Source organism: Spodoptera frugiperda, chromosome 11 (genome assembly GCF_023101765.2).
Source record: "Spodoptera frugiperda isolate SF20-4 chromosome 11, AGI-APGP_CSIRO_Sfru_2.0, whole genome shotgun sequence".
NCBI lineage: Eukaryota > Metazoa > Arthropoda > Insecta > Lepidoptera > Noctuidae > Spodoptera > Spodoptera frugiperda.
The window spans coordinates 7106286-7178374 of record NC_064222.1 but is presented as its reverse complement, the minus strand read 5'-3'; the positions used below and the strand labels follow the sequence as shown (position 1 = coordinate 7178374).

The 72089-nt window shown below is 36.0% G+C and overlaps 2 protein-coding genes across 7 annotated transcripts; one reads left to right on the top strand and one right to left on the bottom strand.

Annotated features, from left to right (window-relative positions):
- Positions 1-33846: 33846 nt before the first annotated feature.
- On the bottom strand, positions 33847-42095 carry LOC118275099 (fructose-bisphosphate aldolase). Of its 2 annotated transcripts, none has more exons than XM_050696979.1 (9): positions 41957-42095; positions 39939-40051; positions 39668-39756; positions 38078-38252; positions 37272-37475; positions 36344-36459; positions 35057-35156; positions 34456-34655; positions 33847-34004 (listed from the first exon to the last, which is right to left on the bottom strand). In XM_050696979.1, exons 2-9 carry the CDS (start codon positions 40048-40050, stop codon positions 33912-33914), a joined length of 1089 nt encoding a protein of 362 aa, XP_050552936.1. In that variant the 5' UTR covers position 40051; positions 41957-42095; the 3' UTR covers positions 33847-33911. The 2 variants fall into 2 exon arrangements, with proteins under 2 accessions (XP_050552936.1, XP_050552937.1); XM_050696980.1 differs by having other exon boundaries at positions 41961-42007.
- Positions 42096-44232: 2137 nt separating this feature from the next.
- On the top strand, positions 44233-68736 carry LOC118274664 (fructose-bisphosphate aldolase). Of its 5 annotated transcripts, none has more exons than XM_050696976.1 (10): positions 45372-45534; positions 47445-47561; positions 48102-48193; positions 51514-51688; positions 54443-54646; positions 54954-55069; positions 55182-55281; positions 55499-55698; positions 60268-60316; positions 68570-68736. In XM_050696976.1, exons 1-10 carry the CDS (start codon positions 45456-45458, stop codon positions 68572-68574), a joined length of 1137 nt encoding a protein of 378 aa, XP_050552933.1. In that variant the 5' UTR covers positions 45372-45455; the 3' UTR covers positions 68575-68736. The 5 variants fall into 5 exon arrangements, with proteins under 5 accessions (XP_050552934.1, XP_050552933.1, XP_050552932.1 ...); XM_050696975.1 differs by lacking the exon at positions 68570-68736 and adding an exon at positions 65666-65793; XM_050696977.1 differs by lacking the exons at positions 45372-45534; positions 68570-68736 and adding an exon at positions 44233-44398 and having other exon boundaries at positions 60268-60982.
- Positions 68737-72089: the final 3353 nt, after the last annotated feature.

The window sequence follows — 72089 nt, the reverse complement described above, 5'->3', positions numbered from 1 at the left end:
GCAATCTCTCCCGAGCTATGCGCTCCCCTTTAATATTTGCATAACGTGAAACAAACACAGAACATACTATAACATATACAATACATGCATTAATACATACATACATCAATGTTTCTTGGCATATTAAACATACCTACACATTTACTTATTATTCGACCTTTTTCTTTTTTATTGGGATAACATGATCGAACGACCAGTCACTAGGTAAAATGGCTGCCCGATTGGCGCGGTGGCTAAGCAATTAACTGCCGTGTAACGTGTAGCGGGTTCGATTCCCGCATGGAGCAACTATTTGTGTGATCCACAAATTGTTGTTTCAGGTCTGGGTGTGATATGCATGTGAAATTGTTTGACCTACCCCGTCGTAAATTAAAAGGCGTGAAGCTATGCTATGTCTACGCAACTTTATTATACAAAACCAAGCCACGAGATATCGCAATCTTTTGTAATTTATATACAAAACAAGATATGTTACGACTCGGGCGTCGAACCCTCGTCACGCATAATTTACCCTGTGTTATGGACATGTATTGTACATGCGTGCTTTATTAAATGCTAAGCAAGGGATATTGGTATACAGGAATGCTTTTTTGGTAGGAATCGGGGACTTGGGTCGTCACTTCGACCTTCTGGGTAACCTGTTATTGGATTTTCTGAATTAGAATTTCTTATAGACGTTTTCACCAACCGTCTCTTAAATAAAAGTGACTAGTGTTTAATATACGCAATAACACGCCTTTTATTTACGAAGAGGTAGGCAGAGGTGAAAATTACGGCACGAGATGCCGCTAAACAATGTGTATCCACATTTCACCACTTGTGTTATAAGTCCAAATGTAATAAAAGGTGAGCCTATTGCCATATACTGGGCACAATTCTAGACTCCGTGCTACTACGTTAAAAGTTTCGAAAAACCGAAATAAGCCCAGTAACACTTTGCTCAACCCGAAATCAAAGTCTCTAAAATGTCATTTGTGTTTTACGAGTATTACTAAGGTCTTTCTAAATATAACATCAGTAATAAATAGATAATAATATAACATAAATTTGTTTCATAACAGTGATATGCCGAAGTTATTGTACCAGGGCTACATACAGTTATGAACAGTCGAATTCATCGCGTAGTAATCAACAGAGCGTAACGAAATTGTCGTAGCCAAAGCGTAGCAAACAGCGTAGCACATTGTAGCAACTGCAGCCATGCGTAGCATTTAATTACCATTAGACTAATGATGTCCTAGTATTCGGCAGTAAATTATTGTTTAAACAATTACCTAATTTGATTAGAAAGGGTACTAAGCTCGGTAGTATGTTATTGCGAAAGCATGGTTCTTTAAAATATTAAAATGAAAAAGCCCTAAAACAAGAAAGTCATCGTAAAATTGAAGCAGTCGGGACCCATTCTGAAAAGCCAGCCGTATGTGCCCTCACTAAGTCTTCATATTTAGAATGGGTCCCGACTGCTTAAATTTTACGATGACTTTCTTGTTTTAGGGTTTTTTCATTTTAATATTTTAAAGAAACGCAGTCGGGTTTTTTAGTTTTTTAAATTACTTTTTTTTATTTATTTTTTTTTTATTTTGATAAATCTTGGGTCACTCTCACAGTAAATACAAATCAAACGACCCCTATCGAGCGGAAATCCATCGAGTCGTTCAGGCTAAAGAGAAAAATATTCAAATTTGGCGCCAAAAATCCGCCATTTTGTTTTTTTATTATTTTGATATATCCAGTGTCACTCCCACATTAAATACGAATCCAACGACACCTCTCAAGTCAAAATCCATCAAGCCGTTTAGGCTAGAAAGTGAGAAATATTCGAATTTGGCGCCAAAAATCCGCCATTTTGTTTTTTTATTATTTTGATATATCCAGTGTCACTCTCACAGTAAATACGAATCGAACGACACCTCTCACGTCAAAATCCATCAAGCCGTTAAGGCTGCACAGCGTGCCAAACAATTATACATACTTACATACATACATACATACACTCGAAAAACATAACCCTCCTTCTGGCGCAGTCGGGTAAAAAGGTATGAATACTTTGTCATATCTCTGTACTAAGTTAAATTTCGCATTTGATAGGGGCCTGCAATCACTCACAGGATATACCGAAATCCTTTTAATTTCATTTCATTTGATTTTTCCACAATTTTATGTATTTCCATGACCAGGCACTCCTCTCAAATAACCTCTAATCTATGTATATTATACATATAAAAAAATCAATTGCTGTTTATTATTAGTTTCGCTAAAACTCGAAAAAAAAGTCCAAGGAAGGTTTAAAAGGTAAGAAAATAATGTTTGAAGCGAGCGGTACGAATTTTGCCGGATCAGCCAGCAAAAAAAATATAAGTACCAAATAAAATGTTTCCACAGAACTGTCTACTACATAAATAGGTATCCTGCAAATTGGTACCGTCGTCTGCGCGTCACGTGTGTAGGTAACTCGACACGGACAAGAATTTAATACCTGTCTAGAAACGATACGGGCCTTTTAATATTTCTTAAGCGTTTTTGGTATTCCCGTAAAGGTACTGGTATTTGCTGCTTGGAATATTTTTGGAGTAGAACGAAATTATTTATGAAATGCTTGGAAGCTTTTTCTCAGTATTGAAGACGGTTATCCCATTTGAAACTATACATGTATATAGTTTAGAACTTTAGAGAATGAGTTCTGAATCAATGCCAGTGATGGATAAATAATTTAGGAACTTTTCTTTTGTTTAATGGGTCGACGTTTGGCCGTTATCTCGCCTAGTGGTAAGTGATGATGCGACCTACGATGCTGCACGTCTGCATAGTACAGCATTGTATACACACCAACCGCAATCTAACTACTTAAATTATCAATGTTTTTAAGTTTAAAATTTACTTTGGTTTTTACAGCAGTATCGAATAAACTTACCTTGACGGAAATGCAGCAACTGACACGATTTTCCAATATGAAGCCTACGTTTTATGATAGTCCATAATCGATTTATGTATGACTGAAATGGAACAAGAATACTTAAATGTGACTGTCTGGATGAAACTGTAGCAACTAGAGTATTTGTTGACATCTCTAGTAGAACGAAATATTATTCGAAATGTATTTTTGACACTATTCTAGGAGCTCGAAAAATAGGTGTATTATAATTAATTAAGCTTTCCAGCTTATTCGTATAATCTATTTGAGTTATTTCGATTTATTACAAGCAATGCTAGGAACTCATATTCATGAGCAGCATAGTATATATGAGTAATGTATAATATCTCACACTTCTGTTCACTATAATAGATGTTTTTTGAGAAAGTAAAATCATTCAATGACTTCTCCCACCTTGGGCGAGGCGAGAGCGAGTGTCAGACTCTTACTGACTAACAACGGAGTCCCGATAAACCTGCTAGATAGTCCGCAGCTCCAGACTATAATAGATGCTAGGAATAACATTTAGTGGATTACATAAAGAGGTATCCTGTACCTATGGAATCTAACTCATGTGATGACACGAGACGATTTAGTGCAGTCGAATTTACGTCATATATTTTGTAAACGTATATTAGCAATACCATTTATAGACGTCACACACCTATAAATTCTTTTTCACTTACTTTATAACTTCGATTACTAAGTACCATTTTATTATTAACAAAACTACTAATACCAGTTTCATAATAAATTACACAATACTGTGTGTCCAATAAAACTAGACTGAATTTAGGCCGTCCTTCAACAAACTACAACTAATTGTATACTCGACGCTAGCCCATGAATGGACCTGCTGTATGAAAGGAAACCATGTTATTATTATGCTATATAGCACGTGTATTAAGGTTTTGGAGTATTAATATACGATCATTTATTTGGAATTTCATAACGTAATTTCACACGATATAGGTATTTATCGAAAGATCACGGGCCTACTGTCAATGATGCGTCATTTTAAGATGCATGCAACCTACAACGCCTGATAGGCGTTGATGTTGCGTTCTCAAGGTTTTATTGTTTCTGAGCGAAATCCATTTTCATCATTTGTTATCATTTGTGTAGGCATTCGTCAAATGACGCGTCGCTGGTTTCATGAAACAGAAAATGGTTAAGCGAGCTCCGATGCAATTATAAAACTCGTGACGCTTTATTGGATGATTCTCCCCCATAAGGGGGAGAATCATCCAATGACTTCTTCCACCTTAGGCGAGGTGAAAGTGAGTGTCAGACTCGTACTGACTAAAAACTACCCCGTTCCTTCTCCTGCTTTTCCAGCCGAAGCGCCAGTAAACCCGCTAGGTAGTCCGCAGCTCCGAGAAAACTCGTAACGCTATGAATTATTTATTTACAAAATTATTAAATACTTATGAACCGGGAAACTTACGTCTCCATTATTAGTTATTCACCAATTAAAATCAAAGACAGAACATCAAAGAAACAGTTGAAGAAATTAATAATGACTACTATTAGAATGGAACAATCGTTTCGTATTTTTATCATATTTAAATATTCACTAAAGAACTGTTCAGTATTAGTTCTTGTAATATTTAATGTATCAGGTTTCAGTTAATTTACTTTTCATGGAACATTGACTCGACTCATGACTTGCAAAGTTTACGATTTCCTGTATGACACATGACAAGTCACAGATGACAGAAGTCGCACATAGACGATAGACTAATGAAATCAACGGATGACGTCATTAATCCTACATATGAAGTTTACATGCGAATAAACAAGCGGTGGGCAGAAAGCCCGCCAGACACAATCACTTCGCCTGGTCAGAGGATCCACCTTTTCTTAGGGAACTTTACTCATTGCTCCCTTTTTTAAGGGGGATAATTATGTAATAACTTCTTCCACCCTGGACTTACCGCTGCAATGACAAGGAACCCAACTCATTGCTCCCTAAACCTGTGACTGAAACTCTTTAAACAAATGCCTTAACGTGCACCTCTACCTACCCCTTCGGGAATAAAAGGCGTGACAATACGTCACCTCACGGCTTACATCATATCAATTCAATAATGTACAACAAATAAATGATACTATACGTTTCTAATAACACGTTTTCATTCTAGATTATAGACAAAATCACTACTTTACAGTCTTACCCACAATTTCGTATGAACTTAAATAATAGATTAGTTAAACAATTATACAATATACAAGAAAGTGTGGGAAACAACACGTGTGGCTGAACAGTGGCTTGGCTAATTAATAATTTACTTGAGCTGGTCGATAAACATGTACTGAATTATCCTTGAGTCTAAGACTTAGAGTCGCGAAGAAAACATTGATCGTTATTTGTCTATGTATTTGTTTATAGAAGTTGGAAGTTTTCTTTTTATTACGTCTTTGACTGCCAATTGAAAACTGTTGAAGGCAAATCCTCCGCTAACGTCGGTCACCGGTGACCACCACGGCGTTCAATGTGTTAATAGGTGATGAAAATTAAAAATCTATTTAGTCCGTCAGTTAGGTAATGAAAAAATACTAGACACGTATTTTTTTATTTTGTCATATAAAACAGTACTTAAAGAATCAAAGCTTAAGAGTAGTAGCAAATATATCCGTCATTTCTACGTATATAAAATGTACCTAGAAGTGATGTTATGCGATATTCCAAATAGATAATTATCTTCGAAAGTACTTGTTTCCGTCAGAAAAAACTTTTAAATAAAAATTAGTCATCTACCCTATTGCCTGGTTAATGACAATTCTTTTAACGATTAGTTTCGTATACTGTGATAAAATAACTATGAATATAGCAAATCGAAAATCTTAACAGTACTTTTTTCAACTTAGCTAGCAAATACTAAACAAAAAATTGTAAAACCTGAAAATGTCTACATATTTTGAGAAAAACATAAAATACTTCACTTTGTATCCATAATTTTCATCACTTCAACTCAAGCTTTTAGCACAAAAGTGTAATGCTTCAACATAAAGTAAGTTGAGTAATTATACCTCACTAAGAGGGCAACAGGAGGGTAAGAGGTCCCTCCCTAGAGGGTATTCACCCCGAAAAATAGAGAAAGTTACCTAATAATGTTTTATTTTATTTGTGTAGACAGCAGCTTGTAAACCTACCCTCAACATAGCAAACACTTCAATAAAATTTCAACCTTAGATTATAGTAATAAGGTAGAATATCAATTAAAACAAATTAGCAGTTTTGTATAGCTTGACATGCTGTGTACGATTTCTACAAAACACATTACGGTTCCTTCATTACCTAGTGGGGCTACATAAGAAATTGATATGTTTTAATGGCGTCCCCCATTTCTAGGATAATATAAATATATTTAGGTCGTGAAGTGCCACGTATATGGGAAGTAAGGGTCCCATTGTGGGGTACAAACGAGTATAGCTGAGTGGAACCTGACATTGTTATTGCTCAGGTTATTGTGAAATACTGCCGAAGTATTGCTGGTTTTGTGGTTTTAAAAGGGACAGTCGAAATAAAGGTATAGGAGGTATTTTGAACTGACTTCAAAAATGGAGGAGTATGTGCGTTGCCGACTTTTTGGGGGTTATAAATTTAGGGGTTGTTGGGGAATCGGGGGTCTTTTAGGCCTCCGGTAACCTCACTTACACAACGCAAGCGTTATTTCACGTCAGTTTTCTGTAAGGCCGTAGTATCACTCCGGTCGAGCCAGTATGTTATGTAAGTTTGTCTGCGATTATCTCGCGATTGTCCAAACCCATTTTGATACGGTTTTCAGCAAAGTGTTTATTACTTGGAGTAGGTTATAGTAACTGACTTGAGTTATAAGTAAAGAAGTAGAAGTCGGATTTTTAATAGTCGTTTTTTTACATTCCCGGTGGGTCTTGCGCATGTTGTTTATAATTATGGGATCCTGGTTTGGTTAAAACAAATCGAGGAAACACTTCGAAAAGTTTCTTCAGCAAATCTAAGTAATTACATTGGCCGTATTGTATTTATTTATTTTTATTTTATTTAACAAACCCACATATTCAATTAACATAACCAACAAAATAATGGCATTTCAGTAACCATGCAAATAACAGGTATCTATAACATACATGTATAGGTACACGTGACATGATTGTTATTTGGTTATTATCATATTTTTTTTACATAACAAAACTGCAAAACTTTGCTGGAACACTTTTATATCTAAAGAAATTCTTGAAAATGTTGTTATTTTTGTCACATAAAGTACAGACACTTCCTTTTTACGTCCACTTGGAAAGGGACATTCATTATTTTGTTTTTTGAAATTTTCAGAGTGCCACTTCCTCTCGGAGGGCTCGTTACAACACTGTTGAGGGTCTCTTGCCCTTCTATTGACCTTCTACAGACAAGACTGCAAATTTTATAGATATCCTTTGAGACTAAAGTTTTTAGATTTGTTGAAGTTGGAAGTAGTTTTAAAGTATTGTATTGGAGATGACCTGATGAATCTACTCGCATTTCCTGTACAAAATACATAAAGTATTTGAGGTAAAAATAGTTTCTTTTTTACCTCAAATACTTTTAATTAAAGATAATTTACAAAGGACAAAAGGTAATTAAATAACGAACAAGATTAAGGTTGCTTTTTCACCAGAAATGTGCTATGTAGTTATGCTGTGAAGATGTAATAGCTATGTAAAACTATTTTACCGTTTCCACTGATACTAAGTTATGTAGCTGTGCGAGGAAGATGCGCAACTCGAGTAGGGAAGCCATCCATAGCACGCATCTTTCCATAGAAAAACATAGCTTAACTGAGTCCGTTTCCACCAGTGGTAAGCTATGTGTACCAATGAATATGATTGGTGGAAGCCAAACACATCCACAGCAACGTAGCATAGCACATCTCTGGTGGAAAACACCCTGAGATTGGGCTTCCGGTAACCTTACTCACACTACAAATGTGACTAAACACAACGCAAGCCTTTTTCGCGCGTATCTTATAATATGTATGTTAGTATACATTTGTATATGAGTGTAATTCACTTAAATTTGTTATGATACCACGGTCACTCCAGACGAGCCAGCCCATTAGTGCCGAAGCATGGCTCTCCCACGTAAAAATATAAAAAACAATTACGCTACTATTCTATCACAAGATCTTTTTCCTTACATCATAATATATATGTCCGGAAAACTTGTCATGTTTGCCAGTTTATGTCCCGAAGCTGTAACAATATTCGCTTGTTTAGTTTCTTAACTTAATTGCCTAATCTGTTTCCATATAAAAAACATAGCTGTCTGTTTCCATCAATGCTAAGCTATGTGTACTAATGAATATGATAGCTGGAAGCCAAACGCATTCACAGCAACGTAGCATAGCATATCTCTGACTAGCTACTTCCGCGCGGTTTCACCCGCTTTGCTTAGCTCCTATTGGTCATAGCGTGATGTTTTATAGCCTATAGCCTTCCTCGATAAATGGACTATCCAACACAAAAAGAATTATTCAAATCGGACCTGTAGTTCCGGAGATTAGCGCGTTCAAACAAACAAACAAACAATCAAACAAACAAACTCTTCAGCTTTATAATATTATATATATTATATATAAGTATAGTATAGATGAAAAAGCACCCTGAGATTGGGCCTCCGGTAACCTCGCATACACGACAAAAAAGACGAAACACAACGCAAGCCTTTTTCGCACGTATCGTGTATGCATCTCTATATATTATGTCTGAGTGTAATTCACTTAAGTTTGCTATGATACCACGGACACTCCAGACGAGCAAACCCATTAGAGCAGAAGCATGGCTCTCCCACGTAAAAAAATAAAAAAATAATTACGCTACAATTCTATCACAAGATCTTTTTCCTTACATCATAATAATATGTTATGTATGTCCGAAAAACGTGTCATGTTTGCCAGTTTATGTCCCGAAGCTGTAACAATATTCGCTTGTTTAGTTTCTTAACTTAATTGCCTAATCTGTTTACGTTGTGTGGGCGATATCATAAACAATACAATACGTGCCTACATATTACTGGAGGTTACGTTATGTTACTGTAAAAGGTGGTGTGTTAGTTTATTTTGCAATTTGCTGGTAAATTTTAGCATTTATTTTACCGAGGGATGTTTTAAGTGTGGAATGTTTCGGCATGAATGGGCCGGCTTGACTGGAGTGATACCACGGCCTTACAGAAAACCGTCGTCGTGAAACAGCGCTTGCATTATATGTGAGCAAGGTCACTGACGACCTAATTCTAATCCCCAAATCACCAACGTCCAAATTTCTTACACTCAAAAGACTGGCAATGCAGTTAAATTCAAATTCAAATCATTTATTTGCTAATATGAGTAAATTACATTAGGTTGTTAATAAAAGAGTACAGTTCCGACCATATTACGCGTCACCATTGCCGGTCTAGTCTAGTAGATCTTCCAGTGTTGTGGACTTCCATGGGCGGCGATAGCTTACCATCACGTGATCCGTCTCCTTGTTTGGTTATTGGATAAAAAAACCCATTGGCAGATTTTAGATTTTACTGGAAAATCATAGGATTAACCGTAATTTAAGGTTTTACAGTAACAGTTACACTTAATTAAGGGATTGTATTATTTACTTTAATAACAGGCTCGTAATAGAAATTTGCGGGATTGTATCTAACGAGTTTGTTTGTTTGTTGTTATGTGTAGGGACCGAGTTAACATGAAGCGATTGCCGAGTAACATTCGTTTGGATACCGTATTAAGGAAAGTTTTGATAAGACTACGATTTTTCTATTTTTATGGTATAAGCCGGTAAACGAGCAGACGGATCACCTGATGATAAGCAATCGCCGCCGCCCATGGACACCCGAAACACTAGAGGCGTTACAAGTGCGTTGTCGGTCTTTTGGGGGTTAGGAAGTTCCACGCCCAGGTTTCCTCGCGATGTGTTCCTTCACCGTTTGTCAGTGGTGTCTAAGAAATCTTAGAAAGTACATAATAGAAATTGGAATAAGTCACATTGGTGCTTGCCGTTGGTAGGTTTCGGACCCACTACGACCTTAAAAAAGATATTATACCTTCAAATAAATTAATTAAAACAAAGACGTAGCTTGTTTCAAACCACCATTTTTATTCAAAAGATATAAAATAATAAAAATATACATTCTCGCATTAGTATAACCAAAAAAAGCTGAAACAAAAACAGCACATTTACATATTATTTTTCTTCTTATTTAAAACCTGAAATAATTAATTCAGGAACAATGTGAAAAGGTATTTGTTTGCGGGATTTACTGGACTTTACTGTAGGTCCGAGTTTCAGGGTCTGGTTACGACAACAGCAAAATATTGTACATTGTATAATTTTATTTATATTTATTTATGTTATGAATCCGTGAGTAACAAAAATATATCAGTATGGGTGCTTTTCCACCAGATATGAACTATATAGCTATGTTAAGATAAGATAATAGCTAATCTGTGAAACTATGTATATATAGCTGTGCACGGAAGATGCGCAACTTGAGTATACGATGTATCGGTAGTAGGGAATCATATCATAATCATTCATAGCTCGCAGTTTTCCAAGTAAAAACATAGCTTAGTCAAGTCCGTTTCCACGTACTCAGTTACATGTACCAATGAATATGATTGGTGGAAGTCAAATTGATCCACATCAACGTAGCAGTCTCTGATAAAAAAGCACCCAACCAAATTTTGTTCCAAAAACATTTGCTAAGGACTGGGTTATATAACCACTAAATGAGGGTTATAAAGACTGAGTGCAATAGTAAGCGGGGTAGTGTAGATATAGAAGTATCAATAACAATATTAATTGAAACAGAAGACCAAAGTAATAACACTATATTTAATACAAAAAATAACAATAAAAAAGCACTACTATTTCCTCGTATAAATATCAAATTATAATACAAGAACAAGCAAACAGAGGTTTATATTTCCATGCAGGCGAAAACAAAAGGTTGCCCTTTTTCCTCTCAAGGCCCTCGAGCGCGACCTGCCAGAGGGCAGCTGTAATGAGGGTGTTGAAGCTTGAGGCCCTCTCCTACTCAACAAGCTGAGTTCGCGAAACATGGCATTATTTCATAATAATAAAATATGGAGGTAAATAACGTAGGTTGTAGCCGGAGGATGCAAAGGAAACAAAGTTTTTGTAAAATATAACTTTAATTAAATAAAAAATATATAAATGTTAGTGATTAACAAAGAATGACGTGGTTTTTTTTATGATATGAGCCGGTAAATGAGCAGACGGATCACCTGATGGTAAACTATCGCCGCCGCCCATGGACACCCGAAATACCAGAGGCGTTATAAATGCGTTGTTGGCCTTTTGGAAGTTAGGAATTTAAGGGTTGTTGGGGAATCGGGGATTGGGAAGATCGGGAAGGGAAGTAATTGGGCCTCTACAACTAAATACTATATCTCCAAAGCTATGTTCCAGTTACATAAAAATGCGAAAATCGAGAGAAAAGTTTAAAATACGAAAGATAAATGAGGTTTTATTCAAAAGTGTTCAAACAACGGAGTCGAACAAACAAATGTATGAAGTTATGAACAAACTGGTCAGAGCGAACTTTGCTATCTTAAAGTTAGGAATAGTAGGGAGGAGTGTTTACTTTTGTAGAGTTACTGGACTTACTTTAAATACTGGACTATGGATAAATAGTGAAGTAAGATAGTAAGCAATCGCCCTGCCCATAGACACCCGAAAAAAATCTTTACGGTTAGCGGTTGTTGAGGAATCGGGGATTGGGAAGATTGGGAGGTAATTGGGCCTCCGGTGACCTCACTTACACTACGAAACGCAACGCAAGCGTTGTTTCACTTCGGTTTTCTGTGAGGCCGTGGTATCACTCCGATCAAGCCGGCCCATTCGCGGCGAAGCATAGCTCACGTTTATATTAAGGATCAAAAGTCTAGCTTTCACTTAATTCTTTCAATTTGAACTTCTTTTACCTCTATCACAAAAAGTCCTGTACTTATACACATACTAATGCTACTCTCCCAATATACTTTCCACAGTTCAAACGCAACACAAGCAGAACAAATGTACCTTGGCTTCGGTTAAACTTTACATATTTGAGGTAGAATGTTATTGTACGTTCAATAATGCTTATATTTGCCAACTTCTGTAAGGTCAACCATTTCCATCACGATATCAGAATAATTCCACATCCGTTTGTTTGAAGAGAAATGTTGAATAAAGATTTATTTAATTTTATTTATTAGTAAGTCGTTATGGTTTGTCTTAATTGTATGCAAGCACGTGCTGGATATCCCTTTAACATAATGTGTGACAATTTACTGGAAGCGCAGGGCATTACAAACTACGCCCCTCTCTATTTTCCATCTAGCGGTCCCATACTACAAAAACGTTACCAATTGTCCACATTTTAATGTGCCACTTTCTGAGCGCTTATTACCTATCTACACCTTTTTACTCGGCTAAAAACATTTTTTGTATCTATAATGATTATGGCATCTCCTCTTTGTAGTTGCTCTCACGTGTAGCACCTATATTGAACAAAAATATTGCTTTTCACAAATCACTTTACACGCATGAAGACATGACGTCATACTCTATTCTAAAACAGAAAGGTTAGTCACAAAGAACTACATAGTGCTTTGATAGTAAACCTAGCTCTCAAAGCGGATACATTTTACTTTTTTCCATGGCAAAGGGAATTTCAAAACGTCCATGCGCGTACAGTCAAGGAGAAAATGTCATTCAGCATCTAAGTTTGACATTTTTATTTTAGTACTATTTGTTTGTAATGCTGAAACACAAGATTCGTTATTTTCTGTTAACAATATTTAATCATTATTTTAAAAAAAACATTACATAAATACATACATCAACACCCCGGGTAAGGCCGATTACCTATTATTTATTTTCTAAGCTTCCTAATTCCTAATTCCACAACAACCCTTAAGTTCCTAACCCCCAAAAGGGCGGCAACGCACTTGTGGACACACACGGCCACCTTCAGCACCGATAAGGGGCACCGAGTCCTCTAATTAGACCTGTTCCAGAGCCCCCAGAGTGCAACGCCTGTTATGGTACATCCCTAGGTAGATGTGTGTCTCCCACAAGCCTTGCTGTGCAAGTTACACAGCAGCATATCACCACTGTGCCACCGTCTTCCCTGAGGCCATTGAACGGGCATGGCATCTTACTTGTGGCCACTGGATGGGCACCTAGAGTCCCCACTCTATGCACTCGCACCCCTCTCATGATACCTGTCACCATAATTATTGTAACCTTGAAGGATTTTGTCACTCACTGAGGGCAACTAGAATCCCCACGCTATGCACCAGCACCCCTTTCACGATATCTGTAACTTTGAAGGTTTTTCTCACTCACTGTACCAGCTGAATTAGAATTCACAAAAGTATAATTGGATGAGAATGTAAACTCAAAGTGCAAATACAGGGATGACGTACATTCTGCACAAATATGCATGAGTTAGCTTGTGCAAACCTTGCATTTTCTGCATACACTGTGTTCCGTGTTATTTCCGTGAAGAAATATATTCAAAAGAAGGAAAAAAGTTAGTTAAAGGTAATTAAAGGGGCACTTTTGAGTATCTACTCAAAAATTGTTTAATTAATAAAGTATGGCATTATATTTAGATTGGTAATTGTAGCAGTGGCAAATTGATTTTGCAAATACACTAGGATTTTCTCCTGTGTCGTGTGTGTGTACAATTTCACATACACATGACACCCAGACCTGAAACAGCAAGTCGTGAATCACATAAATAGTTACTTCGTGTATTATTACATTCATTCACCATGAAGTATAGCCAAGAGCCAGAGACACTGCGTACTCCTAGCGGCCTTACCGGGGCTCCGGCTCGAAAAGCAGGAGTAGGAACGGGGTGCTTTTTAGTCAGTACGAGTCTGACACTCCCTTTCACCTCACCCAAGGCGGGAGAAGTCATTGGATTATTTTCTTCCCTCAAAAAAAAAGCCAGAAACACAAATCTATTGTATGCTATTGCTATTTTATTTTGGTTTTTATGATTTTGTATATAAGAGCTAACGACTCTGCCATTATTTAGGAGGCACCAACCTGGCTACCGTTGAAAGGTATACAGTAAGCAGTATAGCTAGCAGACATAAAGAAGAATGTACCATAACGGAAGATCGTAAACCAGCAAACACATTTTCTAACAAAAATATTTGCAAATGTCACCTTACTCTCTGTAGGCATGTTCTATGGTAGGTGATCACGGAGAAGTAAGAAATGAAGTCCTAACAATTACTTAGTTAGTTACGTAGGCTGCGTGACGTCGCCGCGTCTGCGCACGCTGTTCATGATGTATAGATTTCCCTCTGATGTCCGTCTGTGACTCAAAACTAGTAGAAGTTTTTTCGTTTTCATTAATTTACGTGGTAAACCGTGATTTTTGGTTAAATTATTTACTTTTACAAGTTTTGTCAGAAAGCACAGTGCTTTAAAATATACGATATTTATAGCTTCTACTAGCAGTTTCATCCAAGATACCGAGATAAAAGGTTACCTATCTATCTATTTAGTAATGTGTGATAGGTTTAAATGTGTTTACAAAACAATAAACCATAGAAATTATTATGATACAAGTAAATCTTAAAAAAAATCTTATCTATTTACCTTCTTTCCTACATTTATTAATCTTTTGGACACTCCAACGCTTATATCATCCATGTACCTCAAGAAAATTCTAAGTCATAATATTTTTACGAGGGAGTAATGACTGCCGTAAAGTCGCGCTTTCCTTTCGTACCTACAAGATAACGTAAGATTACAAACTGTGATGGGAAAGTGGCAAAATTCTTACAATACATAGGCTAGGTTTTATTTATCCGGAGCTGCGGACTACCTAGCGTATTACCGGGGCTCTGGCTCGAAAATCAGGAGTAGGAACGGGGTGGTTGTTAGTCAGTAAGTAAGAATCTGAGACGCCTGATGCACAACTGAGTAGCTTCGTCTAAGGCGGGAGAAATCTAAAAAAAGGCTATTTATTTCCCCTAGAAAATGGTACCCAAATATGGATTAAGGTTCCGAATATGAATTTTGTACCTATCGTTATCATCAATACGATCAGTTTAGGATTGTAGGCCTCCTCCCTTTTACGGTTTTAAGTGTCCCCCATTAATCTGCATCCCATGATTCTGTCTTTTCTGACGATATCATCTACTATCAAACATATTTTGGTATGACCTTTAATTTTTTAGGTAAGTAATACTTTTTACCATTAATAACTGATACTTTCGCGTTTCAGTAATTTCATTCAGTTTGACGTATTTCTTTCAGGATTTTCTGGCTGTCAGGTTTGTAAACCAATTTTCCTTAAAGGGATTCGGAATAATATCAACATCAACATATCAGTTACTTTTTCGATCATAGAGAAATATTTTGCATCTCCGTTTTCCAAATCAAATTCACGCGTAAAAAATAAAAACGTTACGCCTTTTATCCCCGAAGGGGTAGGCAGAGGTGCACATTACGGCACGTTAAATACATTCACATGCACACTTTTCACCATTTGTGTTATAAGTCTCATTCAATAGGGGGTGAGCCCAATGCCATACAGGGCACAATGCCAGACACCGTACTTTCGAGCAATTTTCGAAAAACTGAAAAAAACCCAGTAATAAAGGTCAAAAGTCAAAATTATTTATTTCAAATAGACCAGGAATGTACTTTAAAAGGAAATAGACCAGGAAGGCACTTTTGAACGAAAGTAGTAAAAAAATACTTTGCTCGACCCAGGAATCGAACCCGAGACCCGTTGTCCGGCAGTCGCATTTGTGACCACTCGACCAACGAGGCATTCACGTGTATTCACACCGATATTTACGACTTTCCTATATATACCTATACCCACTTCAATAAACTTTACCAGATTCGAATTCCAATTTTATCTGCATCCTCATAAAAAAGGATTTTTTGATGAATCTCAACACTTTACGACTGACATTGGCAGTCCCTTTTTTAACAATGAAGGCTTCTCTTTTATTATTCCTTTCTCCAAGGAGTTTTTATTTTATTATAATCTGTGGGAATAAAGTGAAAAGGAATAAAAAAAAGATAATGACGTGAAAATGGCGGACAGCGTGTGTAAGAAATGGCGGGAATTTACGGACGCGCGTCTATTTGACAGATGTGTCGGTTACGCAAATGTTCTTGGAGAAGTTTCTAGACTATGCGAAAATAGTGAGCTCTGATAGCGTTATGATGTCCTGGTAATATGTCAAAGTCAATATAAAACATTTATTTCAATTAAACCTTAATTAGACACTTTCGTATTGAATTATCTGTCAGTCAGTCTATCTGCCAATAAAGCTAGGTGCTCATTCCAAAGTATGATATCTCTTCCTTCTTTAAGCTTATGACGATATCACCAAAATGACTTAACATGATAATATACAAACATACGTACATAAACTCACGCCTGCCTCCCATGGAGGTAAGCAAAGACAATAGAACGCCAATTGCTACGATTCTTACACAGATGTTTCGCTTCTAACATGATAAAAAACTCCAAATAAAAATGGTCCTAAGGCCTTTACATTAAAGAAAATACACTCACGACAACTGTTTCTAACCTCAAATATTTTCGCCATTCCTCTAATAATTACATGTAAATATATCACCAAAAATGCGACAAGATTTCATAACATTTTTAGATGAATGACATTGCTCTTAATATTCGCTGACACGATGACGCAACGCTGACGATATTATTTTTCACTCCAATAAGCCGACCGTTACAATATGACATATAACCGCGTCTGCTATTCCCATATGAAATAAATAGGAGTGAGTATATTTTATGTATCAAGATTTTCTTGTTGAATTTGTGGACAATGCCCATTGAACCACCTTCTGCGAACTGCTAGCGAGTGGAAGTCCTTGCCGGAGTCTGTGTTTCCTGATGGGTATAACCTGGGTGTCTTCAAAGCCCGAGTGAATAGGTTGCTTATGGGCAGACGTGCTCCATCGTAGGCCGCATCATCACTTACCATCAGGTGAGATAGCAGCCAAACGTCGACCCATTAAATAAAAAAACCAGATTATGATCGTGGCTTCGGATTAAATCAGTACCAAAAACGTTTTCAGTTCTGATACTCATTCTTTTTTAAGTCGGATGGAAAATGAATGTCGGTAATGTCACGATATGATAACATGTAGTAGAGTAGTAACTACATATTATCGTAGTAATAATATAATCTTCCCATATAAGTAAGATTTCTGGCACACAACAACATATTGGATTTAGAGGAACTCATGATAATTAGGAAGCCTTGTGAAACTTAATATTGATTACATTAGGTTGAAATTGTTACTTAACCACAAAGACTAATTATATTACTATAATAATCTAATTAATAATTGTAGTTATTTCAAGACTATCTTGTCTCATAGATCATCAATCATATCTATCCACGATCTAGTCTAGATTCTAGATCTAGTACTTCTTCAATCACACTCTTGACACAACCGAAACTCGCAATTTGGACTAACTTTTAATACAAAAATCGAATATTATCAATGACTTTCCCGTACAAGACATTTCTCAGAATACTCTAATATAGATAAGTGCCAAAATATTATTACGTACATAAAACATGTAATAGTTAAACTACCATTTCCGTAGTACCCACTTATTGGAGTCAGCACTTAGCAAGGGTTAAGGGTTAGGTAGCGGACTTAGTGGTGATAGCGGAATATTATGAGGTCATAAGAAAAGTAGGTCGACCATTTTTCATATTTATTACGTCATCATTAATAGCCCTCTACAGTCCACTTTTTTATGGAATAGGAGGCAAACGAGCAAACGAGTCACCTGATGATAAGCGATCAGCGCCGCCCATGGACACCCGCAACACCAGAGGAGTCACAGGTGCGTTGTCGGCCTTTTAAAAAGGAGTATGCTCTTTTCTTGAAGGTTTGAAGGTCGTATTGGTTCGGAAATACCGCCGACGATAGCTCATTCCACAGTTTTGCTGTGCGAGGCAGAAAGTTTCTTGAGAAGCGCACAGTTGTGGCCTGCCAACCATCTATATATGATGGGGATGGAAGTGCTGTCGTGTGGGTCGATGGCGAAAAGAAGCGCCCACTGCTAGACAACAGACCTGCTTTACATAAGAGGGTTTGCCATAATGTCCACACTTCATATGCAGGTTGGGGATCGCAGTTTCTTCTCACACTGAAAAAATGTTTGAGCATTAATCTCCACGCTTGCTCAATGGGGGTTGGCGATTTCAAACTTATAATTAGAAATTATAAGCCCAGGTTTCCTCACGATGTTTTCCTTCACCGTTTGTCAGTGGTGTCTAAAGTAATTTAAGACAGTACATATAGGTAACTTGGAAACAGTCACATTGGTACTTGCCGTTGGTAGATTTCTGCTAAAACTCGTACATGAGAAGCGGGCGTCTTAAGCCTCCAGGCCACCACGATTATTGTATGCTTCCATAAAATAACCGGCTTTTACGACACCCACGGGAAGTATAAGGCCGGGACTCCACCAAAGCAGAGATGTGTGCGGTGTGCTGTGTGCTGTGCGAGAAGAGATGTTTTTCAGCTCGCGGGACTCCACCAAAGCGGAGATGTGTGCGGTGTGCTGTGTGCTGTGCGAGAAGAGATGTTTTTCAGCTCGGGTGCGGGGCGTGGTACTAGCAAGATGGCCGGCCGGCGCGCGCGCGGGGTTCTGCGGGTTGCTTGCGGGCGAGAGGGGGGAGGGTGACATCGCTCACTGCACGCCGCTCACATCTCTCGTCTCCACTGCGCGTCGTCCGCGCACAGCTCACATCTCCGCTTCCATCGCGACATACAAATATTACACATCTCCGCACAGCGATCTCCACTGAAGCTGAGCGGAGAGGAGACGTGTCAATAACTCAATTCTATTGGTTGTTTAAAAAACATCTCCTCTCCGCTCGTCTCGTCTCCGCATTGGTGGAGTCCCGGCATAAGGGTGGTATTAAATACATGTACTCTACATGGCACTATATTGTATTATTAAGTAGAATATTGTATCACTTATTAAAAAACAACCTCATTTCATTACTAATAACCAATATATAAATGTATAAAAGTCAATGTATTAAAAGTACCAGGGCACCATACATTATACAGAAGTTAATATGAATTGTCTTCATAAACCGCTCTTCCAATCACTGTGTCCTCTTCCTCAGTCGTCGAGAGAACACTTAACACATAAACTGTTAACTTAGCGACTTCCAGCGGCTGAGTCCACACTCTTTTGTTAGCATTTACGTTGCCGACCACTCTTCAATGCTGAGCGGTTTGTTCAATGATAGAAGTGCATAATTCAATCATGATGAGAGGCTTTTAAGGAAGGATGTAAGGAGTTTCTATGATTGTTTTATGAGGTAAATGCTGTTTCGCGTTGATGAAGATGATATAAGCCGGTAAACAGGCAGAAGCATCACCTGATGGTAAGCAATCGCCGCCGCCCATGGACACCCGAAACGTCAGAAGCGTTACAAGTGAGTTGTCAGCCTTTTGGGGGTTAGAAATTTAAGGGTTGTTGGGAAATCGGGGATTGGGAAGATTGAGAAGGGGGTAATTGAGCCTTTTTTTCTATTGTTGTGATGGTGTTTGGGCTGATGACTTTGCGAAATGTTTTCTTTATTGAACCATACATTTTCATATTTTATCATTCCATTTCTAAGGCATCTTGTTTTTTTTTTGTTATAATAATTATGTACCTACCACATAAAATGTATATATTTGACAGAATGAACTAGAGAAAACCCTTTTTCGTCTGACAACATTTCTTCATACTCAACATCCAAAAGAAATTAGTTTTTTATCATTGATTGCAACTTTATCTCTTAAATTAAACTCCACTGAATAACACAGAATACCAATTAAATCTTCCAAAAGTTAGTTAAAACATTAATCTAGATTAATACAGATTTGTACGTCCATAGAAAGGACTTCAAACAAACAGATTAATGAAAATTGATTACCCACAATCTGATAAATGGGATGAAATTGAGTTATAAAGAAGTTTTTGTTATTAGGTACTAATCGAATTGGGTACTAGGACAGCATAAGTTTGTAGGAGAACATTTGTCCATCAATTTAAATTAAAGTCGTTAAGATAATTTATTGTTAGAAGCCATCGGTTGTTGGGAAAGTTAAAAGAAAGTACTTTGATTAGGTGTGATTTTTTTTTTATTCAAACTTAGGTAATTCGTGGTTTTAATGAATTTTATGATAAAACATTGGATTGAAGACTTACAATGACTATGATCCGTGTGTACAAAATTCTCAGTAAAATACGTCACGTGTGTGAGAAATTCACAACAGCAGTAAAGGACGTGATTGTCTTACGTGTAGTCGTAAATTCAAATTGAAACATTCTCAGTAGAAAGGAATAGCATAGTCAGTCTATGAGTGAGAAAAGTGTGATAAGCTGATCCTAATAATGTAAGGTTGTATACTTCGTAAAAAAAGTTGACTCTGCTTTCCCTTTTGGGACAGTGTATTAGGTAAAAATATTCTCCCCAAAACAATAACCGTACGTGCAGAAAGTACCAGGACCGCATAAATTCAAAGAATGTAGCATGAAACCACCACATTCATTCTTTATCAATTGTGTAACATTTGAAATAAATTGCTTGTCGTAAACAGAAGACAACCGGGATCGAGAACCAGTTACCAGGGAAGCAGTTATGCAGTGGAGTCACGTATGCCTTACTATACGTTCTTACGAAACTCGTGTGCACGTGTGGGGCATCCCTAACTTTAGAGTGAGGGAGTTGGGTCGCAAGTATAAAGAGGTGAACTGTTAAGAGATTTTAAATAAAAATTTAAAATTAAAAAAAACATCAAAGTTAAAAATACTTCCAGAAGATTTTTGCCCACCTTTTGAAAAGTTCAGCTCATCCGTGATCATGGCACTTACAACAGTGCCGAAATATCGGAAACTCATCGAAGTGCACAAACATGGTAAATATCCCGTCATAAGTTCTAATAATAACATCTGAAAAGTCCAAACTCAAAAGCGTTTTCCAAACTGTTGTCTGCAATCACTTCATTGGTAATCAAGCACGATATCTATGTAGACTGTAGTATTTCAATTTGAGGAAGGTTTCCCTTAAGTACTTTCTAAACACCAAAAATAACAAAGTGTGGGAGAGCCATGCTTCGGCACGAATAGGCCGGCTCGACCAGAGTAATACCACGGCCTCACAGAAAAGCGACGTGAAACAACGTTTGCGTTGTGTAAGATTACCGGAAGCCCAATTACCTCCCGTCCCAATCTTTCCAATTCCCGAATCCCCAACAACCCTTAAATTCCCAATCCCCAAAAGGCCGGCAACGCACTTGTAACGCTTCTGGTGTTTCAAGTGTCCATGGGCGGCGGCTATTGCTTACCATCAGATGATCCGTCTGTTCGTTTACCGGCTTATACCATAAAAACCTTAAACCTTCTTTAAAAATCAAAGTCTTCTGAAAAACGCTCTTCGCTTTAATCTTAAACCACACACATGCGTAAAGTCATAAGCGGACACTGCTTACGATGGGCGAAAACGTAATCACATTTTCTCTCACCCTTAACTACGCAGGAAGGAATTAAAGTAATTGAATCGGAACTTTACTACAATCACTATACGATGTCTTTTGTTTTGAAGTTTGCTCTTTTGGGATTCTGTGTCCCTGGTACTTTTTAATCTAGTAATAGGTTTATAGTTTCACTGTTTTATAAAAATTGTATTAAAATATAGGGGTGCTTTTCCTCCAGTGCTATGATACGTTGCTGTGAATGCGTTTGGCTTCCACCAATCATATTCATTGTTACACATAGCTTAATACTGGTGGAAATGGACTCAACTAAGCTATGGTTTGCAAGATGCGTGCCATTGAGGCATGCTATGGATGTGTGCTATGAATGGATCACAACTATCGCACAACTACATAGCTTAGTATCGATGGAAATGGTCACATAGTTTCACAGCTTCAACTATTACACATTACACATTTCGTAGCATAGCTAAATAGCATATATCTGCTGGAAAAGCACCCTACCCTAATTACCTAATTGTCTAAAACATAGCATGACCTAATCTACCGTTTTTAAGGTTTATAAAAAAATACTTATACATATACGTACCTCATTTGTAACTAAGTATAATTGAATAAGAAACCTTTGCTAAACAGCAAATTCCTCTTCAAATAATAAATATAATTTCTATTGTTACCTTAAATTATAATGAGCTCTTTAACAAAAGGAAAAGATTATGATCTTTTCCTTTTTTCTTTGTAAAGTTCCTAAGGAATTATATTCTACCTTTTTGTGTATTAAATTATTATGTAGTAGGTAGAAATTGTTTTCTTAAATTCCATTATGACTTTATTTTTTTACAAGGACATTGCGCGCTTTTCGTAAGGCGAATAAAAAAGTTAAAAGGTTTACAGAAAGGGTTGTGTTTTAACCACTCCAAAATGTAAGTGAAATTTTGTAGGTATTTAAAGTCAAATTAAAAGATCTTTGTTTAACAAAAGTTACTTTCGCGTGGTTACAACCACTTGGCTCTTATTGATGGCAGCGTGTTGTTTTATAGCCTTATAGCCTTCCTCGATAAATGTACTATCCAACACATAAAGAATTAATTATTATGTTATCGGCTTACACACGTAAGGTAACCTCAGTCACACAACGCAAGCGTTGTTTCACGTCGGTTTTCTGTGAGGCCATGGTATCACTCCGGTCGAGCCGGCCCATTCGTGCCGAAGCATGGCTCTCCCACACTTAAATTCAAATTCATTTCAATTCATGCCCAGACTAAAACTAAATAACTCACCCACTATCACATAAAAGTCATAAACCAACATTTAATCATAATAATATATCTACCCCATGCTGAAATAAAATGATATTCCCGTTTACAGATTATACGAGCCTCGTAAAATAACACACCATTCGCGCACATGAACATTTACGACGTTACCTAGACAACCTAGGTTTTACGAGTATCCTAGGAACCCTAGCTTTATGATCAAACCCTAGGTTTATCACTATACACTATACCCATCCGATTTTATATATTTTTTTGTTTTTATTTCACAAACTTTGACCATAAAATCTGGAATGGCATCTGAAATTATGAAAGTTTCACAAGAACTGTAGTTAAGATTGTTTGACATTACGTAAGGGAGCTGAAACTGCTGAAATGTAAGTTGTATTATGCTGAAATTACGTGACAGTTTGCTACCTATTGTATAAAATCAAAAGTGACGTCACACACAGCCTACCTACTAGTCTGCCTATCTAGGTAGTTTCTGAAAATAATAGATGTAAAATTAAATATTCAGTTAATTTAAATGATAAATAATCTAAAATAGATAGATTTTTTATTATTGAGTAATAAAAAATCTTTTTACAAATGATTTTTATTAAAAAATTTGATATTTATTAAAAAATATTTAACTTAGTTTTTTACGGGGAAATTCATCCAATGACTTCTCACGCCTATGATGAAGCGAGAAGGAGTATCAGACTCTTACTGACCAAAAACCACCTCGTTCCTGCTACTGTTTCGTGAACCGGAGCCCTTGTGAACTGTTAGGTTTTCCGCAGCTCCTGAAAGTTTCCTTTACCACGTCTTATATATAAAAATTAGTCATCCACCCTATTGAATTTAATATAAGCAACACAATATTATTTTCAATCACCTTACTCACTACTTACCTCATACCTACTATTACCAACATAATCTTGAAGCGAAACCACAATAAAATGCTAATAAAACCCTACACCCACACCGTGACCTGAAAATCCTTCAGCAGCTATACAACGCCTAGCGCAAATAAATTGCTTACATGAAAACATGTAGGTACTTACATAAGCACATCATATACTAATCCAGACAAATTACTTCGTGGAAATTAAGCGGCTTTATGTGAAAATAAATAATTTATATATTTACTATGTTCTGCCCCTGACTTCACTCGAGAGGTAAAGAAAGGCGACTGTAATGGGTATTGGAATCTACTATAACATAGATGAAGAGATTCCTTCCCATGCGTACGGCGCGCCTCAAAGAGCCATCAGACCAACACAGATGGGCCCCTGTAGGGCTGATACCTGATCCGGAGCTGCGAACTACCTAGCGGATTTACCGGGGCTCCGGCTCGACAAGCGGGAGTAAGAAAGGGGTAGTTTTTAGTCAATAAGAGTCTGAGAGTCCCTCTCGCCTAGCCCAAGGTGAGAGAAGACAGTCATTGGATGATTTTCCCTTATCAAAAAAAGAGAGTGGATAATTTTTTGCAATACGAAATTCAAAACAATTTTAAACTAGCAAAACATTATCTCAATTGAAATCACGATCAATACGTTTTTTGTTTTGACCTAGGTGCTGGACAAACAGGCATTAATTATTGAGTTTCATATTAGATACCTAATATAGTCGTATACAAATCTTGTATATACTCATAGCAAAGAATGTGAGGAAAATTCGTACCTACTTATGTAAAAGATAATTTTAAAAAAAAATTATTTATTTATATAAAAGAAATACAGCATTATATTTATGACAATTTCCCATTAGATTGAATACGTAGGAATATGTCCAGTCGCCCTCATAATATCTAATTTAAAAGATTCAGTATAATTATGTGCTTACCTAGATAATTTCGTATGTAATTAATATTAACAAATTAGCGTTCATACTGAAAAAATTAAAACTAGCTAAGCATTGTCTCGTTTGAACCGAAACAAAACTCAACACCAGCTCAGCTCTCATTTAAAAAAATAAAGGAAAACTCCCCAATGTTTGTTGAAATCGAACCGCGTATTCAATTTCCTATGAAAACATTGTGTTTACAGTGCGACAACGATTTTCAATAAAATATTGTACACAAATATTTACTTACTCAGAATAAGCTTCAAAGAAATTGAGTTCAGTTTTTGTGTTCGATACAAAAATGTTTGTCCGACTACGGGGGACGCCGACGTTTCCTTTCGTGAGTAAAGGTTGGGTCGCTTTGATAGCGGGAGAGGACTTTGTCGTAGTTAGAAGAAATAGAAGTAACGTCACGCCTTTTATCCCCGAAAGGGTAGGCAGAGGTACTCATTCCGACACGTAATGCCGCTATACAATGTACACGCACTTTTCATCTTTTGTGTTATGAGTCCGATGTAATACTTTGTAGTAGGTACGTTTTTATTAACGAGATATAATAAATCCTTTTAAGTTTCGTGGAAGAACAATTTGTTAGTAGCAATCCCAAAAGTTATATAAATTACTATGTTAATGAAAGAGGTCTGTACGGGTAGACAAATCAGGAGGTACCGATCGGCGCAGGTATAATATTTCAATATAATCTATGCCACTCAGGTGGCATCTGTTTCTTTATAAGTGAGTATAGCTACGCCAATCCATACCGGCTACCAACCGATACAGACCCTGTTTCTTAGTAATGGCAGAAAAACAGTATTCACTATATCCGCTAGCTCCGCAGCCACTAGCTAAAAAAATATTTATTTGAAAAGAGTTGCGATGGGGTTTCTTTCAGATCCATTCGAAGCTACACTTTGGAACGAGCACCTAGCTTCACTAACAGACAGACTGACGGACAATTTTATTCAATTTGACGTTTCGAAACTGCCTAAGTAAGGACTAATTTAAATAAATGCTTTCACTTTGACTTTGTGTTCCTTGTTTATAAAGATTATCCCTCTTCAAATATTCTCACCATCTTATCATTATCATGTCTTGTAATAAATCGTCATCGCTATCCGCTAGCACTGTGACCACACAACATTCCACTCCCCTCGAGGTTCCAATATTAGAATACGTTCCACGGAAAATACTCGTGCGATACAAAAACGAAATTTGTCTGTTTGATACACGCTTATATTAGATACAGAAACGCATATCAAGCTACCATATTCTATCATATTCGTTAACACGCTTTCAACCTTGGCTTCGTGTAATAAAGTCGATTTTTAATTGGAGTTTAGTTAGGATAGCTTGTTCTGCAGTTGTCTACATTAGCAAATTCTTGCTCACTTTAATTTCATGCCTACATAATAAAATTGTTTGCGTTATGAAGATTATTTCGCGTTCACGAGATAATTTATTGTAGGTAGTAACAGTGGAAAATAAATATCCAGGTAAGTACTGGCTTATATACGGAGGTTACTTACTTTACTGGAGAATTAAAATTCTGTTTACGAGTATGATAAAATACCTATTATTATTATAATACCTACCTTTTATTTTATACTTTCTGTTTTATTAAAGACTTGCTTCTGCCAGCGGGTTCGTCCGCGATTCCGTGGGATAAAAAATATCCTATCACCCAAGTTAGCTCATACCCTGTCTGTATAACAAATTTCAACAAAATCCGTTTAGTAGTTTTAGCGTGATTGACAGATAAACATCGAAACAAAGAGACTTTCAAATTTATTAGAGTGTGATAAAATGTGATACCAGGTTTTCAAAAAGCTTTAAACAACCCCTATCATCATCATCATCATCAGCCAAAAGACGTCCACTGCTGAACAAGGGCCTTCGCCTTAGTCCTCCACGTCGAATGACAGCCACTGGCATCCAATGGCTCCCCGAGACTAAAAACCCATAATAATATTCTGGAAATCTAACCCTTGACACCTTGCCCTGCAGTCGCTCTTATAACCAATGGACCAAAAAGATAGTCATAAAACTCATAACTGGTGAAAAGAGGGTGAATTACAGGGTTAGGTTCATTAAATGTATACTTTTCTGTGTATCCCTTCAAGGAAAGGCGCGTTGTTATATTGTTATGCTATAATTATATTGCTATGTTAAACTTTAATACATTAAAGTTGCACCATCCATAACCAAAAAATACTATTTCTCTATATCCCTGGTACAATTTAAATTCAATCCAATCAAATGAGTCTAAAACAGCTGCCTCTGATTGGTCGATAGCAGCTGAGAGGTTAAAAGCAATTATTTTTTAAAGGATTTTAGGGACATTTAGGGTCTGGGTGCCTTTTTTGGGGAAAATTTTTAAGGTACCGTAATTGGTTTTTTCGAAAGCCTTCAGAAAAGTCATAAAATCTGTTGATGCTCCTGGGATTGAGGATAGGAGGTGTTATTGGGTTTTTTAATAGTATAAGCCGGTAAACGTCATCTCCTGATGGTAAGCAATCGCCGCCGCCCGGACGGACACCCAAAACACTAAAGACGTTAAGGCGACAAGTGCGTTGCTGGCCTTTTGGGGGTTAGGAATTTAAGGGTTGTCGGGGATTCAAAGATTGGGAAAGGGGGTAAATGGGACTCTGATAACTTCACTCACACAACGAAACACAACGCAAGCGTTGTTTTCACGTCGGTTTTCTGTGAGGCCGTGGTATCACTCAGGTCGAGCCGACCCATTCGTGCCGAAGCATGGCTCAAAACGCTATTAAATAAATACTATACTTATACTTATAAGTTATAAAATCATAAGCTGACTTTCTTCAATGAGTAAGTTTACTTTAAAAGTAAACATCTTACCCTAATAATTATTGAAGTAAGAAGCATTGGAAAACAGAACTCGAGTACATTTTTGACATGTGATTGACAGTGACAGTGTCAGATACCTTTGATGTCAGAACTTGAACCTTCAGTGTAATACAGTTTGAATTCGTCTGGAGTTTTGTAAAATATCGGTGCTTCAAGTGAATAAAGAGATGCGACGAAGAACGGGCGTGTGGGGTCTTGAAATGAGCGATTTTGTTTTAGTTTATATAGCTAAAAAAATCAATATAAAATTCGAATTCTGCTACTGAAAATTATAAAAATATTTGTTTAGGTTCTAAACAAAATTAATTTTGGCTAAAAACGAAGTCACTTTGCAGTATTATCTCCAGTAGCAGCGCGACAATCGCTGCGTCGTTGTCGCGGAACGCTACTCATGAATATGAGCCTCTAGCATGGTTTGAAACTAGTCGAGTTCCTTGTCAAACAGTTAGTTCCGATAACATGATAATTAATTTAGTATTATCTCACGATTTTTTTTTTACAATATCTAATATTTTATGGTTAAAAAAGTCATGATATAAGAGAAAATAACAACACTAATCCGTACTTTTTAAAAACAGTCAATGATTTTTCATTATTATAATATTACCGACTTTATTTTTGCGTCGTAATACAGAAAATATTTCATTAAAAAACAAAATACTAAGACGGTTGTCGTAATTTTCGTGGCCACAAATAACAGAAACTTTTGAACTTCACCAAAATGCTTTGTATTCATAAAACGCAAAGCATTTTATTATGGAAACTTGTACGGATCGCTAATGCCCGATCCCAGCCAAAAGTTTTAAGTTTTAATGCACAAGTTTTGTAAAAGTCAACTTTACTTCGCCCAAAATGTTTTAAGCAAATGGACTGGACTTAAAGAAGTCTAGCCTTGAAAGTACTAGGCTACCAGAATACTGAAGAAGTTTAATTTTTATGTCAATATAATTATAAATTAGGAGACGTTTTTAGTTTTCTTTTTTTTATGAAGTAGTCTCTTGTTAGGCGGTGCTGTCATTATTTCTTTAAATAAATTAAATGAGTTGGTACTTTTAGTGGTTGCTACTATGCCATACATATTGATCAGGGAAAATTGAGAGTTGAGACTACGTAGTGGGTATCAAAGAAACTATGTATTTTAATAACGCAACGTCACGCCTTTTATCCCCGAAGGGGTAGGCAGAGGTGCACATTACGGCACGTAATGCCGCTATACAATATACACTCACTTCTCACCATTTGTGTTATAAGTCCCATTGCCAAATATTGGACACAATTCCAGACGCCCTACTAAGAATTCTTCGAGAAACCGAAAAAAGCCACTGGGTTTTTCCCGAGAATCCAACCCGAGACCCCCTGTCCGGCAGTTGGAATTGCGACCAATCGACCAACGAGGCAGCCAGTAATTAATAACTAAACAGAAATACGGTATTATTATGTTTTTTGTGTACTTTCTGTCATGAACTTTCCACCTAAATCTGAAAATCAAGTACCAGGCTAACAGCAAATGGCAAGAGATTGAAAAAGTCACCAAGTAAAAATACATAAGCAGCATAACTAACACTCAAAATTCACCCTTATGGCCCCGTAATAAAGCTAAGAAATTCAATATTTTACCATACATTCACAGAAAGGCACATTTTTCACGTAAATTCGTAAAAGGGCCAGAGAATTAAGGGCTACCGTTCACCATGAATTTTTGTTTTGTGTTTGTAAGTTGTGACGCGGAAATCTGGCAACTGCGTACGTACACATCAAGTCATACAAAACCAGTATAAACTGACCGTAGAATGTACTGAAAGATGATACAAAGCGAGACCAAGATAAACTGGTTGTGTGTAGCTCCATGTGCGTGGGAGTACAAACTTTGCAGAGCCTTCTGAAGTGAACAGTTTCAAGTAATTTATTCAAATTCATTCTTAAGGAAATATTGTGGTACTTAGCGAACTTTTCACTTTGTTTTTGTTTTTCCTTCTCCCGAAGTTCCATTTTAAGGTGCGTGGATAAGGGGACTGTGACAGCGTTTTTAAGTGGTGTAGGTACCTATATTACTTATGAAAATTAATCCTCTACTTCTGTAAGTTGAGTTGTATGTTGTCGAGTAAGGGGTCTCGGATTCGATTTGTATGTCCAGTAAAGATATTCAGCGTGTTTGCAGTTTCTCAAAAAAGTCTCTGTAAAATAGCTTGAAATCTGGAATGGTTCCCGGTGAGTGAATATAAGTTAACCCCCTACTACTTCTATAAAAGGCTACTGACCAAAGGCCACTTCTCACATGGAGAAGGTTTAGGCATTAATCATCACGCTTACTCAATGCGGGTTGGCAATTTCAAACTTATAATTAGATGTTTCCCTTCACCGTTTGTCAGTAGCGTTTAATTTTCTTCTTATACATGAGATGTGGTCTTCTTTAACCTCCGGCCACTATGACCAATAAGGAAAATAATAGGTACGTAATCCCAATACACCAAACGTCACTCATCGATTACCGGCCAATCCACACACCACAATATAAATCAGATGGACCGCTTATTAATACACAACCGGTCCGGTTGTCCGGACGACCGGGCCATCGGACCGTCCGGTAACCGGACAAGTAATTAATTAAACAAACGAGCCCGTGATAGCTCTGATGTTAATTATTCTTGGAATCGATTCGATTGTTTGTTTGTTTCCTGGTTATTGGTTTTTTTAAGGAGTGTGTTGACCCTTCTGATATAGGTACGCGTCCACAGGCCCGCATCGGACGCATCGGATTTTAATTTGTCTTGTATAGAAACTCATACAACCGCGTCCACTGATTCGCATCGTACGGACCGCATTATCAGCAATGTGTTACGTGCTAATGCCGTCATACGGAATGCGTGCGATGCTATCCACAGTCTATGTACCAGGAAACCATAACATTAATAGAGTATAACGAGTTTCTTCAGTAGATACATAAACACGTTACCAACGCTCCCTCAAGGGGGAGGTAATTTTGTCAATTATGTTATTAGGCGCCCATAGAACGAAGCAGGATTATTACCGCCTTACTTGACATTTTTTATCAAGAAATTACTCTTCACCGTGACTTGAATATTTTAAAGGAAATCAATTTTATCTTATTTTTAGATGTTATCCTCTTTCTATTTTACGAAGATTTTGTTGCTACAGAAATAAGTGTAATACTTATCGTTATTTTGGTATTTATTAATCTGATCGGATTTTAAACAGCTACAGTAATATTTATGAAGTTTATTTATTTACTTAGAGCTCAGACAAAATCATTGTTGTACAGACTATCAGCAAAAACGGAAGATGACTCTTTTTTATTTTAATGTCCGTCTTGTAGATTACTTTAAAACATTCGGCATATATTTTCTTACAGAAAGGAATACTTTCGTAGATATATTGATTTCAAATATCGCGTGACGTCACTTCTAGGTACGTTTTATACGTAGAAATGACGTATTTGCACCCACTCCTAAACTTTGATTCGATCTATCTAAGTACTGTTATCTTTTTTGACGAAATAAAAAAATACGTGTCTGATATTTGGTCATTACCTAACTGACGGACTTAACACATTTTTAATTTTCATACCCCGCCATCATCCCTATTATCTGAAAATCTATTTTTGGATAAGGAAGACATAAAGCTATGTCCATAAAATTTAGAACAACCAATACAAAATGGGTTCATATAACACATACGATAAAAAGTTCACATTGTCCTACACCCCATTAAAATTCTACAGAAAGCCATCAACAACTTCACGCCATAACATAACTTTGCAAGAAAAAACGCATTTTTGCTGCCATTTTTGTTCGCAAGTCTCTTTGCTCGGGTCTATTATTCATTCGTCTTTCATTCTCAAAGCAAAACTGGGTCACCATGGCAACGGAACATAACTTGCCATACTTGTACAGATGTACAGTCAGCCAAATTATTTGGTATGCATGTAAGACAATACAGTACCCTTTGTACGAGTTTGTTTTACCTTTAACGTGATAGACACGTTGATGACGTAGATCGCTATCATTGGTCAGCCCCAATGAACCAACTAATCCGGGGGCTAAATTTATTTATTTATTTAAGGTCAGCTAACAATTGTTTACACTTTACATTAAAAAAAAATACATAACACATTACATTCATTAGTGTAACAATCACTTAAATTGTATCACTAAATGCTGCAACGTTTCGATATGGTTTAATGAAAAACAATCTTGTATTACCAAGTGAAACAAACTTGTACCAATTCTTTAGATTAATTCAGTAGAGAGACAAGACAAGTGCTTATTGTTATAGTCGATTGTGCGGAAATGAAACGTTTTTGAGCGATGTAGGGCAAGTGACCCGGTTGTGGCCATCGACCCCTTTGTGGCCACTTGGGCCTTCAAATATTTATAACTAAGGCATGGACAAATAAATTACTCTGTGATGTACAGTATTTAAAATATTGAATATTGTAGACACTGATACCTTTGGCAGCTTTAATGTGTCAAACTTCACTTCGATGCAACAAGTCATTCTTTTTATTTGAGGGTGAAATTGTTAAGATCTTAACAAAAACGTTAAGGCGAGCGGGTGAGGATTTGGTTTTTATTTTTTAAATCTTTGCTTATTGTTTGGATGTTTATGTTAATACTACATGAAGAATATATTGTCTAAGTGGAACTAAAGTTATTTTGTCGCCATATGTTTCTGAAGTGAGGGTATTAGAAGGTGGCCACTAATGGAGACAAAATTATGAATTTCTCCATCTTTGGCCACATGGTTGTCAAAAACTTTTGTACATAGACGCCCCACTTCTAGTCATTTATCGTAATTTATTTATTATTTTTCTTTGGCTTTACATATCAACAAATACATTTTTCATTTTCAGAGATGCAATAAATTGCCTTCACACAAAGGGGAGGTCCGTTTACTTTGCAGCTTTTACCAACGTCATATAAATGTTGATCTCTTTATTTGTAAGTTGTTTATTCAAGTGAAGTAATAATATTTCATATTTTCCAAACTAAATGAAAACCATTGTTTCTAAAATGTCAAATTTAATTCATAAATTTTGATTACTTTTATTGTATTTTTTGATGGCCAGAACTGGCACACGACCGTGGCCAGAAATGGCACGAATCTGGCCAAAAATGGCACAAACTCCTTTTTTTTTCTTTTTTATACAGTTATTTTTCTATTGGACGTTCTTTAAAAAAAGCGTTTTCTTAGGCAAGGTTAATACATGTTTAATGACTTTTTACAAGAAATATGTTTGTGATAACAAAAACTATAAGTTACGAAAGCCTCAAAGTCGACAAAATTCTTAAAGTGGCCACAACCGGGTCACTTACGATAATTGGAAAAATTTTATAAGTTTCTTCTCAGCTCAGCACATCAGCCTTTGTGGAACTTTTCTTTATAATAGTAAATAGTAAAATTCTTTATTTTCTCAAGCTTTTTTACAATTTCACATTTATATAGTGTTAGTTAGAGTTAGAGGTTGAACCTCTTTACTGAATCAATCTTTTTTTACCTGTACACTAACTAACTTGATTGACTGTAAATACGTATTCTTGTACAAACAGCAGCACATAAAAGTATCCTTTACAAAACTTCTTTGGTAGAGATTCAACCTTACGTACATTGTTCTAAAGAACAAAATCCAAGATAATTTTAAGATAGCCTGTTCTGCTTTATACTTCTTTTGATCTAAAACTTGACTTAGACGGGGATCAAGTAAGGATTTGCGACTTACTTTTAAGTTTGTAGTAGTCAAAGAGTGAAAGGTTGAAGGGATGCAGAGAGTGATGCAAGGGATTTTCAATTTAAGTATTTTGAGGCTGAAAATATTTAAATCGGTGGTTCTTTGTTGTTTAAAGATGTCTTAATAAATGTTTAAGTGAATATTGTGATTTTTTTGAAGGGGGAATATCATCCAATGATTTCTCCGAGGCGAGGCGAGAGTGTCTTACTGACTAAAAACCACCCCGTTCCTACTCCTGCTTTTCAACCCGGAACGCCGGTAAACCAGCTAGGTAGTCCATAGCTCCGGCATAATATGATAATGTACGATTTTTATATGTTTTGATGTTCACTTACACCCCAATCACACGAGAGATTTTTCAACCTATGGGATTGAATGCTTTTTTAACACGCGTAAAATATCTCGTGCGAATGGACGCTTTTATAGTAAACGTCAACAGGTCCGCATCGTACGCATCGCACGCATCCGACGGATCGCAACAAACGGATTGACGGCGTCCGTACGATGCGGATCGGTGGACGCAATTGTATGAGTTTCTATACAAGACAAACTAAAATCCGTTGCGTGCGATGCGTACGATGCGAGCCTGTGGACGCTTACCTTTACTCTTAAGTTACTAACAAAAAACACAGGCAATCTATTTTCTAAAAATAAAACACGTCTTTAGAAGTAATTTCATTTACTAATCTTTCGTCTGATTTTGGCATATATTTATATGATTTACAAATTAGTATCTATGATTAGCAGCATAGTTGGATTTGGTGGCAGCTGATGATGCGGCACCTCCTTGGTACTTGCCTTGACAGGCTAACCCGTTGGCCTGAAACAAATAGATATTATTTAAGAAACCACTTAAACAATTGTAAGTAGCTAAAAACAAATAAAAGCTATAATTTCAGAAGCAATTTACAAAGGTGTCTAGATTAATTACAACATATTGCACAACTTAATTTTCCCGAGCCGTTTTCATAATCGAAACACAAGATAATCGTCGAAGTGCTATCGCTTCATGGTAGATATCTCACCCAAGCGCACGAAGCGCTTCACTTCAAGCTTCCTTGTGTGAATTGTTAAGTAAGTACTGGAATTCTTTGCCGGAGTCTGTGTTTCCTGATAGGTATATAACCTGGGTGTGTTCAAGACCCGAATGAATATGTTGCTCATGGGTAGAAGTACTCCATTGTAGGCCGCATCATCATTTACGATCAGGCGAGATAGCGGTCAAACATCGACCCATCAAATATATATAAAAAAAAAACATTTATTTTTACCTTTGTCCTCTTCAATAGTTCAGCTTGAGCAGCCTTAGTGTTCTCATCCTTCCCAGCCCAGGTCTTCCAGACTGAAGCCTGCAGTGCCCTGCCATAACTGAAGGTGAGGGCCCAGGGTCTCTTCAAGTTCACCTGGTTGATAGCATTCAAGTAGACCGTCGCCTCTTCTTCTGTCAGACCTCCGGAGAGGAAGGCGATTCCTGGAGAATATAAGAAGAATATGATGTTAGAAACTCGCTAGAAAAGAGGAAAGAGCCAGCAGACTACCACAGATGCCCAATAGGGCTGTACCCTTAGTATGAGTTTGCTTTACATTTAATTTTAAAGTAATCGAAACGAGAGCACGTTTGACACTCTGATTGGACGGCTCAAATAAACCAACCAATCAGAGCTCCAAACTCGTAAAATCATACTAAGGGTACTGATGCCTGATATGGAGCCTCAGAAGACTTAACGGGTTACCGGAACTCTGGCTAGAAGCAGGAGTAGGAACGGGGTGGTTTTTAGTTTGACATAAAATACTGATATAACATCAAACCTAACCTGATTAAGATTATGTGTAAGGCCATTATTAATTAAGAAGAAGATGAATTTGTCTTACCGGGAACAGCAGCTGGTACAGTTCTGAGTAAAGCCGTCACTGTAGCCACTGCTATCTCTTGAGGAGTGTTCTTCTTTGCACAACCGTGGCCAGGTGTTACCTGTAAAAAGAAGTTACTTAAAGAAACGATGCCCCATATTAGTATTTTCTCCTTTGTCGTAGGTGTATTTACATACATACAAAGTTCACATGCACATGACACTCAGACTCGAAACAACAATTTATGGATCACACAAGAGTTATTTCGTGTGGTAATCGAAACTGGTACTCGTTGCACGACAGCCAGTTGCCCAGCGCCTGCACCAACCGTGCAGTAAACGTCAATTAGGGTTTAATTAACTGACTGGATTGGTGACCACGGACAAATTGTTGTTCTCACTACGCTAGTATTTTAGTCAAGTTGCGAGTATTTGGTAGCTCTCTCTCTTGCTTCTGTTTTGGGACAGAAGCGAGAGAGAGCTAATACTATGTACTTCGATATTGGACTAAAATACTAGCGTAACGTGAACAAGTCATAACGAATAGTAATGTAGTAAGTAACTAATACTTAGGTATTTACAAAAATATAAGTATTCTATGCAATCAAATATTTGCATACTATTTTCTAACATAAATAATGGGAAAACCATAAACTGTTCAAATAAATCTTCAATCTGTAGGATGTAAAGTGCTATTTATGCGACATCACGTTCGGCGGAATAAAGAGGAGCTGTGATCCTCAGGGAGGGTGTAAATAGGACAAAAGAGGGATATTATGTTTAGAAGAGTACACATCAAGTTAAGTAAAACCAGTATAAACTGACCGTTGAATGTGCGGAAAGGTGGTACAAAGCGAGGTCATGATAAACTGGATTTGTATAGCTTGATGTGCCTTTAATATGCCTTTAAATCCCTGCACTAAGACCCGAGGCATTTCGCTTTGAAATCGCATGACGTTTCTGTCGCGCGTACTAATCGCATAATGCGTCCCGCTTAATTAGAATGTTTGGTTCACAGATATTTGCCGTATACGTTGAAAATGTAATTTTACATAGTATGGTAATGAGTTGGTTTTGTCTTGTTTAATATAGCTAATTATTATGACGCTATGACGCTCAATTATTAATGTAGCTTTTTGTTGAAATAATTACAAAATCGGTTCGAATAGGTAAAATATCAACCACACCTGTCGCCTAGTACTAGGACAACAGAGATCTATAAGAAATTATCCATGGAAGATGGCGATTGCTTACCATCAGGTGATGAGGTCTGCTCGTTTACCGGCTTATACAATAAGAAAGAACTTACCATATTAGGCTTCAACAAAGTTCCCTCCAGAAAGACGTGGTGGTCGTTCAGCGCTTTGTACAGAGCTGCGAGCGCTGTTTCTGTCACCTTCTGATCTCTTACGATGTCATGATCGCCTGGTAGCACACATTGAGTGTAATAAAAAAATTTAATTGAAAAAAAAAACAAACGACTAAAAACATTGATACAACACCTCCTACATTATGAAATCAGTAATACGGACTTATTCTATGTATTTTAGACCCAAATCTTAGTTTACATAACCAATTACTAATGGATATTTGTTTAGTACATAAGTAAAGCACCTAAACACACATAAATTACAAGCGTTCATTTACTTAATACATAATTAATTAATATTGTTCCAAAACAAGCAAGCACTTAGGGTTAATTGTCAAAGTTAATTGTTATGCAACCAGTCAAAGTAATTAAGTTGATTGTTAATGTTCGGGATTATATACTAAATGTAGAAATGTTTATATTATGGAACATTTGCTTTGGACATTAAATTGGTAGCAATAATTTTCCGAAGCGTAAAGCTAGACATGGAAATTAAAATACTGATAGGATTAGAGTGCTTTTCATATGTTCTATGTAGCTATACTATGAAGGTGTAATAGCTAAACTGCGAAACTATGTGACCGTTTCCGCTGATACTAAGCTATGTAGCTGTGCGAGGAAGATGCGCAGTTCGAGTATGCGATGTATCGATAATACACATCCATAGCATGCATCTTTCATTATAATAAAACTTTGGTGTTTCGGGTGCCCATGGGCGGCGGCAATTGCTTATCATCAGGTGATCCGTCTGCTCATTTACCGGCTTGTATCATAAAAAAACCAGACAACAACACTAGAACAAATAAATTAACTTCAATTTTTAAATCTCTATTATTATAACATATAATAATATCTGCATATTACTCACCATCCAAAACCACGTCAGGTTCGACAATAGGCACAAGACCCTGGCTCTGGCAGACGGCAGCATACCTCGCCAGCACCTGAGCCATGTCATTGATAGCCTGGACTGATGGGATGTTCTCCCCAATCCTGAGCGGACACCGCCATTTTGCAAACCTGCATCCTTGCTTCTTGTATTCTGCGCATCGACTGGCTAAGTTGTCGAGACCTGTAGTAAATAAGAAATATATAAGTAAAGAATTTTATGGAGAACTGAGAAGGAATTATTATTTTTCTTTTCAAGGTATGGTAAGGACTGGGAAGAATAAACTTGAAACCAGGCGTATCTATTGTATCATGCAAGAGACCAGAAGTCAAATGACGGGTGTAATTAATGATCGATTTTGGACATTTGGAGATTCTATTAAAAACTTAGATTCTGATATTTGAAATAAGGGTCAGTAATATTTTGAACTGTAAATACGAGTAAGTGATAAAAGGAAGTATTAAAAGATCAATGCAAGCAGTCCATCCATCCAACCGATGGAGAGAACTGAAAATCGAACTCAATGACGTGCTATTGAAGCGGCTATTGACCAGCAGTGAATGAACACGGACTGTCGATGATGATTTCTAATCATCAATGTTTTATAGTCTCACTTGTACAGGTTCGATTTGGGTACCTTCTGGCCATTTTATAACAAGACCGCCTGCCCCTACGATAAAGTTTTAATGAAAAATTAGTGTTAATAAAGAGGTCTCTTAATCCATCATCGTTTAGAGAAGAGAGAGTATATACTTAATACCCATATAAAATATAAGTTCATCTACCTTGAGTCGTAACCTCATCTTGCGACAAGAACAGAGGAACTGCATCCAGGTCCAGTTTGATGCCAGGAATGATGTTGTTCTTCTTCAGGAGGTCCATGAATGGAGTGCCATCGTCAGTCTTCTGGTAGACTGTTTCGTCAAAGAGGATAGTTGCTGATACATGTTCGGATAGGTTCTGCAATGTTACCAATAGTTTGAGCTTGAATTTCTCTATATTCTAAGTTTTAATTGGTGCATTAACTAGTAGAAACTTGATTTATAAATAAACACTGGATAGTCTCTCGGACAAGAATATTTAAGACATTTTCTCCAAAACAAAACATAAATTAAATGTGGATCGCAATATCACCTCTTTGATTAGGTACATTATGATCTCAACTCAACTTTAGTAAGGAAATGTTGCAACTCTAAAACTTCGCAGTTATTAATCCACAATCCTAGCACCATAGGGAACATCAGAAACATTTTTCTAAACAAAGCAAAACTTGTATCAAAGGAATATGACCTTTATTTATCCTTCATGTAGGTACAGTCTGAACTATAAAACATTAATCAGTACAATGTACGCCCGTCCCTTGTGAGACATTGGCTAAAACAAAAACAAAATAACAACGCTTGTTTGTCCCTCAGTCCCTCACAATACAAGGAAAGTTTTAATAGGAACCAAAAAAGTCAAGTGGTATATGTATTACTAGCTACTTCCGCGCGGTTTCACCCGCACTGCTCGGTTCCTATTGATTGTGGCGTGATGATTTATAGCCTATAACCTTCCTCGATAAATGCGCTATCCAACACAAAAAGAACTATTCAAATCAGACCAGTAGTTCCTGAGATTAGCGCGTTCAAACAAACAAACAATCAAACAAACTCTTCAGCTTTATAATATTAAGTATAGATTTGGAGCAAGCTCAATACGAGGCTTCGATGTATTGCTCATAATCTTTATGTAATTATACCTTGTGAATACCATGTTCAACTTTAATGAGGCTGTCTTAAAAATTCAATGAAATTAAAGACGATTTAACGAAATTGGGACTTAATAAGTATCTAATTATAATATTGGGTATAATTAACGAAATCGTATCAAAAAAGTAAGACTGACTGACTATTTATCTAACTAGATATATATACCTACCAGGGGTTGTGGACTACTAGCGGGTTATCGTGGTTAGCGGGTTCAAATAAAAGGAGTAGGAACGGGATAGTTTTTAGTATCTTGATAAGCTAGACAGGAGAAGTAATTGGATGATTTTTCCCCTAAAAAATTCTTGGTATAATACATCTCGATGCGGTTAAATGTGCTACAGTGAACAGAAATAGAATAGTTTTCTGATAATAACGTCGGGTTATAATGGTCTAGTTTCATACCTAATCTATACTAATATTATGTAGCTGAACAGTTTGTTTGTTTGAAAACGCTAAACTCTGTCTGGATTGAATTATTATTTTTGTGTTGGGTAGTGCATTTATCGAGGAAGGCTATATGCTATAAAATATCATGCTATGACCAATAGGAGCCCAGCAGAGCGGGTGAAACCGCGCGGAAATAGCTAGTTTAAGATAAAAGGCACAAGTCATCTCTGCACTTACTTCAGTAGTGAAAAGCAGCTGGCGGTATCTCCTCCTGTTGTTCTCAGTGTTCTGTAAGCCAACAGCTGCTAATAACTTGCCGATGCCCTCTGTAAAGTACCATAAAATGCATTTAAATTTTTCAATCACCACTTTTACATAGCAGAACGCCATTCCTTTAAATCAAAGCGTCAGTCAGGGGTCAGGAGCGCAGTGCGCATGTATGTCTTTTTTTGTGGGTGGAAAATCATCCAAAGACTTCTCTCGCCTGTGTTGGTGGTTTTCTACTTACCATTGGTCTCATCTACAGCTAAGATGCCCTTGCCAGGAGCTACTATAGCCTCCGCTGTGCTCCTCAACTCCTGCTGCAGAGCAGGCTCCGGGTATGAAAAGTATGTGGTCATTCTGAAATAATAAATTAGAATAATTAATGGTACCATATTTAAGTTACTAGCAGTTGCAATACTAGATCATCGCCTCATCAATGATCACCAATCACAGTATTTTGAGTTACCAGGGTACCATGTATGGAAAAGAGGTTCGAACACGTACCAACCTAAAACAATTTAGATACCTACTCTGGCTTAAATACTTAAGTAGAAAAAATCTATAAATATAAAGCCTAAATTAGATGTAGGTTTAAAAATAAAAACATTGTTAATATTTAGGTGCTCAACGAACTTTCTGTTTGTTTTATAATTCCAGGGATTAGCTGATAGACAGTTTCCAATTAAATTTCACGAAAAGTTTCGCTAGTCTGTCTGCGTTGTGCGGAAAAACTTTTTAGCCGCGCGCCAAAAACGTAAAAATGTTTCCGGATCTGTTCCGAGCAAATTTTCCGTTTATTTAAAACTTTACCTCTCTAGCTACCTCGTTGGTCGAGAGGTCGCAAGTGCCACTGCCGGACAAGAAGACTCCGGTTCGATTCCCGAGTTGGGCAAAGTATTGCTGGGCTTTTTTCGATTTTTCGAAAATTTCTCAGTAGTAGCACGATGTCTGAAATTGTGCCCAGTATATGGCAATAGGCTCACCCCCTATTACATGGGACTAAGTAGGTGTAAATTGTGTAGCGGTATTTCGTGCCGTAATGTGCACCTCTGCCGACCCTTTTCTTCTAAGCGTGACGTTGATGATTAAAACTTAACCGTCAAAAATACCGAATAAGTTACCTATGTTTTAACTTTTTAATTCATTTTCATATTGTGTACAGGTTCAGTTTTACAAACCAATAATGAATCACCTGAATATTACAGTCGGGTTCCGAAATTAATTAGCGGTTGCTACAAAGTAGAGTTCAATTTTAATATTACCTACGGTTAATGGTTATGAACAGTCATATTAATTTGCTTGATTTATTTAAACTGGTAAATATTTATCATTTTTATGGGAATATACCCGCAAATGTTAAATAAAATGGTGAATTTTAAAAGAAATTTTTGACAGCACGGTTGGCGCGGTGTCTGGCAGCTGGCTGCCGTGTAATGTGTAGCGAGTTCGATTCCCGTACGGAGTAAATCTTTCAGAGATCCACAAATTGTTGTTTCGGGTCTGGGTGTCATGTGTATGTGAATTTCTATATTTGTTAACGCACCTACGCCTACGACACACGACACAGGATAAAATCCTAGTGTGGAGCAGTGTTTTTGAAAAGAAAAGAAAAAGGGCATTTGGCATTTTAACACACATGTATGACAAATCTACAATGAATCATGAATTGTTTAAAGATTTTTTTTTTAAAGAGCAGCGATGGAGTTTCTCTATTCGAAGCTACACTTTGAAACGAACACCACTCACTGACAGACAGACTGACAGACAATACAATTTGACGTTTCAAAAGTGCCTAATTTAGGATTAATTGAAATAAATGCTTTGACTTTGACTTTGATGACTCTTTTCTTCTATTGTGTACATGTATACTTATAACAAATTGTGTATCAAAAAGTCCTTAATTAAGTAAATCAAGTTTTTTTATGAAACTCGCCAGTAATCAAGTCAACGTATTACCTGATGGTAAGCAATCGCCGCCGCCAATGGACACTTGAAACACCTGGCGTTACAAGTGCGTTGCTGGCTTTTTGGGAGTTAGGAATTTAAGGGATGTTGTTCGGGAATCGGGGATTGGGAAGATAGGGAGGGATGGAATTGGGCCTCCGGTAACCTCACTCACACAACGAAACACAACGCAAGCGTTGTTTCACGTCGGTTTTCTATGAGGCCATAGTGTCCCTCCGTTCGAGCCGGCCCATGCCAGCCGAAGCATGGGTCTCCCACACTTAAAAAGTTGAAGTTACAAAATAATTAAAAACTTACCTACTCGACTTACAAGAGCACTTCACTCAAACTGAACATTAGCTGTACACATTCGTAACTGTAATGATTTAGATAACTCTGTTATCACATGATACGGGCTGTTGTTTTGTTGCCCATCATATTTTATTATAGGGGGATTAACTCCATTTCGCTTGGTATTATATACATTACATAATGATGCACTGAATTATGTGATTGTGGACTTAAATCTATAATGGAAGGTTTAATTGTTATTGTTTTAGTCATCACGCGGTCATCATCATCAGGAGCGATTATAGCGAGTGGTGACAGCAGAGCATTTGCATACATAAGCAACCAAACCAAGTACACAACTTCATATCAGAAAGAGGCTAGGTCTTAGTTTACGTAGAGATGATGCCAAAACTCCTAATTAGCGAATGCCGATAAGTCGAGTCAAACAAGCAGACGGATCACCTGATGGTAAGCGATCAGCGCAGAAATCAAAGGTGCGTTGCCGGCCTTTTAAAAAGAAATACGCTCTTTTCTTAAAGGTTTTAAAGTTGTATGCAGCTCCAGATCGGACATAAGCCCTACTAAAGCCCAGTGTCATAAATATGATGTTGATATTGTCAAATTATTACTCACTTCTACACGTCACTTCACAGCCACTACAAAGTCTGTTCTAAGAAATGATAAAGATCAACCAATACTTTGTCAATTGGTTCTGATTGAAGCCAATCATAATAAAACAATGTTTTATTAACGGGTGGCAACATGTTACAAACGTTTCGGTCTTTCATCAGACACATTTCAATAAGTTTCTACTTACTTACTTACTATATATCTTATATACTATCTTACTTACTTACTATCTACATATGTAGTGGAGTTGCACGAACTAGTCGGACATTGAAATAGCACCTGAGTACCTATTTATTTCTGAAAAATCTCGAGGTATTTGTTTCTTAGATGCTTTTCCACCAATACTTGAACTAAAGGCAGTGGTCACTCGTCCATCAAAGCAGTAAAACATGGACACCTCTTAATAAAAAAATCTAGTCGTTTCCATGATCGTACTTTAAGATAATCTGTGAAGCGCCACCGCTTCATGGTGGATATCCCACCCACCAGCATTAAGCGCTTCGCTTTAAGATTCTTTTGCAAACTACTAAGGAATATAATGCTTTGTCAAGGTCTGTGTTTCCTGAAGAGTGTCTTCAAGGCCCGAGTGAATAGGTTGCATTTGGATAACAAGTGCGGCATCGTAGGCCGCATCATCACTTACCTACCAACAGGCGAAATAGTGCCCGATTATATATAAAAAAAAAAACATCACGCTGTATAAAGTCATCTCACTCATCTCGTACAAACAGTAGAGTAAATTGTAAATAAATAAATCGATAACTCTTGACTCTTGACATTGCCCCGATTAGTTCTGTTATGTAACGATTTATTATGTTTTTCGTGTTTTACCATAGGTAACTTTTATTATATTATGTCGTGGTGCGTTTCTTATGAGTGCAGGTTCGAAAACTACCAACGGCAAGTCCCAATGTGTCTTTTTCCGAATAATTTATGTATTTTCTAAGATTATTTAGACACCACTGACAAACGTTGAAGGAAAACATCGTAAGGAAACCTAAGCTTTAGTTTGAAGTCGTCAACCCGCATTTAGCAATCGTGCTTAAACCTTCTCCGTGTGAGAAGAGACCTACGGTCAGCAGTGACTAATTATATTATTGGCTGATGACGTGAACTTTTATTGGTAGCTTTGAGATTTTTCATGATATTTTATTGTATATAGACTTATAAGTAGGTACAAAATAGATGAGTACCTAGCTACCTACCTTCCTTTAGGTAGGTACTTATATATTCTTATTATTGGCTTCAATCACCTTATAACTTGGCTTTAATAGCAAAATGTTTCAGGAAAATAAGTACATATTTGGATAACTAAACTTTTTTGTGTACCTACCTATTTACTCAATAACTTCATTACCTAAGTTTTAAATAAAGATACACCATAGAAGTAATATTTTTGGTGTCAATGTCAATTTTTAACTTCATATTTCACTAATTTCTTATTAGTAGAGATGGGATCGTAGGTAATGAATTTAATTAATATCGATAATTATTCGTATTCGGTAATAATAACTAAAAACCAGTCAAGGATTCATAATCATATTAATTTAAAAAAGCGCTATCTACCGTTTTTTATGCTAACTAAATAACCACTTAGATAGCGAAAGCATCAGCGTACAAATTCTATTTATAAGTGAACACGTCGGCTTCGAGTTTCATAAAAGAGCCGCTAGATGGCGCAATACCGGTAGGTAAAACTGCTTCGAAGTTGTGCTATCTCTAGACCTTCAAATGACCTTTTGTATGTGTCCTCTCGACGACTTACTATTTGACAGTACTACCAACGTAGCAGTTCGGGAGTGTCTGTGTTTCACCGGATAAATAAATTCTAATAAAAAAGTAAGTTTATTAAATAATTTATATTTTTTATATTCGCTTCAACATTTTAGTTGCAATGTTCAATAATGTTTAGAAAGTTATATAATTTACGGGTCGGTTAGTATTTTATTTAAAGGTTATAATGCAGATTTCGGCAATTACGTATTTATTTAATTAAATGTAATATAATTTTAATAAATTAACGAGCCTCCGTTTTTATCGTAAACCTAAAGATTTGGAATGAAGACTGTGAATTTTTATAACAGTGTGGCGTCATATTTTTATAGTATTGCTAATTTTCATTTTCCTGCTAATAGTTAAAGTATAATAATGAATAATACGACGAACAGTGTAACTAACACTACCTAAGGATGATATCTAAAGGTTAATAGATACGAATAATATCGATTGAACGTACTTTTAGAATTTTACCAGTAATTAATAACTAATTTATCCAGTAATATTTTTTTATCTGATAATTTGTGCTTTTCCAGAAGATATTTCGTAAAATAATGAGTTTATTAATACCGTAGTTCGCTGAAATTTATACTTTGTAAATTCTCGTATCAAGAAGGTATTTTGTTTGCAATGACCTTTCAAGGTCACCTCTCAGGGGAGCTAATATTGAGCAATGTCAAATGAATTGTAAATAATCTGGACGTTGTAAAGTGGGATCTTGAATGAAACCACGTATAATTTAATTCTATAATTGGAAATTATTAACTGTAGATCGTGCTTGATTTGAGATATCATTCGATATATTTGTAAAACCGTTGTTTGATAATCCTATTATAGATAATTAATATATAAAAACTAATCGATAATCCGATAACGTCCCCATCACTAAAATTAGTTTGCCAAAAAATGCAAAATGTCAAATTTTTGACAGTTAATCATAGCCAACCGTGAAATATCGCTTCGTAATTTAATTTCTTCGAAACAAATGAATAAACGGACAGCTTCAGTTACTTTGTAATGGTGAGTTTTTGATAGAACATCTTTTATAATGTCGAGTATAATATTTTTAAGTCCAATTTATTTCTAAGTAAATTTTTATATAAATTTTACAAACAACAAAATGGGTGCTAAAGGTAAAAAAAAGAAGGGAAAGAAGGGACCTCCGGAGTCAGGATGGTGGCCAGGATTTGGAACGAAGGGTAGGCTATCACTATAATACTATTTCTTACAAATCCTCTTTGTTTTCTTGCCTTAGGTATGTAGGTAGGCGCCGTAAGCCCTAGTCCTAATGACCACAGATACATAATTCATAGAAATATATTTCTAATTTCTTTAATATGTAGAGGATGTTTGGCCAATTTCCATTGCCTATACTTTCACAGACTGACTAAAAGTTAGTTTTTATCCTGTATTTCATTTTATTTGTTTTTTTTTGCTGGTGCTATAGTAGACGGTATAATAAAATAAAATATTTATAAAAATAGACGCTATTTTGAAATTACATATTCTATTTAGAATCCCATTGCTATTATTACTGTAAACTGTATAAAACTAAATTGTATTTGCTATGATGTGATGGTATGGCTTGATTTCAATAGTTTCTTTGCTGTGAAACTTGCTCATTATTTTTGAATGGAACTGAAAGTAATGGTACAGTAACAACTATTTCTTTTTATAGTTATTAGCTTTTTATGGAATAATTGGCTTGAACATCTCCATCACACTATCACACTAAATATTTGAAATGTGAAAGTTTGTTTGTTTGAATGTTGGTTCCGTCAATTATGCTGAAACTACTGAATGGGTTCTGATGAAATTTACATGGGAATTTTTATCCCATGGGAAAGAAAAGAAAATTAATTACCATTTTCTCATAAAATCACATACCCCCATACTCAAATTCATTTGATGATAACTTAAAGTAGTCCTTAGCAATTGTTACTATAGAATAGTTTAAGTAATCATTAAATGTCTCTGAGTGCGGCAATTAACCTTTAGTCCGTCATTAACATTACATGATGTACAAAAATAGAATATAAGTTTGGAGTTTAATCTTATCATAAAGTGTTGAGCAAATATAATATTATCAATAAGTAAGTAAAAATGTAGTATGAGTAAATACTATCAGAGTTTTATGACTTTGGTATTAGTTATTATATCATTATTATCCAACATAATAATGATTCTGGAACATTATTTTGTATTATTTTCCAATTGGTTACTGAGCAAGGAGCTTAGGTGTTTTTCCACCAGAGATGTGCTATGCTATGTTGGTGTGGATGCGTTTGGCTTCCACCAATCATATTCATTGGTTAGCTCTGATGGAAATGAACTCAGCTAAGCTATATTTTTTTATATGGCAAGATGAGTGCTATGGATCACTTCCCTACTATTGATACATAGAATACTCATTGTTGTGACTGGTTGTCATGCAAAATTAATGTGTATAGGAAATAATTGAAACATTATAATTAGATTACTTGTTTGCTCGAAGGTTGAATCTTGAATGGACTTAGTTTCTTTTTGTCAATGAGGAATTTCCTCCTTCACCTTGTATCTGTTCAGTTCAACAATATAAACATAATACATAAGGCTCTGATAGACGAAACATCAAACTGCTACACTCTGAGACATTTAATGATTACTTAAACTATAGTAATGATTTTGTGTCAATAACTAAGACTAGAGTGGTTGGACATAGAACACAAGGCTGCAGGTTCCTTAGTGACTTAATCAAAGGAACATCTTTAAATATTTTTACTTTTTTCTTTTTAAAAAAACAGTGCCCCACATTAGGATTTTCTCCCTGTTTCGTGGGTGCGTTTACAGACATACAAGTTTACATGCACATGATACACAGACCCGAAACAACAATTTGTGGATCACACAAAGAGTTGTTTCGTGCGAGAATCGAACCCGCTACCCGTTGCGCGGCAGCCAGTTGCCCAGCCACCGCACCAACCGTGCAGTCAAATGTTTTTTCAATATGTTTTCTAAAACCTTACAATAGGTATACATAGACATTTTATATATTAACAGGTATAAACTATGTTATCTCAATTTTTAGCATTTATCCATTCTCTTAATAACATCACCCTCATTGTTCCAGCCACAATGAGCACCTACTTCCAGTACCCAACTCCCGAGCTGCAGGAGGAGCTGAGGAAGATCGCCCAGGCGATCGTCGCTCCTGGCAAGGGTATCCTTGCTGCTGATGAGTCCACTGGTAAGTGATATGCGAAAATAAACTTTATTGTTAAGAGATATTGGTTGATAGTTGCTTGTCAAGGAGTATCCTTGTCGGCTGATGAGTCCACTGGTAAGTGATATGCGAAAATAACCTTTATTGTTAAGAGATATTGGTTGATAGTTGCTTGTCAAGGAGTATCCTTGTTGGCTGATGAGTCCACTGGTAAGTGATATGCGAAAATAACCTTTATTGTTAAGACACATTGGTTGATAGTTGCTTGTCAAGGAGTATCCTTGTTGGCTGATGAGTCTACTAGTGAGTCTGAGTGATATAAGAAATTAAGCCTTATTTCTGAGGAGTGGTGGTTGATAATGGTTTGTCTGCAAAACTCAATGATTCTGCCAGCTTTTAATAAGGAAAACAGTCATGAAGTATGATAACAATTTTAATGTAATGACTTAATAATTTTCAGTTTTATTTTTTCCATGATAAGTGTTCTTGCCACACAAGAATACACTTTAACAGTCCTGAAATAAAGGTCATTATTGCTTGATTTAACATTTGTCTTCTATTCAGGCACCATGGGCAAGCGTCTCCAGGACATCGGAGTCGAGAACACAGAGGAGAACCGCCGCAAGTACCGCCAGTTGCTCTTCAGTTCCGACGCCGTAAGTACACAATTGAAAATGAACTTTATTACCTTTGGGATAGGTATGACATTGGGAAATCATAGAAAATTATTTGGAATTCACGTTAAACAATTGAAATTCAACCTTATGCAACGTAATAATTGGGCTTAAGAAGAAAATTTATTGACCCTTGTGTAAAAATATTGATTGCACTCAATTTGAAATCTCCTTAGGTATCATGTTATCCTGGTAACTTATTTAATAGACGGTACATTTTTCTCAAAAATACTTAAAAAAAAGTATTGAGATCTTATAAAATTACGAAATAGAATGGCGTCCTGGCGCGACCTATGTCTGTCTGTCTCTCAGCGATAAACTCGAAAACGACTAAACAATTTTTTATTCAGTTTTTCCATCACATTTCCACTAAAAAAGTAACAATACCTAATCATTAATGACCAAGATGACATTTTGACTAGTTCAGGAAACTTCTATAATTAAAATTAAATAACATATCAAGGCGATCGAGTTTAAAACTCGTATTGAAATGTTAATCGGATTCCGTTACGTAGTTTTTTAAACAGAGGTGTGGTTGCCGTGCCCCCAACGCAACTGGTCGGCATTGGATTTTGAATATTAATTCCACTACCTATTGGTTGGTTTTCGAATGACGTAGATGTTTTTTCTTGTCTGGTTTAAGTCACGATTCGTTTGCAAGTGCTATTTTGTTTTTATAGTAAACAATTGGTGTTTACTACTGCGTGTGTTGTAGTTGAAAATGAAAATATGTCTGTTTTCTGTGAAGGTTACGTTGAAATTTTTTGAAAGTAAATAGACTGTGTACCTACTATTGAGAATGTATCTATTAATGCATGTTAGATTAGATTTTTTTTTTACAATAATATACCTATTTCTATAGATGTAAGGTTCCGTATTATTCGGCACTTAAATAAATTGCAATTTTTATTTCTTTGAATAGAAATAGGGTTCATAAAACACATTAGATTATACATATATCTACCAAGATAGACACTAAGTGTCTATAATCTAGGTATGTACCTAGGTAACCTATCATCATAGTTACTAATTTTATCTAACCGCCGTACTCAGATTGTTGTTATGGTTACTTAAACCAGTCTAGCGATTGTTTTCGATACAAAATCGTTACTAAGGAATAGTTTAAGTAACTATTAAATGTCTCTGAGTGCGGCAGTAAAGCTCGTTAGCTATTTTCTGTAACGTATTTACAGCTGCAAACTATGAAACTGGCCTACTTTCTAAACTAATAGTCGTATGAAATTCTCTAGTCAGTGACTAATAGCATGGTCTCGCTCGATTCAATACTTTAACAATGTATCGATTTAATCTGTTATGCGATTTTTTATCATATTTTTACTTCGTCCAATAATTGTTTAAAAGATCATAATTAACGATGCTTTATCGTATACTACATAATTTTCGGAAAAGTACTTTTACCTGCAATTTAATGTTTGCATCTCTGTCTACTAATATTTGTTTGACGAAGTAACTCGACTAATTTCAAGCCACACTTTTTTTGACAAAAACATAATTCGTTAATGAATAAAAAAAAATTTACATGTGTTACGAAAGTTATAATAAAATTATAATACAAAATACCTGTTTGTATTTGAGGTGTTCAAAACTTGTCATAGATACGATCGAATTGACTACTGCTGATTCCTAATATCCTAGTACTGGGGAAAATACATAACACAATTTTTCCTGACTTACGTGGAGCTCAACAGCTTGATTACTACCTACGCTGCTAAGTAACTACTCATAATGGCCAAATGAGTCGTTATGAGTCCTTTTCCTTCCTAAAAACTTAGTAAATACATGATGAGAATCACGTACCTAGTTATATGACAAGAGAACTAGAGAAAGTCATTTGAAAGTGACCTTTTTATACATGCCCTTGAGAATTACGTAAGTAGGAAAATAGTATCTATTTCTGTACAATACAATGTGATGTGTTTCTCTTTAGATTTAATTAAGCGTTGATTGCCAAATTAATTATGTATATAGTGAAAGTATGTACCTACATAGAAATTGTTATATTATGATGCCCTTATCAAAATAATATTGTTAAATTATTTTGATAAGGGCATCTATTGGCGATCCTAAAGATGAACACTTACTGCTGGTTTCAATAACCGATCTTAATCCACAAAATCTTTGGATCAGTATTTATTTTTGACAGAAACTCTATAGAAAGCATGTTTCATTCATTCATATGAATAGAATAAATCTTAATCTAAAGATATTGGATTGAGATCGATTATTGAAATCAAAAGTAAATCGGATCTCCCTTTCTTGTTTCTCCTTTTCACATTGTTACGGTTTTGTCCTTCATGTAATTTGATAAACGCATAAATCACAGTTCTTTTGCCGGAATTTCATACACGTATTTGCAAAAAAGGGTACCTTAAAGACAACCGTTTACTAGACAAGCAAAACAGATAAAAATGTAGTAACATAAACAGCCAAAAATGTCGCTCAAATTAAGTTTGGTCCAGTCTTCTATAAGTGGTACATTTGGCAATGTATCATAAATATTTCTAAACCCAAGTACGAGACAATCACATGCTTCAGTATTAATATTTTGTACGATAATAGTACTGGTATTTTGGCGTCATGGCGCCTGACCAACCTTCCTGTTTATCAAGCCATATTTGGCTCGATAAATAAACAACTTTCTAACTCGAAATTCTACTGTTACATAATCAGACCTGTCCTAAAGATAAAATGTATCGATAAACCTGCTTTTATGTTTACTAGTGCAACATATTAAGAGGCTTGTTTTATACTGAAATTTTTGGAATGGAATAACACGGCGGTTTTGTCAGATTTAATATTGAAATTCAAGGAACTCATACTAAGAAGTCAGTGGTATTTAGTTACTACCTACAATGCTATATTGTGGGAGTAATAATACTTAAAAAAAATAAACTCTTTTGTAGATTTCATCCGTTCTTAAAATAGTTATATTTTGTATTCAAAAACCTCTTGATCTTTATCATCAATTTATTACACAATAGCATAATTTAAATTATAATGTTTTACTATATTGATTGCATATTTTCGTAGTCTACTATATGTTTGACCAGGATATCATAAAAACATGGTTATTAATATTGAAAGAAGCATTGACCCCGAGCTATAATATTGACTGATTAGAATAGTCTGGAGTGTTGGAGTAGGTATATTCAAAACATCTGATAACAAATAGTAGTTATAATTAACAGAAAAATGGACACGATAGTATCCTCAAATACGACAATGAAAACCAGTATTTTTACAACTTCTCATAATATAAAATCTTTTTCCACCTCTTCCAGGCCCTCTCGGAAAACATTTCCGGAGTAATCCTGTTCCACGAGACCCTCTACCAGAAGGCTGACGATGGCACTCCCTTGGTCACCCTCCTGGAGAAGCGTGGCATCATCCCCGGCATCAAGGTCGACAAAGGTGTCGTCCCACTCTTCGGATCTGAAGACGAGTGCACTACTCAGGGTGAGTGATGGATTCTTGGCAATTTTCAGTAAAAAGGGGGTTTGGACAGAAATCGGCAGTTCTGGACTATTAAGTTATGTTTCTGGTGGTTAGATCTAAAAAGTGATGGATAATTTGAGGCATTTGAAGTCACATTAGGAGGATTTTAAAGTCCCAAGGTCATCCATAATTTTTAGATTATTTTTAGTTGAGGAGTTTGAGGATCATATCGAAAGATTTTTAATTTTAGCAGAATAGTTATGTAGTGGTTACGCATCATTTTGCTACTTTTTTCTTATATTATATACTATGGTCATTTACAAGTAACAAGCAGTTAAAAATTTTGAATTTTCTTTAATTTTTTCTTCTAGTCTTTGTTCCGCAATCTAGGAACTGGATAAACACTTGGTATTATTGAAATTGAAACTGGTCGTGCCGACTTGTGCCTCTTGTTTCCGTGATGTCGATGATCGAGACCGGTTCGCAAAATTGTCACCTTGAATAAAAAAAACAGAAATTAGCAATTTACTACCGTACTAAGTTATAGAAGTTCGAACAATACTTTTGGAATGTGTACATCTTAGTATTTTAATTACGAAATTAACTTTTTTGTACATGCACCTACTTTTACTCCAAAACGGCTGGTCCGATTTGAACGACCTTTTTTACATAGATAGAAGCAATTTTAATAACAATTCTTACTTATAGCTAGATTTGCATTGTGTGGAAAGAAATGATAGTGAAGAATTTATTATACCAGTAATAATTTTATTCCTAGTTATATATTTTATTGCTTAGACTTAGTCTACAAAGATTATTGTTATCACTATACGTACCTACTGATGATTATAACACTATTATCATTAGGGGATTTGAGCGGATGAAGGCACTTATAAACTCTTTGATAGTTTTCCGTTGTTTGATTTTCTTGAATAAATACTCGTAGAAGACATGCACAATTGCACATGTATGGCGTTGAACAAATAAATACTTCTTACAATCTTCTGCTATCCTGGTAGCTTGGCTTTGCGATCAAGAAGAGCTGATTAAATTTACTGTTAAGTTGATAATAATGATCATTAAATTGACTGATTCTTGACTGTAGTGCAATTTTATTATAGTAAGTATAATTTTAATTTTATTCTACCTATCTTGATAGTATGTGTAAATAAAGACTTAAACTTATCGCTTAAAATAACTGCTATTTCCAATTGGATTAGATCAATGAAGAAGAAATCGGTATAGTAATTTACAATTTTACTTTCATTAGCTTTAATACATTTAAGGTTAGGAACATTTTATCTTATCCATGCGCGATGAAATGTCCAAACGAAAATGACCTCGCTTGATAACTGAGTAAACATTTTTTTTCCACTATATTGACCTATTGGACTGGCTATCTTTAGATACAAGCGTGTCACACGACTCGTAGATTTTTTTTAACGTGTGCAAATCCTCATGGATACCTTTTGTTTTACGATGTACGTCAACCAGCAGGTTATGTCGGACTCTTACCGACTAAAACCATCACACACTCCTTCCCTGAAAACAAGAGGGTCACTGAGTAGTCGAGTGAACGAATTTGCCATTGACACTCATTTTATGTTACCATGTCCTATCTTTCGGTGTTAAATTTTTCGGCGATTTGTACCACACTGCCTTTGTCTCTTCTCTTCTTGGTCGCTCTCTGACTCGTAGATACTTAAAAATTATTGCAAATATTGAATTTTTTACTTATTGGCAACTTAATTAATTGAAAATCTTCCGATAGCTGACTGTATTGCATCATTTTCGATTTTCATCTACATTGTGAAAACATACAAAATAAATGTTTATATAATTCCGGATTTTAACCTTTTTAACGCGTAATGCGACAGCTGACTGCCTTGCCAGTTTTAGTACACCTACATCAAGCCACAATTTGGACATTTTTAAACTGTGAGGTATAGGAACGTAATATTGTATTGTACTTAAACGACTGATATGTTATTTTTAACATGACATGTTCCTTAATTACCTAAAAGTACGATTGTGATCACTACACAATTAGGCCGGGGGGCTCGACTACTCTTATCACCGTTATCAAGTCAAAAGTCCGTAAACAAGTGATTGCGTCATACTAGTAGTTATTAATGTATGTTGATGTTCGAATAATCACCGCTGGGGTCGCTATGTGACCCTGGTAACTGACATCGAGTCACCGCCCACTGAATGAAATTATCTGGACAAGTTTAAACCGTTTTGGTTCTTTTCCTATTTTAGGATAGTTTCTAGATCAAATGGAAATTTGTTTACATTTTTTTTGACATTTCCCTGCTTTACGCATTACGTGGTGGAAACTTTTCATACGTTAGAAGTTTATTAAAAGTAATTTAGCTAATAAGGAGTAATGTCGAACCAATTTGTTAAATACGATTTAAAACGTTGGACAATTTGAAATGATAAATCCAGTTTAAGCCTCGGTATTATTATAACATGTTAACAATTACATATTTTTTCATTTTATCTGCTGTGTACAAAAACTACACGGTTTTCAAATTAAATATTTTGATGTTGTTTCGTTAAAGTGTCACAAGATTAAAATCATGTTATCATTCTGTTTTTAGGAAAACATGAGTTGCATCATACGATATATTTGTGGAGTCATGCAGAATTTAATTTAACAGATTTTTTACTTAGAAATACAATTTTAATTACAAAATAAGATTGTAGGTAGCCCCAAGTCACCTCCTCCCATGTTAGTAAATAAACAATATTTGTTATTTTTTTCTCCAGGTCTGGATGACCTCGCCCAGCGCTGCGCCCAGTACAAGAAGGACGGCTGCCACTTCGCCAAATGGCGTTGCGTGCTCAAGATCGGCCGCTTCACTCCATCCTACCAGGCGATCATGGAGAACGCGAACGTCTTGGCTCGTTACGCCTCCATCTGCCAGAGCCAGCGCATTGTGCCCATCGTCGAGCCCGAGGTTCTGCCTGATGGTAAGAGAACTCTTTCCAGTTATGCCTACCTGGTACTTTACAATAAATTAATGATGGTCTTTTCCATCAACAATAATCCTTAAGAGTCAAGTGCTGTACTATAAGCCTCTTCTACAAACTAAGGGTGTGCTATAATCTCTACGCTTGGCGAGCGAGTTGGAGATCACAGTTTAAAAGGATCAAGTTTATTAATAAACGCTGTGGCGTGGTCTCTGTTAAATAAGTCCCTTGGTTGACTCTTATAACACCTGTGGGAAGATGCAGGTATTCTGACTTGTAACTGAACTTCATTGTATCTATTTTCTAGGTGAGCACGACCTTGACCGTGCCCAGAAGGTGACCGAGGTTGTTCTGGCTGCCGTCTACAAGGCGCTGAGCGACCACCACGTCTACCTTGAGGGTACCCTTCTCAAGCCCAACATGGTGAGTAACATTTACACCTCCTATGCTCTACTGAGCTCCTAGTACTTTTAACATTTATTTATAGAAAGTAGTGGAAAAAATGTCTAATATTATGTTGTTTATTGCTTCTCAGGTGACTCCTGGCCAGGGCTGCAAGAAGACTTACACTCCCATGGACATTGGCCGTGCCACCGTCACCGCTCTGCTCAGAACTGTACCTGCTGCCGTTCCCGGTAAGTTTGTAGTATTATTATTAGCACTTATTATACTGTATGTAACATTTGTCGCAAAGTACACAAACATATTAAATACAAAATACATACAATTTAATTGAATACATCTAAAGATAATAATTATGCCTAATTGACCAAGATGTTACTCAAGGACCCGGTTGTAAAAATGTCTATTTTCTATTTATCAAAAATCAATGAATGACGCATCGATCTCCAGGCGTCACATTCCTGTCTGGTGGTCAGTCTGAGGAGGAGGCGTCAGTGAACCTGAACGCCATCAACACTGTGGACTTGAAGAGGCCGTGGGCCCTCACCTTCAGCTACGGTCGTGCCCTCCAGGCCTCCGTCCTCCGCGCGTGGGCCGGCAAGCCTGAGAACGTGTTGGCTGGACAGCAGGAGCTCATCAAGCGTGCTAAGGTGACTTGATTGTACTAGGAGATTATGAGATGAAGGATGTTAATACTGTGTTAATTTTTAGGCAAAAAGCCTCATAGGAAACGTGAAAAGTAGGTATGTACGCAAGTGAGAACTTAACTGTCAGGTACCAGGGATGAATGAGTTGATAGGATGTGTGTGTCTAATCTATTATTTTCGATAAAGGTGACATCTATGCTAGAAAATATCGTTGATGTAACTTCAGTGTACCAGGCGTTTAGGCGATGGAGGATGTGTGTGTCCAACGTAAAAGCAGATAATCTTTTGAAATTCTTAGATCTCTTCATAGTAAAAGTAGTTGTGTAGGTAATAGTAGTAGAGTAGCATAGCATTTTTTTAGATAGATGCTGACATCGGAAGCAGTTTCAATCTTTGGTAAGTTAACTTCAGACGGAAACCAAGTAACCTCTCGTCTCTTCTGAAGTCTTAGTAGGTCGTTCATATAGACAGTATTAAATGCACGTAAACTCGCTGTGTTGTCTAATTATTTACTTCATTTTATTATGCATGTACTACATCTGTGTTGTTCTTATATGTGTGACTAATTGCTTAGATTTTAGTTTTACTTCATACTCAATAAGTACAATTGAAATGACAAATTTTTGTACTTTCTGAATATGAAATACTTAATCAATGGTAGTAAACTAATCAAACATTTTTTTCTCTCCAATCCTCACAATTCGACATTGCACCAACGACGCTGCACTCCTGCGCATCTCTAACCACCAATCACCTGTCGGCTCGATGATTCTAAATTCGAAATTCTAAAATTGGATGTTTTCTTTACCAATTGTGACGTAACAGGCCAATGGATTAGCTTGCGTTGGAAAGTATGAAGCGGGTTCGATTCCCTCTCTGGCCTCGAACAAATCTAACTTTGTTAAGTCGCATGCCTATTAGAATAGTTTAAGTAAACCATACATATATACTGCTAAATGTTAAAAGTAAATATTATCATGTTATTATGATTATATTTTTAAGCCAATGCTTTTTTTAGTCATTTTTTATGAAGTTTTATCAGATGGACTATGTATGGTTGGCTTTATAAGAATGTTGCCTAATTCAAAATCTATTTTCAAATTGTTATTTTTACTTTAAAGAAAATTTTATATACCAAAATTGCTTAAAAACTTTAAATTTAATTGGCTGTTGTTATTTTATGTTTTTATTTTAAACTTTTTACATTCCACGTTTTTTAAAGAATTTATTTTCAAAATCTTAAATCGAATTGAGATCCAATATGGCATTTATTTTTATTATACTTTTTTAAAGTTCTATTTCTAAGTGTATCACAAACAAATCTAAAACATCACATTATTTTAATTTGGTACTTAACCTAACCAATTGCGAACAATAATTTCTAAGTCATATTATTTGTAACAAATTCACAAAAACCACATTTTTTACAAATAATATGACTTAACGCCATTTTACAAATCCAAAATTACAACAACACGTTTAAAAAAAGAAAAAGGTAATTTCAAATATTTTCATCTCGCTCTCACATTACCTGTGGAAACGAGAAAGAAGTATTTAATGTCAAAAAATAACGGCTTTTTATTCTTTTTTTTAACGTGTAGTATTGCATGTATCTAATTATTATAGAAGTATGCTTGAAATAGTGTGTAGTACAGACACTATGCAGCTTATTGTGTGCTTGTATTTGTTGAAATAAATAATTAATTTCGTTTTTATAGTGTTTGTGTTTATTTTTTTCCTTTTATTTTTGTCGTAAACTAGCATCTATACAGCTAGTAGTTATCATTAGTAATCATCACCATCAAAATATCGTAACATCAATATATTATAAGCTGGTAACGCACTTGTAGTGTTGTGAGTCTCCATGGGCCATGCTGATCGCTTACCTTCAGGCGCTCAGAGGCCTTAGTACAAGTTTATTTTACGTTTAACGAGATCCAAACGAGAGTGCGTTCGGCGTTGTGATTGGTTGGTTCATTCTTGCCGGCCAATCAGCGCCCAACGCCTTCCCGTTTCGTTTTCGTTCAACGCGAATCAAACTTATACTAAGGGTATCCCATATTCCCGTTTGCCCTATATGCCTTAAAAATACTGCAGTTTTTTTTAGAACCCCTTAACATTGTAGTTTTAATTTAGAAGCTTATCTAATGTTTAATTTGTTTTCTAAAGCTTAGTAATAAACAGATGTAGTTATTTCAAATTCTTATTAAACATCATTGTCTTGTCTAGAAGCTAGAATCGGAATATTTATTAATTACCAATTTAATAATTGGGCCTTAGTCTGCTATTACAATTGTGTCAGAATGGTCGATCATTAAGCAGTGCAAGAGGGACGGAGCTATACAATCTACATAGTTGTACCAGAGTACCAGTACCTTGTCCATTCTTTTGTGTAGTTTAGCAGACAGGACTATCAACAAACCACGGTGAAATAAATTCTGTTTTCATACCATGCCTTATATTTCAATAGTAGTCATTATTAATTCTGAACAAATTTTATCGAAAGTCACATACCTACCTATATTATAATATGCATGAAATGAGAACCTCTTAAAAATACGTACCTACTTACGTTAGGTAACCATTATCAGAAACATTAATATTTACATACGAAATTATCACTAGTCGATGAACTCAAACCTTGAACCTGTTGATCTTAACCTTTTCACCGCCAACAACTTCTATAGAAGTTCAGGATTTTCGTGCCGTCCACGCCACTACTTCTATAGAAGTTCATTGTATCTACCTACTATAAGAAATACATTTACGATACATAAAACATTTGTTTCTTTGTAATTTTGTAATATGGACACGACGAACTATTTTTTCTCATGCAAAACAGACTATTTTCTGTTTTAAAAAGGTAAAACATAAAAGGTTTCAAATAATTTTATGTCCCGCACGCCAACGACTTCATATCAAGTAGGCCAGTGATGTGACGCGAAAGTTGCATTTATTAGAATCTTTATTTACTATAATATTTGTTTTCTTTTCCATCGAGTCGTTTTTTGAATTCTATGAATAAAAAGAAATTCCGGTCAGTAAATAACGTATTAAAATGCGTTTCAAAATTAATGTACATCTACCTATCAAATCATTTCATTGAAATTAATTATTATGTACTGAGGGTTTTCGATATTGCTAGACCCATCTCTACGTAATGGCAAGATGTCGAGTGACACTATAGTGCCGTCAACTTCAGTAGAAGTAAACCTGTGACGTCGTAAGCGCATAGGCGTCAAGGTCATTGTGTCATAGTGCCGGGCGTCGCGTACACGCACATTTTTCTTTCCCAGTGCAGTGCAAAATGACCGAATATGATTCGGATGAGTTGTTGCGGCTGTTAGAAGGTGTGGAACCTGATTCTGACCTTGATGTTGAATAGGAAAGCACATCAGAAGAGGACGATAATGTATTAAAATAGTTACATTTCCAAAACTACACATATGTTGCCACTTTTAATCACTACAAACAATGTTCCTGATTTTAAATGTAAACTAAAACCAAAAGCAAACCAAACTCTATAGAAAGAAAGAAAAGCATAGACAACTCTATTCCTTACGAAATGTATCGTACTATGAACGCCAATGACTTGATATGAAGTAAACAGACTACGTTATGAAATGAATAGTGAAGTGGCTAATGTTACGAATTATTATTATTATCTCTAGCAACTCTATGCATGTATCTTCATCTCCGATAACGGATACCCATTTTTCTTAGTATAAATGTTCATAAAATAAAACAAATTACCATTATAATTTAACAGTTTGTATTTTTAATTGTAAATTTGAGTACCAATTTAAATTTACACATATTTTTTTTCATTATCGACATGATGTTACCGCCATCCCTACTTTCGTACTATACATTTATTATACATTTATACGTTGGCGTACGGCGACACATCGTGTTTAGTATAGCTGGGCGGCGAAAAGGTTAAACATACCGGTCTAAAATTAACACTTTTGAATGTTGCCAGAATAAAAATTCAAATGCTTTATCTTAGCAACATTGGGCTATAGTTATTTGGAGCTTATTTTTATAGTTTGTCACATATTGATATCCGGGGCCTTAATACGAATTTAACGAGAGCGCGTTCGCCGCTGTGATTGGTTAGTTCATTGGAGCCGGCCAATCAGAGCGCCGAACGCACTCTCATTTCGTTTTTGTTAATCGTAAAGCAACCTCGTACTAAGGGTATGCTGTTGCAAGTGAAAGTTTGAATGGTTGTAGAATAAAATAAATAGAGTGTATGGTGAACTTATGAATCTGTATCTTCGTGATTTATAATATTAAGTTTAATCTGTGAATGAATGAATGAGAAACTAATTGTGTGTGGGATATTTGATAGATAAAGTAATGATGATGCACTTAATTTACGATAGACATTAGATTTTATTTAGTAAAAGAAAGGTTGTGAAGAAATTAGAAAATGATTTTTATCTGATATAGAAATATTAAATTAAGATTTTAGTCAACCTCCACAGGCTTGACTGCACTCCATTTTTGTGTATAGCTATAAAATGTTGCCACACCAAAAAACTAACACATTTTATCTCTTCTTTGCAGGCTAACGGCCAGGCGTCGCAAGGCAAATACGTGGCTGGATCCGTAACAGGTGTGGGCGCCGAGGCCGGTCTTTTCGTAGCAAACCACGCGTACTAAACGCACAAACATTCAACAACACTACATCGCTAGACATAGTAGTTACACAACAATCGTCGCTACGAGAATATCAGCGAAAAAAATAACGCTATCTTTTTTTTTATCGGTTGGCGTGTCGAGAATGCCTCGCGGTTAATTCCGTGTTTGACAACCGATGTCGCTTCTAGTACGCACCGAGAGAAGTTCCATTTATGAAATTTTAAAATTGGCGCCGATTTATTTTTTAGATAAGCAAAAATATTAGTTTATAAGAAAACATTACTCTAATTCGTTTCTTGTATGTTGGTTCATACGTATCTTGATGGAATTAGAACTAGAAATGTCGTTATTTATTGAAATTATATAGATAATGTATTTAATAGTCGCATTGACAGTAGCGGTTGAAAAATTAATGTTGTTATTGTGCTATTTAAACAAATTAGAGTTTTGATATTAATTTATTTACTTGAAAAACAACAGCTGTGGTAAATAAATATAATTATCTATGAATGTTATATTTAAAAAATCAGACAATCATGTAAGTTAATTTTGTATCTGTTATTTTTAAATATCATTTTTAGTTTGTAAACTATTTTGATATTTTTAAGAGTATAAAATTATATTAATCTTTGATCAGGTGTAGATTTGTTTTATTTATTATTCATTAGTTGTACCTTTTAGACCCTCATGACGTAAGTAATATTGTAACAGTACCTATAAGTAATATTATGAATCCATTTTACAACATCATACATAAGGAAACTCACGCCTGTCTCCCATGGGGGTAGGCAGAGACAATGGAACGTCAATTGCTAAGATTCTTACACATCTCTTTTTTTACCTCTTTTTTCCAATAACTAATTACGATGTTGACAACTACTTAGTCAAATTCAATCCATTTCAAATGTCTATTATTGCTTTATGTGGTTTTGAAGTTACCATATCATAAATAAACATGGTCGATATCCCGTCTCAAGTTCTTATGATAATGTGAGTGACCATGTCAGTTTAAAAACTTATATTACTGTATAAAGTTGACCACAAATCAATATAAAAAAATAAAATAATACTGCGCAAATTTTCTAACGCTTTCAATGTGGTGAGTCATGGCTTTTCATATGTCCGTAAGGATTGAGGAGCCACATCAGATTTTTAAAATCTGATTTTACCATTATTTAGCAGCAAGGAAGCTGATTTTGCAGCACGAATTCTAGATTTAGCAGCAAGATATATAACTAGATATATTAATGCAAAAGTGGCTCCTCAATCTAAACGTTTAAATTGAGGAGCCACCTATAACTCGTTAAGTAATAGATGAATATTTTTGAAAATTTTGTATCATTTAGCAGCAATTTTGCATATTACCGTCTACAAATTTCGCTTCTGTGGCGCTAAAATGTAAGAAAATACAATACTTTTAGTATGGCTCCTCTATCTAAATTTAACAGGTGAATTTCTACTGGATATGAGCGATCAATTATTATATTCGACATAATGATCATTTAGTAGGTGTTGTGTTTGTTTTTGCAGTATAGGAATAAAATAGTAAAACAGAGTAAATTTTGTAGATGAACGCATTTTCTTTGGCTCCTCAATCCTGACGTTCTAATTATATATGTTTGACTGTACCCACCTGAGATGACAACGGAATCTAAAGCCAGAGATACTAGCATTTAGCAGAAATGTCTGCTAAATATATCTGCACAGTTCAGCAATGTTAAATACATTTACCAGATTTCAGCGTGTACCACCCTACACGCTGAATTTACAAGAAAATAGTTAAGTATTGTTTTTTCAGAATCTAAATTAAATACATTGCTGAACTGTGCTGAAATATTCATCTATTACTTAACGAGTTATAGGTGGCTCCTCAATTTAAACGTTTAGATTGAGGAGCCACTTTTGCATTAATATATCTAGTTATATATCTTGCTGCTAAATCTAGAATTCGTGCTGCAAAATCAGCTTCCTTGCTGCTAAATAATGGTAAAATCAGATTTTAAAAATCTGATGTGGCTCCTCAATCCTTACGGACATCTTTTCATAGGTGTCCTGCACCATGACAAAGCACAGTATTGGTTATTTTTAACCGAATTCAAAAAAAAGGGAGGAGGTTCTAATTTGTCGAAATCTTTTATTTTTCTTACTTTTGTAAATACCTACTCTTTAGATTCGTACATTTGCAAGCTGGCGTTCCTCAGGGCAGCATTCTTTCTCCTTCCTTATTTTCTATCTTTATTAATCTCGTTACTTGATCGAAATTTAATTAGTAACAAGACGTCTATTACCTACTGATTATAAAGCCTCAATATTTATGAATATGAGTACTTAAAGTAAATCAAATAATACCTACATAGGTAGGTCAAAACTATTTCAACTAAACCATTAACAGGTACTTTTGAAACGTAAACAAATAAATGGTCTGTCAGTGAAGCTAGGCTTGAATGGAGAAGAACGAGCAAGAAACTCTAATTCGTTACTCTTTTAAAGAATATTCACTGATACGCACGACCTGCCAAGAGTGTTAAGCCATTAAATCCCCTAGCATTGCCGAAAGAAAGACTGACCGCAACAATACTTCACTCAGTGAGTCATTCTGAGCAATAGTAAGGTATAAGTTGACCAGTGTACAGTGTCCTCATCCTCTTCACATTGATGACAACTGAATGTGGTTTCCCAAGTCTCCCAACCTAGCTGTTCCTACCTTATCCAGTGAGGATCTGAGTAAACATTAGGTGTGCCATATCTACTGTTTACTCACACTTCCAACACGTTTCAACCATGCTTCTAATCAGAACGCCGAACTCATTAATCGTACAGCAAACTCGTAATAAGCCCTCGCTTTTAAACAGTTCTTTGTCGCCTAAAAGGCTCAGAGCTTTCAGGGTACGTTATTTATTTTATTTTTATAAAACATTTTATTAGAAACCCTACATAAATACCTACTAACTCCACTTTTTGATCCTAAATTTTACTCATGAAGCAAGTAAAAAGAGCAAATACCATATGTGATTATGTTGTGACACAAAAAATGGCCCTACCCGATGATATTATAGGTAATTAAAATAGTATAGACAGCTCAGAAAGTTACAAATTAAAATAATTTTTAGTGTGGGACTCCTAATTGGAAAATGGGCGTGTGGTTTGTAGCGTCTCGCGTTCCCTGTAAAGCGTCACGCATTATGTTAAAGGGAAATTCAGTAATAACTTCTTATTTATTTACTTCGTGGTTTTACTACCTACACTACTCTATAAACTTGCAAAGTTCATTCACCTTTACGCACTTTACGCAGACGACATGTTTCGCAGCACATCATACCAAATTGTTAGGTCACTTAGGTTGTAAGTATTACCTATAGATATGCTGTACATAAACACGTCTCGACGCTAGACGGAAAGTTTTTCCAGTGCCTGAACATGTGTTAATAAGTATGCAGGACAAAGATTACCTTATAGGTACTAGATAAGACAGGAGCCTTTATATGTTTCTCTGTCTATTTATTTTTTGGTTACTTTTGTAGACGATGTTCTAATGTAAGGTTTTAACACAAAGTCACGTTTTTGAGTGGGTGTCTTAAGCGGTTTTGAGCCTCTAAGAACCCCAATAAAAGAAAGCTGCTGAGCGGGATCGCGAGAAGGCTGATTCTGCTCGTAGAAGGCTTCCAAAAGGCAACCGTTTTCAGGCCGCGGGTGCATAGAGTGGGGAGTCAGTGCCCGTCTCTCTAGAGGACTCGGTACCCCTTATCAGTGCTGAAGGTGGATACCGAAACCACCCGGTTTTAGTGAATAAAAATCCCGCAAAAAGACTAGGACCCAAAAACCTAGGCGTCAAAAAGAAGGAACCCCAATTAAGGTTATAAAAGTCAGAAACGCACATGCTGTTCTGGTATTGAGAGTCCATGAGTGCATCGGGTCGTCCGTTTACTCGTTTCTTTAGTTTTTTTTTTTTACCAAGATGACTGGGCTGTCGTATCTAGTAAAGCTTATCTGTGGTTCAGACGAACTATTGCTTGATGAACCGTTTAATTGAACTATACTTGAGCTCTCACTTGGCAGACGAGTAAGGATTACACACACGTAGTGGTGTGAGGAATCTGGTCTGGATTTATTTTGCTATCCTCTTTATATTCCTATACCAACAATTATTTGTAGTTTCCTGATCCTACTCAAGTATTTACGTTTTCTGTCCTCCTGGTACAAGCCAACATGTCAGGCTTTTTTAGATCACACAAAGAGTTTTTCCGTGCGGAAATCGAACTGGCGACACTTTGCTCAGCAGGTCGTTGCCCAGTCACGGCGCCAACCGTGCAGTTCAAACCATTCACTTTTAATAAAATTTTTCGTCATTCAACTCTTCAAAAAACAATTTTAACAAACTCAAAATTTTGCTGACGCCTTACTTCCATCTCACTACATATATTACATAGACAACCTTCCTATATTAAATAGGTAACCTTTTTTGAGGAGGGAATTCATCAAATGACTTCTCCTGCCTTGGGTGAGGCGAGAGGGGGTGTCAGACTCTTACTGACTAAAAACCATCCCGTTCCTACTCCTGCTTTTCGTGCCGTAGCCCCCGGTAACCCGCTAAGTAGTCCGCAGTTCCGGCTAAATAGATAGCCTAATTGTATTTTTTACAATATTATAGATAAATAGATTGATAGATTGATTGATTGATCGCTATCTACCTACGTAAAACGTGATGAAAATATTTCCTAAATAGGTAGAAACGGGAACGAACCGGGGATATTACCCTAGAAAACTAGTTTTTGTTACGATTTCCGTGTGATCTTTACATGTGCAAATACGTAGATGACAGTCGCTTCGTAAATAATTGATAGGTTCCTATTTCCGTTCTGAATTAGGACACACAAAAAAATCTAGTCATTATTCTTGAAATATTCTTGATAAAGTTCGAAATTTCAATACCTAAGTACGTGATCATAATTCCTATCAGTAGTCCTAATTTTTGGGTAGGCACGTACCTATAATAGATACATACTTTGTTTTTCGAGAGGTGAAAAGCATTCAATGACTTCTCCCACCTTGGGCGAGGCGAGAGGGAGTGTCAGACTCTTGCTAACTAAAAACCACCCTGTTCCTACTCCTGCTTTTCGAGCCGGAGCCCCGGTAAACCAGCTAGATAGTCCGCAGCTCCGGAACCTATAATACGTACTAGCAGTCTATCTCGGTTTCACTTAATATAATAAATACACCAACTATCCAAAGTTCGGCTCCAAAATCCAATTTATTTTTAATCAATAGGTAGATATATTATGTAGAATAAAATTCTTTGCGATAACATGCAAACTTTTGCTTGCAGGGGGCTTAGAATCCGGCTTTAAGATCCCGATTTAGATGCCAGCCCTCGTTAACAACAAAGCTATGTTACTGACAGACAAAAACATGTTATTTTCTAAGGAATAAATGATTTTTTCTTGTACTTTTAAAGCCTGATTTTTCTTTTGATCAGTCCTTTTCACTTATCTTAAAAATACCTATTAGATTCTCTCTTATAGGTTGGTGATGATATAGCTATTTGAAATGTCATTCACATCTAGTGCTCAAAATCGTCGTGTCTAAGCGTAGAAATTATCATAAAAGCAATAAAATGTTAGGATGGACGGGCTATCTTCAATCTAGAAGTGATTTTCTCGAGATTTTATCTTTGTAGGAGATTTGGAATAGGTTGGTGTCCCTTATGTGGAGCGACTAGGATCAGATCATCAGGCTATTTATATGAGACCCTAGTACTTAAATATTAAACAAAGGAATAGGTTTTTTTGCTATACGTTCTCGGTTTAGACTATAATATTATTTAAAGAGTTTCAACTCCTACTAGAAGCTAGAATCTTCAGTAAGTAGCGACCAAGCTATTTTTTGTTAGATATCTAATAACTCAAATTAGCCAATTTTAGTAAACACGAACAAGGGAGATTTATTTTATTTTAATAGGTACAGTGACAGACTACAGACTAAGACAATCCGCACAGTAAATACAACATATAGTACATTAATCTGAAGTCCAATTATGACTGTACATGGCAATTTAATGATACACGACATGACGACTCAAAAAAATGCTACAACTATTATACTATTTATTCGACATCAGTATCCAAGCCACTTCCAGCCATTCACTCACCCCGAAAACGCGTCAAAATACTAATTTAGAATTAATTTTAAGCATCAAGCTCCAGTTTTCCGATTCCGCATTAAAAACGGTTCAATCATTCGCGAACACAACAATTAAAGACGTTGACTTTCCGCCCTCGTTTCATCTTGAGGGTTGAATGTGACCCAAGTCAACGGCCTGAACCTGAATCATTTGCATAACGCTCCGAATTTCTCGCGATTTTTTGAAAATTCTAGAATTATGCCGACCGAGGCCATTGGCTGGCTATATTTTGTGTACTAGGAGGACAGATGTTTAAGCTGTTGTTGAATTGTTTATGGAGGGTTATTTGTGTTTATTACTAGTAAGGATTTAAAAAATGCAGAATAGTAAAGTGCTTTTCATTTTTATGAGCTTGCTCTTTTCAAAACGCATGTTTTGCAAACTAAGTAGGTACCTACCTACACACATATTGGTACAGTACTAGGCACTTATAAGATGGTTAAAACTCTTGGGTAGAACACAAATAGCAACTTTTATTGTTTCAATCTTACAAATGTCACTAGGTGCAGTGCGTGATTGTAAAAAGATGGATTAAATACACCTACTCCACTCATAATTCCCTAGTACATAAATAACTTAATCCCTCCCATAAAATGACTATCTTTTTCTTCCGAAGCTTAGTCTTCAATCACTCTTTTTGCAGCAAGGTCCGCCATGTTGGTTGGCTTCACATGTAGGCGAGTGACCGGTTACGACCGCTTCAATCCGGATTTAGCCGGTACAATGGGATTAAGCCGGTAGATTTATAGTAGGGTGTGTGTACCTGTTGTCGGACAGAAAAAAGTGATTTATTGTTCAAATGAGCTAGATTTTTTTGGAAATGCTAGCCCTGGTTGATCTTTAGATGGACTAAATGGTCCAGAAAAGCAGGTGACTTGTCTACTTTGATAAATGTGGTTTCATTTGACTGGTTTGTTAGGGAAACTACCTTTCCTTTAATATTTTATGATCGAAATTCGTTAGTATTACCAGTTTTTGCTGAAAATCTAAGTGACAAAAGTCATGTACTTGTGATACCTAATAGGGATGATGACGGGGTGAAATTAAAAATCTATTTAGTCCATCAATAAGGTAATGAAAATTTTAAGACACTTATTGTTTTATTTCGTCATAATATATGAAAGCCATACTTAGATAAAACGAATCAAAGTTTAAGAGTGGTAGCAAATACGTTATATATTAAGTATAAAATACATAGAAGTGACGTCACGCGATATTTCAAATCAATATATCTTCGAAAGTATTTGTTTCCCTAAAAAAATTAAAAATACGTGTCTAATGTTTTAAAATTATCTACAAGACGGACATTAAAATAACAATTAGTCATCTACCCAATTCAGCCAAACACGTAATAAATTGATCGATACGTCGCGTCGACCAATCCACTTCACATGAATGAATTAACAAAACAACCCTTTTTCTAGAATATTATGTCACGTATGGCATTATAAACAATGAGTTAATGTCCGGCCCAGTGCCCCTAATTGTGCCGTCCATTCGCAATTAGCCGGATTTGTTACGGCTACAAGCTTATGAATTCCTAGTACCTACTGGCTGTTTTTCGCTTAATACATAACAGAAGCTTTGGTAAATCCATTCATTAATTAACCATGTTTGTTTACTTTTGTTATTTAGTTTTTTTATGTTACTAAAATGAGACGGTTTTTGATTGAGTTACCTATACCTAAATCTGTATTTGAATGCTCTTATAAAATTATGAGCTCCTGTTATCCTAGCTGATAGAATAGATGACTATTTTTGTTTTAATGTCCGTCTTGTAGATTATTTGAAATAACACGATTTTTTTATTTTCTTAAGGAAACAAATTCTTTCGAAAATATATCGATTTGAAATATCTCGTGACGTCACTTATAACTGCATTTTATACGAAGAAACGTATTGAATTTGACTATAGCAAATCTACACACCGTCTTACACCTTACACTTACACAACCAATAGTTATTTATTTATCATCTATTATAGATACTACGATATACGATGTACACGAACTTCATAAATCATACTTACAAACAATTATTTTGTTTCAGGTTAAATAAGAAATGCTTTTGATACGTAAGGGAAGATTTACTGCATATTATTTACAACGTGATATTTATATCGTTTTCTAATGAATGTTATCATCTACATAAGTTTACATTACTAGTTTAGATGACTTTACTGTTTAAGAAAATATATACTCGACATTATGATCAAAGTATTGTTTTTTATTTCATTCACAACTAACGACCCGCCCCAGCTTCGCATAGGTGCAATGGTGATATATTATGCATGTATTATACACAAAAACCTTCCTCTTGAATCACTCTATCTATAAAAAACCGCATTAAAATAAGTTGGATAGTTATAAAGATTTAAGCATATAAAGGGACAGAGAAAGTGACTCATTCCATAAATATGAACATAGGCTTACAATCAAACATTGTAAGCCTATGTTTTGATAGCCGTTGAACGCTGGGCTTGTTGTCATTGCAGCGGTAAGTCCCCTCTTTGAGGAGTGGCTTGAGCGACGCCACGGGCGACTTCCTCACCTACCGCCTGACGCAGGTGTTTACTGGACATGAGAGCTTCGGTAGGCTCCAGTTTCTGATAGGGCGGGAGGAAACGTCCGGCCGGGTGTCATCACTGTGAGGACCGTACAGGGGACACGGTGGAGCATACGGTAGCGGTGTGAAAGAGAAAAGATTTAAAAAATTATACGATACGATTTAAAAATATATTTAAGACATTTGGTTCACTTATTAAAACTCATTTTATTTAAATTATCTACTAGGAGAGCATGAACCAAAAATAATAAGCTACAGGACAACAAAAGCGTGGCTCTGTTTTAACACTAAGGTAATATTTTTCTAAAAGTCCTTTGCACTTGGACCTTGGTGACCTTATTAGCCTCGGTGCAAAGTTTAGATATTTGAATCCAGTACCTACGTGTTGTTCGTGTAAATGAGAATATTAAAGGTACACTAGAGTAAAGAATTTTTAATCTAGATAAATTATTAGCTTTTTGTATTGAAACATAAAACTATTTATTTTAAGTTTTAATTATAAACACAGACACCAAAAATATAGTATCTACTGTGTTTTGTAAACAGATATTGTTTACGTTCAAACGTGTAATTACTTTACCTCAAATAATTATCGTACAAGCGCCTACTATTTTTATTGCAGCAATAAAACGCGCATACGTAACTAATAAACTTCTATTGCTAGGCACTTAAACGGCTGTTACGTTTTGATTAAGTCACTTTGACCTCATAACAATTCAGGAAGTATGTTAGCCATTAACACTATTTGTATCCATCCCCCTAATTTGCTGTTACCCTGGTACAATGACCTGAATTACTGTAATCTGTTTTGTGGTTTGACATTCTGATTGCGTGAGTGTACATAATATTGGTATCTACATAATCGTCAATTAATTTGGTTATCTGTTATCTTCGTTCTATTTTTTCTGAGACAAGATATCGTGACGAAACCTGAATTAGTAATTTCTAATTATCAGTTTGAAATCGCCAATGCGCTTTGAGCAAGCTTTGTCATTCCTTCTCCGTGTAAGAAGTAGTTTTTATTGATGATGGTGATGGTCATAATCATTTTTGAAAGTGAACACAACTTGTTCATACTTACATAACATTACGCCTGTCTCCCATGGGGGTCGGCAAAGTCGTGTTCATTGTTATGTCAATTGTTATCAACACAATTACCAGCTTGTGATAGTCCAGTCCAATGGCAGTTGAAGAGGATCAGGTTTATCAAAAACCGCTGGTGTCTAGTCTCTGTCTATTAATGTGTATCCCGTTGGTCGACTCTTATAAGGAAGATTAGGCTGTTTGAGAAGGGATGGTTTTCACAGATTTCAAAAAGTTGAGAAGTTACCATGAGACATACTACAGTAACTAAAAATCACGGTTTACTCACGTATTATTAATGGAGAAATGCTCTATCAGTTTCGAGTCACAGAGGGACTTTTCATCATGAGCAGCGTGAGCAGACGCGGCGACGTTGCGCAGTCTACTGGTTAGGCCGTGCGTATGCTATTAATAATACGTGAGTAAACCGTGATTTAAAGTTAATTGAGCCATCTGTTTCACATCTCAATATTCGCTCAATATTCTTCAAGAATATTTTATGAAATTAAGATTTTAATCCAACAACAGTTGTGATAGATTAGCGCGTTCAAATAAATACAATCCCCTCAGCTTTTAATATTTACAATCATAACACTGAATCTCGAGATAATCGGATTTTTGAGTAGAAAAATATTGAATTAAGTTTTCTTTCATACAAATATTTTTTGGAACATTCTGGAGTCAATGACATTTGCGAAAGTTGAATAACCTCACAGTTAAAGTTAGCGTTCAGTTAAGTTTATCGTTTTTTGTAGAAATTGGAAAATAATGAGTACAACGGCTACTTAAAAGAGTTAGGAGGGAAAGGAAGTTATTTTTTATGACGAGAACAATTGAGTTGTTTTCTAATTTTAGATGGGAACTTTTATAAAATAATAACTTTCGCTAACTATATTTTGGTCGTAACTAATTTCATTATTTTGGTGTTGTTTTTTAACTTAAAAGTACTTACCAAATGAATCTATCTACCTACTAGATAGATGTTGCTATGTTGCAAACAAGCTCCTTTATTTTTTTAAAAGCTTGTTTCACCCATACTGCTATATCGTGCACGGTATACAAAGCACACATGAAAAGGGGAAGTAGAGTCGCTCACACGGTCCACACACACCTTCGTCATTGCACCCCATGTGTGCGACCCATAGATAGATAGCCATACGATATCGGCAGCGTATCGATCGGTTCGATACACCTCTCACGGCTCATGCCGCCCTAGTACATTTCCGAACGGTCCTCCATTATTGGCGATTGGCGATACTTCCAATACAGTTCGATCTCGATATTGCTAGACCACGTGGTCGCAATGTGGGTTCTTCATCGTAATGTAACGTAAAGTTTTTGAAAACACAAAATTAATATTCTGTGAATGAGGTTTATTTATGATGTACAAGAAATGTTTAATTACTAAAGTTAATTAAAATTAACATCATCATAAATACCGACATGAGTTATTTTTAACCGACTTCAAAAAAAGGAGGAGGTTCTCAATTCGACCGTATTTTTTTTTTATGTATGTTAATCGATATCTCCGGCAGTTATAGACCGATTTGAGAAATTCTTTTTGTGTTTGAAAGAGTACAATGTCAATGTGGTCCCATATAATTTTTTTAAAGTCTGACTATAAATGTGGAAGATAATCCAGGGAACTTCTCAAAAATGAACAGAATGTGCTCTGCGTTTGAGTTTAAGTGATGTATATTAGCTTATCTTTTTGAGTAACCATAAAATTCAGGACAGATAGTAGCATATCTAGTATAGAATGATGGGTAGCTTGATGTGCTGTCTGATTTACATGTGTATGTAGGTACCTAATCTGTTTGTATTTGACAAATGCATATCTCTGGCAGTTATAGTCCGATTTGAGAAATTCTTTTTGTGTTTGAAAGAGTACGATGACAGTGTGGTTACATATAATAATTTT

What these genes read in the sequence shown, in the direction of transcription:
- LOC118275099 (XM_050696979.1), bottom strand. Translation starts at nt 40,050, where the DNA reads ATGACCACATACTTTTCATACCCGGAGCCTGCTCTGCAGCAGGAGTTG. An exon ending in AGATGAGGTTACGACTCAAG is followed by an intron (nt 37,476 to 38,077) that starts GTAGATGAACTT and finishes TATTTACTACAG; the next exon opens with GTCTCGACAACTTAGCCAGT. An exon ending in CTTTGTTGAAGCCTAATATG is followed by an intron (nt 35,157 to 36,343) that starts GTAAGTTCTTTC and finishes TTCTTTTTACAG; the next exon opens with GTAACACCTGGCCACGGTTG.
- LOC118274664 (XM_050696973.1), top strand. Translation starts at nt 45,456, where the DNA reads ATGGGTGCTAAAGGTAAAAAAAAGAAGGGAAAGAAGGGACCTCCGGAG. An exon ending in TGCTGCTGATGAGTCCACTG is followed by an intron (nt 47,562 to 48,101) that starts GTAAGTGATATG and finishes TCTTCTATTCAG; the next exon opens with GCACCATGGGCAAGCGTCTC. An exon ending in AGACGAGTGCACTACTCAGG is followed by an intron (nt 51,689 to 54,442) that starts GTGAGTGATGGA and finishes TTTTTTCTCCAG; the next exon opens with GTCTGGATGACCTCGCCCAG.